The sequence below is a fragment of the Cicer arietinum genome, chromosome 2 (genome assembly GCF_000331145.2).
Source record: "Cicer arietinum cultivar CDC Frontier isolate Library 1 chromosome 2, Cicar.CDCFrontier_v2.0, whole genome shotgun sequence".
NCBI lineage: Eukaryota > Viridiplantae > Streptophyta > Magnoliopsida > Fabales > Fabaceae > Cicer > Cicer arietinum.
Window position 1 is genome coordinate 46,029,112 of NC_021161.2, and position 57,561 is coordinate 46,086,672.

The window sequence follows — 57,561 nt, forward strand, 5'->3', positions numbered from 1 at the left end:
AAAAAAATCAAATTATATAAAATATACTAAATAAATAATACTCAAATGTTATAAGAGATAAAATTTACTATCAATCCATATTTTTAACATACATAAATATCTTTTTCTCACATGCCATTCGTGAACTTTAAAAGTCACATTTAATATATGAAGAATAGATAGAAAGTTCTCATGATACATATTTAATGTAGTCTTACAAAAAGAAACTTTTTAATATATGTACAAAAAACTAGTCAAAAAATACTACATAGATTAAGAGTTGATAGAATTAAAAGTAATATAAAAAGATACACAATCGATTTATATAACATGTAAAATTGATTTTTTTAATTGATATTATATCCAACACCAAGTCGTCGTTGCAAATTTGAACTTTAAAAAAAAAAAAAAAATGACAAATAACGACTTTTAATTATGATAAAAAATAGAGTAATTTAATAAATAATTTTTAAAATGAAAATCTGGATAATTTTATTGAAATTTGGGTTATCTAAAAAAAACCTATATACAAAGTAATTTATGTTAATGACTTTCAAAAAAGACATGCAGTCTCCCTGTGAATTAGATACATTCGAGACTAATTACCTCATTGTGAACTAAGAACAATTACAAAGTATTTTATACCCATCACAGTGCAAACCAAGTACTTATTAGAAATATAGTGAAACACTAGACAGAGAGGATTACTAACAGTTTGAAAGTGACATTGATAATAATTAATGTCGGGTAATTTATGTAGGATTTGAGTCGACAAGACTAAATTACTAGATAAAATCATCATTATTAGAACCGAACAAACTTTACCTAGAAATTGAGAGCAGGTGAAATGTGTAGGAATTGTAGGAGGTTTTTCTTATTTATTTTGCTTTTTGCTTTATTGATTATGATGTCCCATTGGACATGTCCGTTACTGTTGTTTGACATCAACGCGTGGGAATTATAGTTTCACATGAAATTTTTTTATGGGCAAAGCAATTTAAGTGATATTGGATCACACACTTCTTGTGTTGCTCTCTTTACAACCTAGCAATAATAGTTGATGGTGTCCTATTAACAATAGTAATATAACAAGCATGAAAAGTGGTTCACCTTCACTAATAGTACTAATTAACCTAACATCCTATTTTTATTTATGTTGCCCATGGTCCATGTTACCTTAAAATATAAGCAAAAAAAGGTTTGAGGATTCTCCTCAGCACATTCATATTTAAATCTATCATTCCTTCAATAAATGTGAAAATATAATTATATCTTTTATAAAACTTTTAACTTTTTTAACTTCTTATTTTTTCACCCCTATTTTTAAAATATTCAAAGTTTCGAAATCATAATTTTTAGAATTTTCGAAACTTTTGAACAATTCAAAATTTTTCATATTTAGAGAATTTCGAAACTTTTTATAATTGGAAACTTTTGAAACTTTCCAAATTTTTAAAATATAATCTTTAACTTTCCAAATTTTCGAAATGTAATTCTTATTTTGAAAATTTATATTTTCATGTGTCTTGAAGGGTTGACATGTTTAGGTGTGGGGATACATGATATAATCTTCAAAAAAAAATTATATATTGAATGTAATTTTAGACTAAATAAATACATTACTTTTTTAATATTTTTTATTTTAAATTAGATATATAAAGTGAATGCACGATAATTGTCGGAACTAAGGTACCGTTATCAAGCTTTTTCTAATTATGTCATTAATATGAAATATAATTGATTTTATTGAAAATTAATTTTTATTGAAGAACTTGTTTAGTCACTTTTAATGAAATTTCCTTTATCAATCACATCTTTTTATTCACAATTTTGAAACTCGAAGACATAAAATTGAGAATGAATGATGTGAGCTTGTGATCAAACATCATGATTCGTGACAAAGATGTACAGCTAGTAATTTTAAATTATCACTATGATTATAAGCTATGATAGAGGAAACACTAAATATTGCTCACTATAGATAGAGCAAATCATCATTTTCATACATCAAACTTATATAGTTTGTCTTTCAAGAAAATAAAAATAAAAAGTAAATTATAACTTTTTTTATATCTGCATTCTTAGTCCTTCTTGACGTAGTTGTCAAATCTGTCTCTTTACTCTTTGGCCTTTTGTCAAAACAGATTATGAGGAACCAACAGGATGAGTGTGACAAAAATTTGAAGACTAACTATTTATATTTTTCATTTAATTAAAAGACAAGTGTAAGTTTAAGGATAAAATAAACTCAAAAATTCAGTAGTGGAACTTAACCTTGAGTAAAAAAACGTTATTTCCTTAAACCTCAGATTTTCTTCATCCATCAAAGATAAAATAATTTAAAGCTATTTTTTGTTTGAAATTATTTCTTATAAATCCACTTATCTTTCTTTTTACTAAATAAATAGATTCTATATATATTTAATTTTTTTTTTATATTTTCGTTGAGATTTGGTTATTTGAATATGACACTATTTTATTCATTATCTTAACACGATGTTGTTTGATTTTTCATCTTTAATATGATTTTTTATTTATTTGCAATCTTGTTTGAGCATCCTTTAAACAAAAGTGCTCAATCATCTTTTAAAATTTTTCCATTTGTTAGTTTCAAAACTCTAATAAAATTTGAGATTTGTTTAAAGCAATCTATAAATTGCCTTTTCCGTCTAGTAATACTTTCTCGGTTTAAATTGCCTTAATACACATGTATATATATAGGGACTCTTGTCTATTTTTTCTATTCATGATTATAGACATATTTTTACCATTGTTGATGATTGCATTAAACATGTTTGATGGCAGTTATTAGCATTATTCTATAAAAAATAAGTCTAAAACTAGAAAGTTCCACTACAAATTTTTTTTGACTTATAATGACTGGCAAAAAATCGTCAATAAGGATATAAAATTCATAGGTGTAAGAAGTAAAAAATATATCAACGAGATTTTTATTTATTGTCTATAATCAATATATATCTACAGTATTTTACCGTCACTATATTAACGTTTGTCTATCGGACAAAACTAAGAGTTTTACCTATGAGTTTTGTTTTGTGGACATAGAAATTAATTTGTGTAACTTTATAAATTATGCACCTACATTTTGTCCTCGTCACTATTCAGTTTAGCGACACTTCTATTCGGTAGGTATAGATTTTGACATCAATTTGATATTTAGTAAATACACAATAATATATATATATATATATATATATATGAATCAAAATAAAATAAAAATTCAATATCATATATTCAAAATTAACATAAAGTCTTATAAACATATATGGAATTGACAATAGCTAAACTATTTTTAAATGAAAGTACTTTAGAATATTTATAGAAAATATTATCTTACTAACATAACAAAATCTTATATAGCAATTTTAAAAAATTAAAAATCACGTCAAAGCAATAAAAACAACTTCATTTTCATCAACAAAATAACCTATATTGTCAAAACTTCATCTTCATCAATAAAATAGTTTTTAATCTTCAACAAAATAACCTAATTATCAAAACTTCATCTTCATCAACAAAATAACTTTTAATCTTCAACAAAATAATCTAATTGCCAAAACTTCATATTGATCAACAAAATAGCTTTTAATCTTCACCTACAAACAATAATAAAAAAAATATAGACTATTCAAACGTAAAAAATAAAGAAAATAATAAATTTAGTGATAATTAATTAAAAGCAAAACTAAATATCATTTTCATTATCTTCATTGTTGTCTGAACTAGAGGAGAAATTCAAATGATTAGGAGGTACTAGAATACAAATCAAATTGTATGTTACCTATGAAGATCAATAAAAAAAAATCATGTACACATCGCGCAGCTTTGATTATGTCATTCACATCTTCTCTAGAAAATCTATTTTGAATTAAGGTCATAACATTTACTAACATACAATCATTCATGTAGCCTTTTCATTGACATTTGATATATTTTATGAGTACGAGTTTCAACGTAAATCTCTTCATGTCAGGTACCACTCATTTGTCCTTTTTTTTCTAAACTCCAACAAATAAGTTAAATGTATTTTGTTTTTTAATACAATTCACCATGTGAAAAGTACAAATCAACAAAACTTTTTCATCCATAAATTTTAGGAAACTTTTTTATCCATACAACGGATATCTTGGAAGTTGAAGTTGCGTGCTTAACATGAGAAGAGAGGGAATCAATACCCATTCAAGTCTATGAGTGGTTATTTTCTTGTCTAAGAATTTTTCCAACCAACTACCAAACCAGAACATACATTAATTATATAATAATTGCAAGTTAGTTGCAAATTGGATTATAATGATGCATCTTACATTGCAAAAATATGTCAACATTTAGTATTTACAAGTCATAGCAAAAAAACATAAAATAGATTATTTGTATTTAGTACAAAATGAATCAAACCAGAGCAAACATCAAAACAAAATAATACAGTATTCTTCAGCAATATTTGTTCAGAAAGTTTGAGATAATAATGTATATTCAACAAAATAATAAACATCAAACTAAATAACAATCTAAAAGTTGAGTTAACAATAATCTAGAACTGTAAGCACATTCCATCTACTCCTCGTAGAACCCAACCAATACCTCATAGAACCCACACAATAATCAAAGTTTCAACCAGAACCACCTTCCAACAGCTTCACCAAACCATGGAGAGAGAGAAAATCAAACAAATAGTCAAATAAACAAAATGAAAATCTTCATAACTTTATTTCCCTTGGCCTACATCTCTCTCAAAAACTTTAAGAATGAACTACATTCACTTTTCATACAATTAGTAAAAATCACATAAACAAAACAAATAAATAGAAGGGAAAAGGGAACCCATCTGAGACCGCCGAAGGTGGATGAAGGTGATTGGAGTGATTGAGTGGGACTGATGATGAGACTTGTGGTGGGTGAGGCGAGACGAGGCTCGTTCATGGAAAATAGAGTTAAGTGGCAATAATTTTTTTACTAATCCAATTACCTATACTCATGGTCATTGCAAATCTAAATGTGTATGTTACTTATACCTACGGTCTTAATTGACCATCACTAAAAACATAAGTAGATATATGGTAATTTTCTTGCGGTGTTCATGCATGACTTTGTTGTTCTCGTTAAAATTAAAACTCCATTCAACAAAACTATTAATTTGATTAGGTCTAATAATGATAGTGAATTTATGTACCCTGAATTTTATGTCAAATATGAAACAATTCATCAAATCTTTTGTGTTGAAACTTCAAGTTTAACTCTTTGAACTTCTTCTTTATTTTTTCTTCTAAATGATGGATGTTATTTTTATATATTAAGTTTTAGACAGTTAATTCTAGAAAAATTATACTCCATCCTCTACGATTACACTCTTATCCCACAAATCATCTAAAAATTTACATTTATCCTTGATTTAAAATAAAATAAAAAATTATTCTACCCCACACAAAATTTCAAAAATATTTTGAAAAATTCAAGGAATTAAAATTAAATTATTTTGAATTGATCAATCTATTAGTATATTTGGTAATATAAGAGAAAATAAAAACTGCAAAAAAAAAATTTAAAACCTAAAACTTAGGGCTTGTTTGATTCACATCCCAAAAACTCTATTTTAATATTTTAAAATTTAAAAACTAAAAAAACTTATTTGGATTACTTGTTTTTAAAAGTTGTTTTGTAAAATTATTTTTAATATCATACTTTTTAAAACTAAAAAACAAACACTACAAGAAAAACATCATTTTGTGGCCAACTTTATAAATATTTTGTGGCCGAATAAAACTCTCACAAATTAGTGACCGAAAAAGCCCTCACAAATGTCAAAATTGAAATTGGTCTTTATTTGTGGCTGAAAAAGCCCTCACAAATTTTTAAATATTTAACTTGATTTTGTGGCTGCCTAAGCCCTCACAAAATCACAATGTTGTGATTTTGTGAGGGCTTAGGCAGCCACAAAATCCAGTTAAATATTTAAAAATTTGTGAGGGTTTTTTCAGCCACAAATAAAGACCAATTTCAATTTTGACATTTGAGAGGGCTTTTTCGGTCACTAATTTGTGAGGGTTTTATTCGGCCACAAAATATTTATAAAGTTGGCCACAAAATGGTGTTTTTCTTGTAGTGATCACACTATTCTGCCCAATCGAAATTATATATTGTTATGGATAAATTTTTTGTTCTGTCTCAATTTAATAATATATAAGTAAGATTTGATCAATAAGAATTTAAATTTAAATTATTAAAAATAATTTATTTTAGTTAAAATTTATTAATTACTCGAGACTAATCACTTGTTATATTATAGTGTTATTTTGTTATATTAATTTATAATTATATAAAAAAAATTACTTTATAAAAGTTCAATAATTATTTTGTTATATTACTTTAAAAAAATTCATTAACCACTCGATACTATTCACTTGATACATTTTTTGCATGTAAAAAAATAATTTTTTTAGCAATCCGATAAATATTTAAGTGATAAGATTTAATTGGTTGTATAATTTTTTTACTTGGCAATTGGATATATTCATTGAATTCAGTTAAATAAATTTTAAAATTATATTATTAGTGATAAATATTTATGATGTTAAATAAGTTATCTTAGAGTTGAACTCAGGATTTTATTTTATTTTACTAAAAAAAGATTTATCTTATATACAATAATAGTAAAAAATAGTATTGCACACGTGTCGAATCAAAATTTACATTTACATGTTTATGTAGGTATTTATTTTATGAAACAAAACAATGGTATGTGGCTGTAAAGTTGTAGATCGATTGGGTCAATTAGACCTAAAATGTTAAAATGGGTTAGTTTGAATAGGTCGGTTCGTCCAACTCACTAAAATACAGAATTTGAGTATAATAATTTTATAATTTTGTAGTCCATCTGAATAAATTGGTTACTCATTTGGGTTAGTGCATAAGCAATTTTAAAAAATAAAAATAGTAAAATTGATCCACATAAAAAATGTTTAAAAGATATATAATTCACCTAATTTGTTATATATATATATATATATATATATATATATATATATATATATTATCTTTTGTGATATAATATTATCTTTAGTTGATTATATATTTTTAACAATCAATTTCTTTACTTTCTTAAGTGGATAATCATCCAACACTTTGGAAAATGTGAACATTGTTCAAGGAATCTAAATACACTTATTTTAGAGTTATATTAGAACTATTTAGTACTCTATTTGAATTTGGTTTGAGTTTTGGTTATGTTAAATTTAAATGTCATGTTACATAATATCTCTAACTTTTGGACAATTTGAACTTATTTTAATTTGTGTGTTGTTTTAAAAAAATTGAATTGAATTTGTGTTCATTGAAAAATCCAAACTTAGTTTATGTATAAAGAGTAAATCATATTTTTTTTTAAATGGGCATGAAAGAAAATGGACATTCAAATTGAGTCATATTTAATGCATAAGTAGTTTACCATTTTCAAGTTAAATAGGCATCGAAGAAAATTCTCAAGTTAAAAGAGTCGCAAAGAAATAAAAAATATAATGAGTAAAAAAATATAATGAGTAAAAAAATATATTATTAAAAATATATGGGTTATCTGCCCAACTCGCAACCTGTCAAGGACCAAACTCAGGTAGTATTTATCGGCCCATATTAAAATAGAGTTTTTTTTGCCCGATCCGAAGAAACCCGCAACCCATTAGCGCTGACATTATATGGATCAGGTAGCCCGTTTTGACAGCTCTAAGTCTAGGACAATCCCAAAAAATAGTTTGATTCAGGTAAATGACCGATCTTAATTTCACAAAATAACAAACTGTTCAAAAAAATAGAATATTGGATAAAACTAAATCCAACAAATTTTACCTAGGCAACCCAATTTCTAAAAATTATTTGATTATTTTATAATGTTGCACTTTAGTTAGTTTGATGTTTGCAAACATTTTATGCAATTTTAAGAATTAACAACTTTTGTTATACTCATGCTTGCCGTGCAACTACTTTATGATAAATATTAGGTATTCTCATTAATTGTATGTTTATATATATTATATATTAAAAAATAGTGAATTATATTACACCATATTTTTTTAGAAAAATTAAGGTTGTATCATATTTTTAAAACGAATATGGTGACATATCATTGACAATTAAATTGAAAGAGAAAAATAAGAACGTGGGTAACCCAATAACTAACCTAATTCAACATAAAACCAACTGTTTCATCTAATCTAACTCAATGTTGTTATAGACTTTTTTTTTTATGAAACTCAACTCAATATTTTCTACATAGTTTGAATTTCACTTTTGGCCAAACTTGATTCAAACCAAGTCACGTATAGCCAATAGTATGAATTATGATTTTGATACGTTTTTCATTTTATTTTTTTTTACTTTTTTTTTCTTTCCTGAATAACAAAACATTATTCAATTGTGTGAATAGCTTTGGTGTAAGATAGTTTAAGTGTTAATTTTAAAAAATATTGTAAATTTTATTATGATTAACTAATACAATTGTGAGATCTCGATTTTGAATCTGATATAAGATGTCGAATTTAACACTATCAATATTTAAGACTTGATATTAAAAATATTTATTAAAGTAAAAATACATTAAAAATGTTATGATTAAATGAGTTAAAAATAATTAATTTTTGTTTATAATGATGATTAAATCGTTAATGTTTAATTTATAATAATGACAAGGAGAGAAGAGTGTATCCCAATGGTGGGTACAAATAACAGTAATTTATATGAAATAATAACATTTCACACGTTTAAATGATTGGTGAATAGAAAAATGAAGTAAAGAGTAATTTTTACAGGACCCACATCAACCTTTCATTCTCTGCAAGAGAGACTTTAGACTCCAAAGACCAAATTATAAAAAACTTTCTGATTCATCACTTCCTTCCAGCAACAACCACAACAATAACATTAATCTAACAACCAACACAAACACACATAATATATATCTACTTGTTAACAATCCACAAACACAACCAAATTCAAAGCCATCATGTCAAAACAAACATACAGTGTCTGCTTATGCTATCGTCGACGTTTCAAACTAGCTTTATCAGAAGCACCGCAAGAAATCAAGACCCTTTTTGATCAATACTCAGAAAATGAACTCATGACAGCTTCAAACCTCAAAAGATTCTTAATTGAAGTTCAGAGAGAAGAGAAAGCTACTGAAGAAGATGCACAAGCTATTATTGATAGTTTCAAGCATTTTCACAGAAGGGGTTTTGGTCTTAATCTTGAAACTTTTTTCAAGTTTCTCTTTGGTGATAGTAATTTTCCTCTTTTACCCTCTACTGGGGTGAGTACAAAAATCAGTTTTTAAATTTTTATTTATTATTTCTAATTTTAGTTTCTGAATTCTGACCCATGTTATTTTTTCAGTCAACTAAATCTTGATTTGGTCAATTTTCAATTGGGTTGTTCTTAGTGGATTTTGTTTTATTACTAGATTTAGTACCTTGTAATTATTGCCTTTCATTTTCTGGCAGTTTTTGTTATACACAAATATATCTTATTTTTTAAAATTTTATTTTTGAAGTTTTTGTCTTTTCCTCAGTTTTGGCAATCATCATAGCTCTAAATTGCGGTCTCCGTTCACAATTTTGATAGATATTCAAAGGTTTTAGAGATATCTGCAACGGTAGTATCGGTAATATTTGTCCATATATTTTGTTCCAGTATTAAGGAGGTTTGCGGTGTAACAGCAACCACAATTTAAAACCATGATTAGAACATTCTCTCGATAAACTCGTACCATATAGTAATTCAGGTCAATTGCATATGATTTGATAGTAATTCAGATGCATGTTGATGGTTTTTGCTAAGTCTATATATTGGACTCTTAAACCCTCATAAAAAACAGTATATGTACTTTTAGTCATTCATTGCATCCATATGTATCTATGTAACATGAACACTTTAGATTGAAGGTGTGTCTAGTGTCCGACACCAACACATATAAATACATTCAATTACTTCAACCTTTTCAAATTATTATCGTTGTTGATGTGTCAATGTTGTGTCTGGTACTTGTGTCGGTGTTTTATAGATATATTTGATAGTATATCTTGTATAATTGTACTTAATCTCTTGTTCTGATCTGTGTTTTTGTGTAATTATTTGTTCTATTTCAGGTACACCATGATATGACATTACCCTTGTCACATTATTTCATATATACCGGCCACAATTCCTATCTAACAGGGAATCAGCTGAGCAGTGTCTGCAGCGATATTCCAATCGTTAATGCATTGAAGAGAGGCGTAAGGGTAATTGAATTGGACATATGGCCTAATGCGTCAAAGGATGATGTTGATGTTCTTCATGGAAGGTAAGCATACATGTTGAACCGGATATATATAAAAGATGAGAAAATGGGAACTAGTTTTGCAATGACATTCAGATGAGAATTAAGTATTTTGCAGTTATTTTTAAATTGTGGTTTCTATATCAATATATCATAAATGATGCCATAACAATATATCATAAATGTTAATATCTCATTGTATCATATTTACATTGCCAATTGTATCCAAAAATTATATATTCTTGAATATTTGAAACATAATTGTTTTGATACAGGACATTGACTACTCCTGTAGAGCTCATTAGATGTTTGAGGTCTATTCGGGAACATGCCTTCGTCGCATCGGAATATCCAGTTATAATTACCTTAGAAGACCATCTTACTCCAGATCTTCAGGCTAAAGTTGCTGAGGTTAGTTAATTGAAGTCTGTTTCAGATTCAAAATACTTATTACTTTCATATAGTTGACAATTCTGTCAAATTTTTAGATGGTTACTCAAACATTCGGAGAAATACTATTTTCGCCTGACTCAGAAAGCATGAAGGAATTTCCTTCTCCTGAATCACTAAAAAAGAGGATTATTATATCAACCAAACCGCCTAAGGAGTACCTTGAGACAAAAGAAAAGGAAAAAGGAGATGATTCACACCAGGGAAAGTCTTCAGGCGACGATGAAGCTTGGGGGAAGGATATCCCGAGCTTCAAAAGTGGTTCAATATCTGATTACAAGGTCTGAGACTAAGTGCTTGTTTCGATTTGCAGTGAATTTGACAGAGTATCAGTGATTCATCATGATTTTAGCAAAAAAAATTCACGGTGTCACCATGATTTCCAAATTCATTGTCAATCGAAACACGCACATAACCAATCCAGTATATATATTGCACTAAATTTACTTTGTAAGGAAGTCTGTTAGTTAATTTTCTGGTTTTCCATATTTAGGGAAGCAATTTGGATAAAGAAGATCTTAATGACGAGGAAGATATTTACGAATCAGACAAGTCACATCATAATGAAGCTCCAGAATATAAACGTTTAATTACCATTCATGCTGGGAAGTCGAAAGGAGGAATAGACGCATGGCTCAAAGTAGATCCTGATAAAGCGAGGCGTATAAGTTTAAGTGAGCAACAGCTTGAAAAGGCCACTATAACTCATGGAAAAGAAATTGTCAGGTATTGTTAAAAAAATTCTAGTAAGTTCTTATGGTTGAAATGAATGAACTAACAATTAGGACAACAACCCTTTTCAAAAGAAAATAGATACAAAAACACAAAACAAAGAAGTTCAACCAATTCTGTCTATGTCTCCAACTTCAAATCGGCTGTAGTATTTTTCTATTACAATTCAAGCTTAGGATTTACATTGTACAACTTGCATTTAAATTCTGAGGTCCAAATGACAACACTAACTCATCTAATATGAAAAGGTTTTGGTTGTTGCTGTTGGATAAGTTTATGTTTGTGTATGCATGTGTGTGTCTGCAAATGAAAAGAGAAGATGCATTGAAGGGTTTGTCTGTGTGTTTGAATAAAAAATTTATTTCCTGATTGTTGGTATGTATTCTAAAGGTTTACTCAGAGGAATATTCTGAGGGTGTTTCCAAAAGGTACTCGCATTGACTCGTCAAATTATAATCCATTAATTGGATGGAGTCATGGAGCTCAAATGGTTGCATTCAACATGCAGGTTTCTATTTCTTCCTTTTCTTTCTATAATTCTTCTCTCTCCCGTTCATTAGAGGAGAGGAAGAAATATATTGTTGATTATGATATTTCATGATCTAAGTTAGTTTTCATTGTGGATGGTAACCATGGTAGGGGTATGGAAGATCACTATGGTTGATGCAAGGAATGTTTAGAGCCAATGGAGGGTGTGGTTATGTTAAAAAACCAGATTTTCTCTTAGAGACTGGTCCGGATAATGAGGTCTTTGATCCTAAATCTAAGTTACCTGTGAAGACTACTTTGAAGGTAAGGGTTTTACATCAATCAGTTGTCTTATCCAAGTGTCTCAAGTTTATTATTAGGTTTTTATATTGGCATAATTCATCCTTTATAATACCGACTTAAAAGGTGAAGAGTGTTACTCTTTATAAAAAAATTTCGGGCCGTAATTTTTTTTTTCCAATGCGGGACTTGAGATTTTGTCCATATTTATTATTAACAAAGATCATATTTGTTCTTAGGTGACTGTATATATGGGAGAAGGATGGTATTATGATTTCAAGCATACACACTTTGATCAATATTCACCTCCTGATTTCTATGCAAGAGTAAGTTCAAATTATCTACTAAAGCAATTTCCAATTCCACACTCTTGTGCTTTGTTTATTTCTATAGAAAAGGGAGAAAGAAAATGAGAAGAAAAGTATAAAATATCTTGTTTGGCGAGAAGAAAATGAGGAGGGGGATAAATGATACGGGCCTGTATGAAGGTTTTTTCTCATTTATTTAAGAGAAAACACATTGAAAAATTTGTTAATGTATCTAGTTCGTGTCGTATCTTGAATTTCAAAAATTTCTCATATCTATGTGATGTGTCCATACTATGTATTAGAGCTTCATAGATTGTCGGGGAATCCTTATTGTAGCAATAGATTATTAATAAGGGTAGTTTCTTTCTTTCAATCTACTTCATGTGACACCTTCCTTTCTTTCTTTCAATCTACTTCATCTATCCTTCTTTTTGTTTTCACCTAGTTCATGAATCATGGCTACATTGTTGTGTGACTTGTTCATATGAAATTGATTTGATAATTTATATACAGGTGGGGATTGCTGGAGTCCCTAATGACTCTATAATGAGAAAAACAAAAGCAATAGAAGATAATTGGCTACCTACATGGAACGAGGTATTCGAGTTCCCACTTACCGTTCCTGAACTCGCCTTGCTTCGTATCGAAGTTCACGAGTATGACATGTCTGAGAAAGATGACTTTGGTGGCCAAACATGCTTACCTGTTTCGGAGTTAAGAAGTGGCATTCGATCGGTTTCCTTGCATAGCCAGAAGGGAGAGAAATACAACTCTGTAAAGCTTCTTATGCGTTTCGAATTTCATTGATTATATTCATCTTTGTGCTCTACATTATGTATAGTTCAAGAAATAAATTGTGTTGTGCATTTTGTTTTCTTTGGGAAGTTGTTTGTGTTGTAAGGCTTGTCAATGTATATTTATATGAACAATGGAAATGTGTTGAGTGACAATATAAGTCACATAGGAAAATTTTGGATTTTAGTTTTAATGCTTTCTTGTAATTTATTTAAAAAGCATTGTGTTGTTGTGTTAGATTCATGATCTTTCTTTTTGTCAAGGATGGATTTGTATGTGTAAGATTTGTGTGGAATTGTATCCCAAAAGTTCAATGAAACTTGGAGTATCAATCCTTAATATATGAGTTTTATATTTTTGTTTGATGTTGATTCACTTTGGAATAGATAACTTATCTAAAATAAAATAATAAACTAACATGAGTTGTAATATAATATAATCTTATCTTATGTACATGTAAGATTTTTGCCATGGTCTTGGATTAATTGGATAGGCACATTTAAATTAATATAATAGAATTCTTAAGAGGCCTGTATGTTTTAGAGAAAGGTGAGATTGTGGTAGATAAGAACTTTAATTTACGTTTTAGTTAAAAAAAAACTTTTATTTGTACTTTTGATACCTCTGGATTAAATATGCAATTTTAGTTCCTCAACAATTTTAAATCATTAAGTCTTTCTGTTTTTCAAATTAAACAAAATCTATTATTTATCACATATCATCGGGTTTTTATAATTAAAACACTTAAAAAATAAGTTTGAATAAAAAAAAACTAGTAATTATGTACACTCCAAAAGTGTTTATAAATTAAAAGTTTAGTGATGAGATGCAAATCATAAAAGTAGCTTTGAAATTAAATGATTGTTCATTGGTTTCTATTTTTTCTTTGTAGAGTGTAAATTTTATACTATTAAAAGTTAACTTTTGAAAAAATAACACTATCAAAAAAATAATTTCCGATAAAATATCGTAAAAGTAGGTGGTGATTATACAACTTCCTTGAAACTATATGACAAAACCCTAAACAATTAGGATGGGTTGGCTTTTTTTTTTTTTATAAGAGGGTTGGCAATTTTCTTGACCTATAAGCTTCCAAATCCAAACATATATAGACAAAATAGGGATAGCTGACCGACCATTAATTACATACACTAATCATCATGATCAATATCATGAGGGCCCATTAGGTCTATGGCTCATGGACCATAGGTTCAGCTGCATGTGCACAATTTTCATGGGTCATTAATTTGAGCCAATTGAAGATGTTCCATATTTGGATTATGTAGTATAAAATTGGATTGAATTATTTCTTTCCCAAAAAAATATAATTTTTATTTACCTTTTAAGGTAAACTCTAAATTATTAAGTTTCATTTATCTAAATATTGAATGATTTAAAAAATATTAAAAGATTAAAAGTCAAAAATTTTAAATTAAGTATGACAACAAGTAAGTCGGTATAGTTTTGCCGTCACGGCCTCCTCTTTACATTCTTAAACTACATCAAATTTAAAAAATTTGTATCTTTTTACGTTTCAATTGGAATTAGGTTCTCCACATTCACCAATATATAAAATAATAAATTTTACAAATTCATATTTGTTATAATTAATACAATAAAATAATTATTATTAAACCATAATAAAATCATATCATAAGAAAAACAGATATATTGAAATTTTTATAACTTTTGAAAAATATTAAACAAAAATATATATATATATGTATACAAAAACCAAAAAATATAAAATAAAATAACTAATGGATTGGTATTATCACCTTCATTCTCCTCTCCAAATTTAAATTTTAAAAAAAATCTAAATTTACTCTTAGTTAAAATAGATTTTTCTCATCAAAGTTAGAGTCTTATCATGTGGCCGTACCTACTAAAAACATGAAGTCCTCAAGTTTTGTACTCAATGCCTATGTTGGTCTTTACTTATGACTCCATATCTAAAATGATGTGTGAATAATAAGTATAATTGGCATTAATTAATCCATTTCTTGTATTGGTTCCATCCCTCTTCTAGCTAAACTTGCACCAATCATAGAAGTCAGCACCGTCTTTCAAGTAACAATAGAGGAAAAATAAATAACTCGAGAGGTCTATTTTTTTAAGATGAGGGGTTTAGAAAGGTGACAAATAAGTAAAGGTGTTAATTATGGTGTTTGTGTGTGGGCTCAACTTCAACTACTCAATAACAAACCTAGAATGAGGTGTTTTCATGCTCTAAAAGCCAATCTTTGTTCACACTCTTCCCCACCTTTTCTTTCACACACACCATTCATATTTGCATTTGACTTGGTAATCTACATGTTGAGCTAAATGTAAACAAAAATTTGCAACTTCATAATTGAGCTTTTTGTTACACATAAAAGTAGCATTAAGAAATGTTAAAAAGTCTCACATTGAACAAGATAAAGTCTGAACATATGTTATAAGTAAGAATAATCTTTACTTTAAAAGTCAATTTTGTAAGGATAAATTAAACTCAACTCAAATTCTAAGATAGTATAAGATCCTCGAATCACATTCCAAATGTTCAGTCATAGGTGTGTTAAAGAATCCCACATCGAATGAGATAAGACATGAACATGTGTCTATAAATAGAGGGAGTCCTCACCTTAAAAGTCGGTGAAGACCAATAGGTCTTAGGAGAGTTAACATGATTCAATAGAACCCCGAGTTCAATTTTGCTGATGATTCAAAGATTAGTCTCATCACAAGAGGTAGGCCAACTCTATATGAAAAATGAGATGTTTCACGGATGATTCAAAGATTAAGTACAATGCTTTAGCGTGTAGTCCAAACCAAAGAACAAAAAAGAAAGGTTGGCAAATAAATTTTACAAATGAATTGAACACAATTGATATACTACTTTAACTGTAACAAACAATGATTACAAATGCAGTAACCCATTGCAAAAAAAAATTACAAATAAAGTAAAATTCTCGTGTGAAAAATGAAATTGCAAAAGAAAATTGTCACATAATCAACTTTACTGGCTGTTAGTGTCTCACAAAACTCTACACTAAAGCCTAATGCTATGTTAGATCAAATTCCTAATCTTTACACCTCAAAGAGTATGTATACCATATAATTTATCACAAAAAAAAAAAATCAATAAAAATCATGAAAAAATTCAACTATGTTACCCTTTAGAAAGATTTGAATATCATTCAGATCCAGTAGAGATTGTAGCACTTGAAATGCTTCCATGACTACTATCACAAAGAGAAAAAGCACGTTCCAAATTTGCAACAATATCAGCTATTGTTGGTCTATCTTTTCCTTCCAAATTCACACAATGCATTGCAGTATATGCCACTAATTCCACTGCTTCTGTTTCATTCAAATCTGGTTTTTCAACTCTTTGATCCAAAATCTTCACCAATTCTCCTGATATAATCATAGGCACTGCAAAATTTACTATACTCATTGGTGTGCCTCCATTTTCATCATTCTTGAATATAGCTCTTTTTCCTGTTAATAGTTCTAGTAATACTACGCCGAGACCGTAGACATCGCTTTTTGCTGTCAATACATTTAGACCGTAGTATTGGGGATCGATGTATCCGACTGTTCCTGCTGCTTTTGTTGGTTTGTAATCGTGTTCGGAATCCGGACTCATCATTGATAATCCGAAATCAGACACTCTTGCAGTCCAATTCGCGTCGATGAGGATGTTTGAAGACTTGATGTCTCGGTGAATTATAGATGGAACCGCGTAATTGTGGAGATACTCAATTCCACGCGAAGCATCCAACGCAATTTTGATCCTCATTTTCCATGAATTCAAGACACTGCTATTCTTTTCGACGTTGTTTTTGTCGTGTAAATGATCATACAATGCTCCATTCTTCATGAACTCATACACTAAAAGTTTTTCGTCTTTCTCTTCGCAGAAACCGACTAGCCTAACCAAGTGTTTGTGGTGTAAACGCGACAAAAAGGCTAATTCGGACTCGAATGCACTCTCTTTCTCTTGAAACACCTTCATCTTAGTACCGGTTTCGCCTCTTTTGACAGCTACCTCGCGGCCATCGGCGAGTTTACCTTTGTAAACAACACCATAGCTACCAGCACCAACCTTGTTCTCAAGTGAGAAATTGTTGGTGGCAGCAACTAGCTCAGCAAGAGTGAACTCATCTAACCTATCATGATGTTTCGTCGATGAAGTTCCGCTCCTCTGACGCCTCATTATCCTCGAACCTTGACGCCTAATGGTCGAAGATCTCGAAGGCGGACTATAATTCGAAACCCCCACACCATTGAAACTTCCACCTCTAGTGATTGTTGGTTGAACTGAATTGTGAACTTTCTTCTTACCTAAACACACACCATTCCACAAACAATAAACCAAAGTGCAAATACCAGCAAAAGCTCCTAATGATCCAACAATAGCAAATGCCAATAAACCCTTTGTCAAGGTCTTTGACCTTGAAACCGGAAGCCACCTTTGATTCTCCGGCGGCGGCACTTGAGGCCAACAAGGTTGTGGCTTGCAAATGTTACCAAAACCAGAACAAAGATACTGAGATTGAGGATATATACCACATTCACTACAAGAAGATTGAACACAAACCCCTGGTAGAATTGGAGGCAAAGGAAGCTCAAAAATTGAATCTTTATTATTAAACCAACCAGGACCCCAACAAATTACTGAAAAATTATTTGTTGTTAATCCACAAACAAAATTGGAACCAGAAACAATAACCTCGAAAGAAACACTTTTTGTAACATCAACATTAAACAATCCTTTACCACCCCAACAAACAACAGAACCATTGGATCTTCTAATAGCACAACTATGATCAGATCCTAATGCTAAATCAGAATACTCAAAAGCCTTTTCTTGATTAGGAACATCGATTTGACCAAAATTGTTACTTCCTTTGCAAACCAAAAACCCAATTGAATTCAATCCACAAACATGTGATTCACCAGCTACAAGACTCACCATAGAAATATTCAGAAACTCATTCTCTATATTTTTAGCAATAGACTCATTCAAATTCAAATTCACATTCCCAAAACAACGAACCAACCCAGATGGATTATTCTTAAGAATTCCACAAGAGAAGCCAAACCCAGAAGTTATTGAAGAAAATTGATCATACCCAGATGGAAAAACAAAACCTTTATTGATCCTCCAACACGACACCGTTCCAACTCCGACCACCGTGGCGCAAACGTGAGAATCACCGACGGCGAGATTCTCGTATAGAACAGTGTCATTATAGTAAAGTCTTCTTTTTTCAAAGGTGGTGTTTGATGAAACAGTGTTCCAACAGATGATACTGTAGTTACCGGACCTGATGCCGCAGAAGTAGTTTTTTCCGCCGGAGATCGAGGTGAATGAGACTTCCGGCACGGCGGAGATGATGTTGCCGTTGCGGTAACAAACAATGCGACGAGATGGTTGCGATGAGACTATGCCGCAGACGGTGGCGGTGGTGTCGACGACGGCGAGGGTGGTGCCGGAGCCGAGAGCATTGGAAAAGGGTATCGGAGAGAAGAGAAAGAGAAACGTGAAAGTGAAGAAGAGAACGGAAGAGAGTGATTTGTTATTCATCTGTTTGCTTCATTGGCAGAGAGAGTTTTGAAAGGTTTTTGTTTTGTTTCAGTTTGTGATGTAATGTGTTGGTACGTTAGATACAAGAATTTTGAGGTTTCAAGTTTGAAGCTTTTTTCAGTTTCGTTTTCCTTTTTCCTATTTTTAAGCCTGCCTTTTCTCCAATTCAATTTTTCCTATTTTTAAACACTCGTCAAAAAGTTATATTATATGAATATAATACTTAAATACTTCATCGTTGCTGGTTATAATATTAATCTCCACTTTCTTTTAATTATCAATATTTAATGATTGACTATGCATATAAAAATAATATTAATGTTTAATTTATTTATTAATGATTTATATTATTTAATTTATTATTTATTTTGAGGAGTCTAATCAGATAAAAAATGAATTAAAAAATAATTTAAATTTTATAAAATTAAATATTATTAATTTATATTATATAGAACATATATATATAATTTTGTACAAAAAATCATTTGATATATATTTCAGTAACATATATATTAAATAATTTTTAAATTTATATAAAAGTTTACGTAAATAAGCTATCTGATAAAAGTATATAAAACTCATTCAAAAAAGTTTATTTATGATCTCATTAGTTTTAAATATAATCAATGTTATTGTTTTGTAAGTATATTTTGGGTTATATTCTACATCAAATTTATTAATTTTTTGTGGTATTTATTTTATTGATGATAATTTATTGTGTAATTATAATATTAGTATTAATAGAATATTTTAGAATTGTAATTTGAATTAATGAAAAACCTATTTAATATAAATCTTATTTAATTGAATCAAATTGGATTGAAATTTAAATGAATTATTTAAACTGAATCAAATTTTAGTGATTTTAATATTTGGTTTAGATGATTTTATTTTATTTTTAAACTGAGTTAAACCGCACCCGAATACTTTTTTAAGAATATAAAAATAAAATTTAAGTAGAGTTTTGTCAAAAATATTAGCTGTGTCAAAATAAAAGTAGAAGAAAAATAATAAATAATTCAAGCTATATCACTATATAAAGTCAACTCTTTAATTTGATAGCATAAATTTAAATGACATAGATATTATAAAACTAAAACAAAAAATTTAAATAAAGTCAACTCTTTTTACATGATTGATATATATGTTTTGAATATATTTTTAAGACAAAATTTTAGTGAATAAAAATTAATTTAATAATAGTAAATAAGAAATATATCATATTATTTAAATTTAACAAAAACATATAGTTGGATTTCAAATGAGTAAAACCAAACAAATATTTGGAGGATAAAACGTGGAACTTTGACTGGCACGTGCTCTCAATATGAATTGGAAGCACACGTAACACAAATTATTCAGTGGAGTTTCAGGGTGTTGACCATAAAAATAAAACAAATACTACAAATGTTTTTTTTTAATAATTAATTCATTAAAGTTTAGGGGCTATAAATCTTAAAATCAGTTAGATTCGATTTCAATTTGTGTTGCAAGCTGTTACAGATTTTGAATTTACAACAGTTATACAATAATATCCCTTAAGTAGCGTATTTTTTATATAAAAAATTTCTTTAAAACACCGTTTTTTTGTTGTTATGGTATTTGAAATTCAAAATTGAGATGTACCCTACACGCAGAATCAGATATTCAAATTAAATAACACGATTCTTTGCAAAGAAAAAGCTAGAAAAGGACTGAAAAATAAAATGTGGTACTAGTACTTTGCAGCTTGGTGGTTTATGGAAACAAGTTTCATTGACACCTATACATGCAAGAGCAAAAATATAATTAATTCAATTAAGTAAATAAGTTTAGAGTGTCTTAAAAGTTATTTATGAAGTTGAATTAATTATCTAATTAATAAAATTATTTATATGTGATTAACTAAACACTACACACACATATAAAAAAAAATGGATGCTAATGTATTATTAATGTTATTGAAGCATCTCAACTAGGTTTAGGGATCTAAAGATTGTGAGAGGTAGGAGTGTTCAAATTCAAAAGTGATTCAAATAAAAACGGTAAGTTGCTTAAGAAAAATAGCTTCGATTGAATTTTAGATTATTTTTTAAAACTAAATCAAATTTTGATATTTATTTTTTATGTCTAATGACCTTGTATCATCTTCTAATAGAAACTCATCACATTGTTTTATATGTTTATTCAATAACCACCTTTTAAAAATAACTATTTCATATTTGATTTTTATTGAACGTTAGTGTGCATTTTTTATTTATTTATTTATTTATTTATTTATTTATTATTATTATTATTATTATTATTATTATAAAATGTTGTATTAATTTATTAGTTGTAAGTTTTTATTTTCTTAAACATATTTATTAGTTTAATTTAATCTTTTTATTATAACTTTATATATTTTTAGCATATTACACGTCAAATCTATCAATATTGTTACCTATTATAAAAAAACAAAAAATAAAAAACCTATTAATGTCATGAGATAAACTCAAGTAATTAGTGTTTTTTTTTTCTTTTTCAAATGCTATTTTTTTAATAAATAAAAAAATCTAATAGGAAAAGTCACAACACTAGTGTAAAGTAATAGAGAGATATTCTGAATTTAAACTTGTACACCATAATAATATATTATATTAAATGTTCTTGCAATATATATTAACTGCTTGCGAGACTACTTTTCCACATGCTCGTTGAACGAACTAATAGTTTTATAAAAAGTATATAATATTAAAGGTCTATACCTAAATACTTGAAATAGGATTCAAAAGTATTTTAAATCAGTATAGAAAAGAGATGTTTAGTTGACTCAAAAGAGTTCGCCAATGAAAATTAGGGCAGTTAGAATTGGTTAATCTTCTATAACACGTGAATTTACGGTTTTTTATTGAGATTATATTTATATTTATTATTTGATTGCAATTTACAAGGATTGGAAATTAATAAAAAAAAATAAATTTAAATTATAACATTAAAGAGAATCATAATTATTTTACAAAGGAATAATATTTTTTTGTCTAAACTCTAAATATCAAATATCAAAATGAAATCCAAATTTCAAACTCAAGACCTTCCATTTGAATGATTAAAGTGTTGTAAAATAAACAAATAGATAAACTTTAAAAAATAATTATATATATAAATTATTGAACTTCATTTTTTTTATCGTTTCAAACAATATAAAATATTCTCCAGTTTCAACTAAACTCGTCACGAAATAGTAATACTCAAATAAGATCTCAAATTTAGGGTAAGCGAAAAATGAATAGTTAGACTTGTTTTCTTTTATCAAGTATTTAGACTTGTTTACTTTCATTGTTTTAACTTTTAAAATAATTAGTACTTTATTTCAATATATTTTCTAATTAAAAAATCTATACAGAGTTGTACATTTAATGTAAAATACATTGAAGTGTAAAAATTTAAAAAATTTAAATAAGTTATTCATATATATCTCGTATTTATGATTATATTAACAAAAAGACTTATGTGTTTCGTCTGTTTTTTTTTTTTTTTACCAATACTAATATATGCACATATTTTAAAATTACATATTAACAATATATATATATATATATGATTATCATTTAATAGTTAATAAAAATAATTTTGTGAAATAGTTCTACTTTTTTATTTATGTACAATTTTTTTATAACGTGTGTGAAAGGATATAAAACAACACTCGATATAAATTAGAGAGTGTTTTTTACTAAAGGAGCAAACGAATCATTTTCTTAAGACAAATTAAAAAGTAGTTGTTGAAGTTGCAATCAATAATGTATGTGATTCATGAATTTGCTAATCAGATTGTCACTGGAATCCCATGCATTAAATAATTATAATTACATTGACAGTGCAAATATATATTAATGCAGTATTATTTAAAATTAAAATTACAAAAGGTATACCAACCCGAAGAGTATGATATTGATAATTAACTAACATGAAAAGCTGCTTTTGAAGTCAAAAGAAGACATTTTGATTCTCTTAACAAAAAAAAAAAAGACATTTCGAGTATTTTCGAGTATTGACAACGCAACCAATAACATTTGAACTAATAAAGGGCGTAAAAGTAGATATACAGACAAAACAAAAAAGAGAGAGAGAGAGAGATTGAGGAATTTTTTTTTTTTTATCACACCATGAGAATGAGAAAAGGGATTATTGTCCCAGCTTTTTTGTCAAGTTACTTTGAATACTCAATAGAGATTTTCTTTATATATAAAATTGTAGAAAAATTTATATATAATTGTAACGGCCTAAATCTGAATAAATTTATCACATAATATTTATATATCAATTTAATAAGGTAGTACAGATATATTGGATAGAAATTTAATGATAAGTCAAATGACAAAGAGTTTTAAAATTAATTTTAATTTCAATATTTCTCACAACCTTAAGTACGTAACAATCATGATGTCGGTCTTCTAACTAATAATTTATGTATGTTTATTTGTTTAATAGCGTAAGGCATATTTTCTGGTAACAATAGTATAAGGCATATGACCCCATGCTCTAAGTCACAAGGGTTTGCCTTGCCTTGCCAGTTGCCATCTATCTCGCTGGAGGTAGACTTTAAGACAAATAGGTATATCCTCTAGGTGTTGGAATTGGATATAAAACGGAAGTTTTCTAAGGTATCTCGAAATAATTGATGATTTTGTTATCCAATTCAAATTCATAATACTACATTTTTAAAGTATATTTTTGTACGTATGTTATAAAATTTTACGATTTTGTTTTTCTTTTTTTATATAAATATTTTGAAGTTTGAACAGTACAAGAATAATTTATAAATTATTATTAGTCTCGATTATCAAGCGATGTTAGATTTTTTGATGTAAGCGACATAATGGCTCTCCAGTCGAGGCGAAAGGTGTTGGAGGAATCTAGAGACACGGAAGCAACAACGGATTGTGAAATCACATCTCTATCCAAAATCTTCAGACAACGGGTATATGGGCCACCAATCTTACATATTCAACATTTAAATCATTATTAGTCAATGTAAAACTTAATTACTAACACTTGAACTCAATAAAGGGTACGTCAACCTTCATGCGTGACATAGCCCCTCGTGAGTTTGTCCTCACAAACGACGCCAATAATCTGAACTAGATCGATGATGATGACCAGACTTGAATTGCAAGCAGAACATTGTCCTTGAAAGGTGGGGTGATACATGCAAATACTTTTACACTCAAGTAAATATCTATTTGTGAAAAGTGTGAGATAAGTTGGATTAAAGAATATCTACATTTCATGGTATCAGAATCATTGTACTTATAGGATGAGTCACAAGTCCGTTGAGAATGAAAGCAATAAATTCAGCAAATCTATTATCGCGGTTTTCGATGTTGATCCTTCTCAACCATTGGAATTAAAGTTAACCGCTTTTTCTAAAATGTTCTAGAAACTATGGTGAGACCTTTGATGTATTTTGAAAATTGGTCAAGATGGAATGAACCTTGACAAGTTCGAAATAGTAGTATTATTTATTTTTAATAGATGAACGAACAATCTTTTCACAAAATTGTATCAAACGTTGTACTAAGAAAAATTAAAACTTATGAAATCACAAATTTTCTAGACACAAATTCAAATACACATAAATAAATAAATAATAGAAAATAAAAGTTAAATAATATTTATTTTTAAAATTATTAAAGAATTTATATTTTTTAGTGTATGATGTGTGTCCATGAATATTACTTGTACTAGAGCACTTACAAGAAACTATTACAAAGTGCTCGAACCTTATCTCTATCTATCATTTAAAGAAGTTGAATATAAATTCAAAAACGCCTCTTAAATAACTAATGAATAGATTAAAGCTAATTTGGAGTGTGTGTGAAACCTCCACACCAAAGTCATGGGTAACGCATACCACATTTTTCACATGGTTTTGCTCCTAAAAAGGATTTATGGGACAGTAAATTCTTGAATTCTTTTCTTTGTATAGAAAAGATGATAGTACTTCTAACTTTAACACTCTTCTCTTTCAGGGCTAGTGTTTAGTAGTTGGTATAAAATTAATCTCATTATTTAGTTTGATCGTTGTACATGGAACTAAAGATGTCAATTTGTATTCATAAGTGAAGATGTCTGCAAAAAATGTCTCATTTAAATTTCCAAAACTAAAATTTTATTTGCAGAAATAAGAATAGTTAAAGCCATTCAAATAATTCGATAATTAAAAATGTTTTGATATTATATTTCAAATACTTTTATACAATAATGTCACTACTCGCCAATAAATTTGTAATTTAATTAACAAAAACATTTGAATTATCAAAGTCACAATATTATATAACAATAACGTCAAAGTTTATTATTAAAAAAAATATTAGTTTTTTGAATTTAAATTTCCACATGTCATGTCAAATTAAAAAAGACACACAATGATTATTGTCACTAGTATTTGGATTATTTAACTATTTATTCACAAATTCAACTTTCTCCAATCCACATAACAAAATCTAGTAAATACTAATCATAACTACCTAAAGAGATTAGTCTTGCACGCTAGGATATCTTAATTTAAAGAGATTAGTCTTGCACGCTAGGATATCTTAATTTCCCAAAAATAAATCACATTCTAATGCCCTTTTTTTTACATATTCTAAGAAAGAGTTTTAACACCGTTTACTTTGATGAAACATTACTTGTTTTCATTTTTTTAAATATACATTTATTTTATTTTGATAATAGATTATTAAAATAAATTATTTTCATAAAAATAAGATAAAATATTAGTCAATAAATATATATTTTTAAAAATAATAAAAATAATTTTTTTGATAATTTCATTACTTCTAAAAATATAGAATTGTAGAAGTGGATAATTGTTCACTTGAGAAGTCTTTTACTTACTTATTAACAAGTAAAATTAACAAAAAATTTAAATATTAAAAATAAAAACTATTTTTACAAAATAAACAACCCTCTGTCTTTTCAATTTTTTTACATCTATATTTTTAAAATTTAACCTCTTTAAAGCGATTCTTGAATGGATGAAATGTAAACTTATAATCATCATACTAAGCTGTATATACATCTCTTTACCATTTGATTGGAAGTTCTCTAGTTAATGCTATAGAGAAGAGGAGTGTTAAGAATACTTTTTTCAATACGCAGTCTAATATTTACCCTTTTATTGAGTATATAAGTTGTGAGATATCAACATCTTAAATGCATATCAGCTGGTTGTGCAACCAATCATTTATAAAATAAAGGTCTACATATGTTTTGGTTCTTAAAAATATAATTTATTTTGATTTTAGTCTCTCTAATTTTTTGTGTTTGATTTATACTTTTGCGAATTCTAACAAGTTTTAAAAAAGATTTTATGAATTGTTTTAGTAAAAAAAATTGGTGACATGATTAATTTTAGAAGATGTGGCATGTGGTGATTGTTTAATTGTTGTTGACCAGACAATATTTAATATTTAAAATTAAAATCTATTTATTAACTCATTTAATTTAAAATTAATTAATAAACCAATTAAATAATAAAAATTCAATAATGTTCGTCTTCAACTCCAATTTTTTTAATAAAAACTCAACCATCTTCATCTTCAACCCAAATTTATTCGTGTTCAAATAAAAAATTCTCATATTTAGATCAAACCTTAAAAATTTAAATCTCTTATTTTTTCGCACTACACCCATGATTAAAATACATGAATTACTATAAGAGAGAAGAAGATGAAGGAAAGAAGAAACGCATAATAACAACTACTAAATCAAAACCCCAGACCTGTTGCAACAACTGGTCAATTCAACTCCAATCCTTTCTCCCTCGTACACATTAAACTCAATTCCAAAAACCCTAATTTTCTCTTCCAAATCCTTATTCTCTTTCCACCATTTCTCCAACTCAATTTTTTTCTCCAACAACACATTCCATAATTCCTCAATCTCCCTCCTTTTCTCATTAATTTTTTCCTTCATCTCATCCTCAACCCTAACCCTCTTACTATTCTCTTCAACTTCTCTCTTTTCAATTACTCCAATTTTCCTCTCCAAATCCCTAACCGTCATTTTCATATCCGCGTTTCCTTGTTTCAATTCTTTCCCTTCTCTTTTCTATCACTACTTACGCTTTCGCTTCCTCCACTTCTTTCTTAAGTCTTTATGTCTCTGCCTTCAACTAACTGTTGAATCCAATTCGCTTTACAATTTATCAATCTGCGTCTCACCTGGTTTTGGGAAAACAAAAATTGGGAAAAAATTTGGATTTTTGCAGTAGAAAACTTTGATCCTTTATTTGTTTTTTCAATATCTTCGAAAGAACAGAAACATGGATGCGCAAGCCAAGAAAAAAGCATTGTTTCGTGCCAAATTGAATGCTCAGAAGAAGGACAAACGCATAGAATCTCCCCTTGTTAGGTTGGTTCATACTTTAATTTGAAGCACTTCATTCCCTTATTTCTAATGGTTTCAATTTAATTTCGCTTTTTTATGTTTACAAACGTCGATTTATTTATTGAGTTGTTAGTTTTTTTACTCATTATATTACTTTAGTTAAAAATTCACACCCATATGGTTTTATTTGCTATTCTTTATTAAAAACTGGAACTTTAGTAACTTGTGCCCTTTTGTTGATTTAGTTGATTTTATGTTATGATTTGAGATGTGCCCTTAGCTACTCGTGTACGTTTGTGCTTGTTAATCTACGTAGCGCCAACACTTTAGATTGAAGGTGTTGGTGTCTTGTCGGGTGTCTGTGTTGGTGCTTCATGCCTGTTTCTTGGCTTGGCAAAAAGTTATACTTTCTCAAGATGATTTGTATGCATTTTTAGTCAGTGTTATTATTTTGATTGTTGCTGTTTTTCTGTGCATATGCATACAGGTATAATGAATTTGATCAGCCTGTTTGCCGGGTTTGTGAAGTTGTTTTGAAGTCTGAGTCCCTATGGGATGCACACCAAGTTTCTCGTAAGCATCGTGAGGTGATGATATTTACAATGTCGTTCGTGTTCTGTATTTGATTTTTGTTTCAAAACTCTTTTCTATTGTTTATATTGTTTTATGGACAGTCAAATATTATTTTGGTTTAGGCAATAAGTAACCTTAAAGCTAATGCGGCCGGTTTAACTAAGCATAACAATGCGAAGACTGATATTCCAAAGGCTAAACCTGAACAGCCTTCAGCCTCACAGTTCAAAGTTCCTCAAAGTTCACAGGAAGTGCCTAAACCTCAGTCATCATCAGTTCTTCCATCAGATTTTTTTGACAACAATGATGCAAAAAAAGACAAGATCTGGTAAGGATTTGGTTTAGAAAAACGAAGTTGTATGTGTTTACATTCGTGTACATTTTAAAAATATGGAGCTGCATTTGCACACTATAGACACATAATGTGTTCTTGCGCACATATTTTCTAACCTTCAGCTTGTTCATTTACACTACTTTCGAGAGAGTCAATTGGGCAAGAGATGAAAATATTTAGGTTAAAACTAGGAAACGGTCACAGGTTGCTTCTAGCTGGTTGTGTTCCATTGCAGGCTTACAATATGGTTATCCTACACCAATCATAATAGATTGCGATTCTAGGTGTGGATGGTGTTAGAATATATGAAAAAACTTTAGAGCAATTTCGAGCATATCAAATTATCTCTTTGGATTGATTTCATATTGATACTGGTAGTGATTGGTTATGATAATTGCACTAACTGCATTATGTTATAGCTTTATTTTCCTTGTACTGGGTTGTTTCTGTTAGCTTGCTTTGCAGTAGTTTGTGAGGCTGTTTCTGTTTCCTTGTATTGAGCATTCCTAGTCAGTTAGTAACTGTTAAAACTTGTTAGAAGCTTCATAGTCAAATACAATTGCTAACTGTCATTCCCTCTGGTCCTATTTATAAGAGACATTTTAGTTATTGTTTTGGTCCTAAATATAAGAGACATAGTACATGTCTCTAAGCCCTACATCTATTTGTCTCATTGTTGTTCCCTTACTGCAACCTTAGGTTATCTCATTTACAGTTTGACTCCATCTATCCAAATGCAGTTTGGTCTTGGCTATCCTAGATAAAGTTTGGTGGTGATATTGCAAATTATGTTTGACCCCATCTATCCAAATGCAGTTTGGCCTTGGCTAACCCCAGGTGCACTTTGGCCCCAACTATTTTGGATTAGTGATGGATTTACTATGATTAATACCAGCCTCCCATTATAAATTATACCAATGTTGATTTCTCCTACCTCACCAGTGAGTCATGCCGTGATGAACTTCTTCTTTCTCCTACCTCGCTGTGATGCAAACAAACCCCAGTTTCTATTTCTTCTTCTTTTCATTATCCTAAATTTGTTATGGTTCAAGGCTTTTCCAAACGTGCTTGTTGCATTTGGAGAAGTTTAAGTTCCTTTGCTTCTAGGAAATTTCCGCTAATGATCATTTTGAGTCTCATCTTTAGTTATGCAACATTCCAACTAGCTCTTTAGGTTGAATTCCAGGGGGAGGTATTGTTAAGACAAAAGAGGATGAGTGCGTTGGTTTGTTATAGGGGACAACTCAGAGATGTTGTAGCCATTGGAAAGATAAGCATTGGAGATAGACAAGGTTGTTTGGGTCTTGGAATTGATAACATTGCCCTCATGCAAACGAACTTGCATTTATATAATAGGGACATATCAAGTGAGCAATGAAATTGGTTAAAGTTGGCTGCACAACCATACATGTCTGGTCCAAATTAGTTATATTCCTCTGGTTTATCCTTACTATTTTCTGTAAATATGTGGACCTTATTGATTTAAGTCCCTGGAATAGGGACTATATAGGGACTAATTCCAACATGGGCCAATATTACGGTGATTAAAACCTAAACAATGAAGACTAAGCAACTTTTCCTACATTTCAAGTACAAAAAATAACAAGGATTTTTTAGGGACTAAAATCAAAGTAGTTATTACAGGATGAAAAAGTTAATTAAGCTAATTTAATCTTGACTAGTGTTATCAATAATACTGGGGTGGAGTAGAGTAGAGGTTGGCGGCTACAACACCCTTATTTTGTTTCAATGTAGCAAGTGTTGTGGCCACTTTTGCAGCAGAATAGCAGGAATCACGATGCTATCACTTCACTCACATGAGCACTTGCTGAAATGCCCATATAGGCCCTCAAATTAAATAATAGGGTCTTTGTGGGATTGTTTTTGGGATTTGGCCTTAATACACACCAGAACATCTTTCATTCCCTTTTTTCTCATCCTCATTGGTCAGGTAGATAGTCTCAGTCTTATTTAAGATACCTATGACCTTTTTATGTTAATTACGAATGTCAAGAAATTTTGAGTAATTTATATCGTTTTTTTTAAGAATTTATATGTATATAGATAGTATACATTATATAAACTGAATATAAAATTTAGAATAGCCGACATCTGCTATCCCACTATAGCATTTTTGGGGTCGGCTACTCCGTACCGCTATTTGCAATCGATAACACTGATCTTGTCCTTTTCCCTTTATAGTTGTATAGTCAGGATTAAATCCTTTTTCATTATCATCTGACATGCGTGCAATTTATTTATGTGTGTGTGATTATTGTTTCGTAGCTTTCGTGATAGGTGATTCGGTGTGGTGGGAGTATGCTTGTTGTAAATAATGAAATCACAAAAAAGGCTGTGTTATTTTTTATTATCTTTACTTGGTATATCACATGGTGTTTTATCATATCTTGCCCTTCATGTTGTTATATGTTTGATGATAACATTGGTTGCGTCACCATTAACTCCCCTTTTGTTCCATTGACATTTTTGCTTCCAGAAAAGGACTCAGATTTAGGTAGAAGCGTTGGGGCTTCTGCTCAAAGTCCGGTGTCAAACTCGGAGGAGAAAGATCACTTCCATGGCAATAATACTACTCAGTCAAAGGTTAGTCAAGCAACAATGGAGACTAGGCAGACATCAGTCAAGACTACAGATGCAGAGATCAAGCAAGGAAAAGGGGCTTTGCCTGAAGGCTTTTTTGATAATAAAGAAGCTGATTTGCGAGCACGTGGCATCAAGCTTGTTAAACCAGATGTCAAGTAGGTCCCTGATTTATGTCATTTGTGCATCATTACATTACTTCCACGTATTATAGTCAAGAATCTAGTTTGCATGGAATGGAAGTAAAGACAACTGAAATTTACAGACTGTTGTGGCAGAAAATATTTCCTATGAATAATGAAAAGGAGAATAGTGAAGTTCTCGATTATTTTTCTCAACAAGCAGAGTCGGAGTTTTTTGTATAGGCAAATGTTAGTGAGTTATAGTAGTTTCCAAGGTTTGAATCCTGGACCTCCTGGTTAGTACTTTTTCGGTGTCCCTCAACTCACCAACTGAGCTGTTTGCTTGGGACAACATTTTTGAAGTATGCCAAAGAGAACTAGAACAAGAATGATTAATATCATTAGTTGATTGTATATCAACCTTATTTGCTCCTTGCCCAATCACATTTAGGCCTGTTGTCATAACAACATCCTTTGGTAACCTTCCCCTTTCTTCGTCTTTTTAATCGAATAAAATAAATAAATGTATACTTGGTGTGTCCATGTTTTTGCATTGTATTTACATTTTTAGAGTAGTATGGAGAACTATCTTGTATATTTTTGATTATGTAGAAACTAGTTTAATTATTTGGAAGATTTCTATACAGTAGAAAGGATTGAAACATAGAATGATATTGATTGCTTTTGAATGCTATCTTAGAGACGAGTACAAGGAATTTGAGAAGTTGATTCAAGAGGATTTGCGGGAGGTGGATGATCGATTGGAAGAAGAAGAGGTAATGATCATTATTTTCCTTCCGCTACTTCTTTTCAATCATAAATTTTAACCCTTAAGATGTATATGCACTATAAACATGAAATTTGATCAAATGTTTGACACTATGAGCAGATCGATGCTGCAGAAATGATAGAAGAAGCTGAATCTGTTGAGCAAAGGTATGCTTATCTTTCGTATTTTTCATTCTTCTTCTTTTTCCAATTTAATTTGTTCTATTTTCGTACGCAACTTCAACCAATCTCGATATCTTTGTCTATCAACAGGAACTTAAAGGATAAAGTGGAAATGTTGAAGAGGAAGAGATTGGAGCTAAAGGCTTCTAAATCTGCAAAGCTTAGTAAATCTTCTGAGGTTGTAACCAAGGAGTCTAGACATGAAGAGTCATCCAGTGATGACGATGAAAGTGGTGAGAATTTTGCTGTTGACTGGAGAGCACAACACTTGTGAATGATTGCTAAACTAGGCTGTTTGTTGAATTCCCGACCTGGAATATAATTTGTACATTCATATCACATTATGTATGTACAATGATTTTGATTATCATGCTCTTGTCTAAAGTGCAGTTTTTATTTTAACTCTCCTTTTTCCGAATTTTCTTAGAGCTATTGGACACCCAAGGTTTTCCTTTTCATTCTTTGACTTGGTGATTTACAAGACATGAGATTTATTGTATGCTTAGCTTTAGATCTGGATTTTTGCCTACTCGTGAGATTTGAACTCATGACACGAGATTTGAGCAAACATATCAACCATTTACAAGGCATTTATGCAACATACTTGCAAATTTATTTTATACACTAAATTTGTAAATATCGTACAGAATTGACATGTACCTCATCAATTATTTTATACACCAAATTTATTAAAGTATAAAAGTAAAATAAGCTATTAATATATATAAAGTCGTGTTTTTCTTATATTTGGATCAAAGAAAACATCAAAAAATTCTGATATATGAGACCGGAAGGAGTATTATATTCTAGACATCGCCTTGAAATTATTATTTTCCATTTTTATTTACAATACCAATGATTGTTATAAATAATTGAGTAAAGTTAACATTTGTTTTTTATTTTAATCAAAATGCGATTATTGCTAGAAGGATGAAGTAATAATTTCACCTACAAAAAGAGAACAAGATTAACAGATTTATTAATCCACATACTTATATTATGAACCTCATGTTATCCTTCCCGCTGAGATACTCACTCAAATCTTTATTCGCATGATAATTCTTCCAACCTAATAAAATAAATCTTCATCGTGGGGTTCGTTTATTTTAGATTTAAAAAGACGATTTTGATATTTTATTTTTAAATATGATTTTTATAAAAATTTATTTAAAAATAACAAAAACTATTTCAGATTATTTTTGTCAATTGAAAAAATAATATTCAATAACTTACATATTCATTATTAAAGATTCTCTTACACAATAAAAATTATATTTTTTTTAAAAAGTATTTTTCAAAAATAATTTTTATAAATAATTTTTTAAAATAATTTTTTATTTAAATTATTTAAAAATATCATTAAAAAAAGTTAAAACAAATATATTAAAATACTAAAAATAATACTAGAAAATTATTTAAACTAATTTTTCATAAAGTTATATATAAAAATGATTTTTCATATTTTTCATCAATTGATAAAAGTGATATTGAGCTTTCTAAGGTACTATTTCCTTTCCTTTGTTAGGGTTTCGGTTACATTCTTCCAATCGGTACTGATTTTTGCTTCATACGCCAATGCGGTGAAACAGAACGAGAATCATCGCTTCTAGTATTACCGTGATTGTCTACGACTGAGGTACTTTCAGTTTTCTATGTACTCTCTCTTTTCCTGAAATTGAAGTTTGACATTAAGCTAAGGATCACTTATTTGGATGGATAAACAGCTTATTTAACTGCTTACAGCATTTAAATGCTTATGTGTTTTAATAGCACAAAAGTAAAGTCAAACTGTTTTTGTATAATCTTTTAAGCTTATGAAAATTAACCGAAAATAACTTATAGACATATCCTAAGCTGTTTTCATAAGTGTTTATGCCACTAGATAAAGTCAAATAAACTAATACAAACATGCCCTTAATGTATTGTATATCAAGAGCCTTGTTAGTGCTTTAATTTGTGGTTTTCACGAATCACATGTATAACTTTTTTTTTTTAATTAGGTATATATAAGACTTTCAATCATTCTTAGATGCCTCGTTGCAAAGACGAGTCCCCTGCAGTTCGTGTCTACACCGTTTGCGATGAATCCAGGTCTGTTTTCTTTGTCTTCTTATCCATTTAGCCAACAAAAACTGTTTTCTTTCATTACTTAACTTATGCCCTCATCATATATGGTTTGATTTTTCTATTTTTGGGAGTTTGCAGATATTTGATTGTGAGGAACGTTCCAGCATTAGGTTGCGGCGATGACTTGCTGCAACTCTTTTCATCATACGGAGAAGTAGAGGAGTAAGTCTCTTGGTGCATGTTTGTATTCGTTTTGGGAGAGCCAAAAGTAATTTTGAAGACTTAAAATCAATTTTTGTATGTTTGGGGATTCAAGACTACAATTGATTTTGCCTCTAGAATTGATTAGATGTGTAAGGGAAAGAATGAAATACCTATTGACAATAACCCTTCCCTTGGCCTTGGCTGCTATAGAGATAGAGGGACATGAAAAAGGGAAACAAGTGTATGGAAATAGAATAGAAGATTGAAGTACCCTCCAAATGTATTTAGGATCCTTATAACTTTAGGATCATTGACACGATTCAAAAGTAATTAACACAGATCACTATTTTTTTTGTCTAGGATTGGTTTCATTCATATACTTATATAGACCAATTATACTTCTATTCATATGTACATGCATACTTCAATTTTTACTTCTATTAAATTTTATTTGAAATGTCAATTATACTTCTATCGATTATTCATACATGCAGTTTTCTATGCGGATCATTTGTACATAGAAAGCGCAATATATATTAGTTTGTATTTCATTTGTACGAACCAACTAAGAAAATATTATAACAAGAGTTAGAAAGGTTAAGAAACTCATAAGAATTCCAACTTTTTTTTAACAAAAATGTTACTATTAATTAAGAAATAAGAATATTATATCATTGACCTTACTCATTGGTTCCAAAACATTCTACAGCAAGAACAAATTGCCTCTTGGACTGTACTTCCTTGTAAATGAAATATAAACAAAAAAATATTAGACAGATAGATCAACTTTTTAAATATTCTTTTTACTTATATTTTATTACAGAGGAGAAAGTGTATAACCAAAATAGAAAAGAAAAGCAGCCTATTAGAAATACAACACTAAACCAAGGGGAATAGTTATAGTCCTCTAATGTCATAATCCAAAATCATTTTCAGCTCTTTTTAATACAGTAGTCACTCTACTGTAAAACTCTGGTTCCTTTTCCTGTATATCATCCAATGTCCGTGACTCATGCTCATCCACCTGAATACAGTACACAAATAACTATGTATCATATAAAGTAAAGTTATTATCTATAAAAAGGATTAAAGATTTTAAAAAGTCAAAATATTGTCTATAAAAAGGATTAAATATATTTTTCATTCCTGTAAAATTAGCAAAATTTTATTTTGATCCCAATAAATTTTGTTTATTCTTTTTAGTCTCTGTATTTAACAAAAAATAGTGTTCGGTCACTCGCAAGTTTCTTATCAGGGACTAAAAGCACATAATTTTTGTATTTTTTTAGGAGGATAAAACAAATAAAACTTTTTTTAGAATAGAGGCCAAATCAAATTCTGCCAATTTTATAGTAACAGAGAAATATATTTAACCCTATAAAGATTATAATAATTCATTGTGATGCTAGTGAATTAGAGAGAGCATAATAGCCAAATAAACATATCTAATTCCAGCACGTTAAAATCTACTTTGATCATTTCTTTAAAAGATCTTCACACATGCTAGAATCACCCAAGTTAATACTCCATCTTTTTTTAACATCATACTCCATCTTCTTTTCTAGAATATGTGCTATCTCAATTAAATGTACTTATGCCATAATATACATGATTACGAGAAAACCTCTCCACCATTTTTTGTATAACAGCCTTTGTACTATTCACACCAAACCAATTGCAATTTTATAGCAATATTTTGCAACATATTGCTGAATCTTAGTTCTAAATAAAAGCTTAAGACAAATTGAGTTTTTCACCAATATGATGGAGTTACTGAGTTACCTCTTTGAATTTCAAAAGAATCAAATTTGAAATAGACGCCGGTTTTGTGCGGTCCCACCTTAACAACAAAAATAATGAATAGAATAATTAAGTTAGAGAAATTCCAATGAAAAGAGATTGAGAAAGAATGTTACTGACACATATACTAATGTAGGTAATATATCATTCGAGATAACATAGCATATGAAAGTATATATATAAATGAAAACTACATTACTCAAAGAATGGAAACATGAGAATGGAATCAAAAAAAGCCATCTCTTACCTCACAAGCATTAATTCATTAATTGATCGCCACATTCCTCGTCCAACGTCTTTCGCAATCTGCTCTCTAGCACTTCTTCCATGCCATAATTCTTTAGCAATATACATCACTTCTTCAACATCTACCTATAAAACCGAAACAAAAATGATAAACAAAAGAAATTTCAATTTCGTTAATTTTTATTCAAACCAGGACAATTTTATATATGCAGTTTAATTGATCCTAAATTTTTAAAAGAACCTCTTGAAAAGGTTAAGATATCACATTTAACAGCAAAGGAAGTTGTAATTGAACAAAAAGTTAACATGGTAGGCTTCATACCTGCACTTGCATGGCAGTTCCATACATCGATTCCTCGTGCTCAATAAGTCGTTGATGAAGAATATGGTAATGATCCATGTCAAAATTGACTACAGGTTCTGTTTGAACATGCAATCCTGCTAAATCCGTCAAAACATAGGAAGCCATAACTTGCCCGAATATTGCAGGGATGGTGCCTAGAACAGGTATGATACGGACCCTAAAACCCGGAACTATCTGGCAAAAGGACCTAGAAATCAGAATTCATAGCTAACATTTTAACAGTGGCTTGACAGGAAAGTAAAAAATTTACACTTCAGGCTTGTTTGACTGTATTTTGGTTTTTAAAAACTTTTTATACAGTAGTTTTGAAAAGCCGTTTTCCAAAACAAGTACTATCAATGGGAAGATGTTTATTAACAACATTATTGAAAGATCACAAATAGATAGTGATAGTGTATACTATCAATGGATGATAAAAACTGATGAAATCACCTGATAGTCGGAAGGGTTTTCTTCTTCTCCACTTGGAGCCTTAAATGGAAGCAGCTTAACTTTGGGTTTTTCTAAAGAAAACACAACAGGGATGCCACCTTCAATGCCATGATCTTTCCTCAAACGGTGTCTTACCTACGTAGGTATGATTGCAGTAAGAGTTACATGCATAATACTAATAATAGGAAATTAAGAACAAAGAAAAACATAGTTGACATATGAATTTAATCGGTTCTGAACTAATTGGCACCTAGCTGGAATTTGTGGACAATGGACACAAATGGAGTCCCTTTTTTAAATATTATTGTATATTGACAAGACATTTTATAAGATAAAACCGAAAAAATTATAACAATTTCCTCATAATTTAATATACTATTTGCATAAATAGCGTGTTGCTAGCACTCTCTTTTATAAATAGTAATTCGAACATGGTGTGGAAATGCAATACATATAGAAGGAATCGAGAGACGGGGTGTTAAACTGCCAACGCAATTAACATATCATTTAAGATCTATAAAATACATTACCGATCGAGATAATGGATCATTAGTAGACTCTCTTAGATCAGCAATGCGTATTCTCGTTGGATCAGCTCTAGCACCAGCCCCTGTTGCAGATAGAACCTTCAAGCCCCTACGTACACATGCAGCAAGAAGTGCCACCTATTACATATAACAAATCAAGCAATTGAAAATTCAAAACTTATAGTTATAACTTCCATACATTTGAGTAAGAATTATTTTTTACGATAACGAGCAAAAGAGAAAAACCTAGTGTCTGTTTAATACTTTAACTTCAAAACTTATAACAATAACAATATAGTCAAAATAAGGAGGAAAATTAAGAGGATACCTTGGTATCAATGTTATCAATACAGTCTAGAACAAAGTCAGGGTGACCTGAGAGAATTTCTTCTTCGGTAGATGAATCATATAACATCACTTTTGCATCTATTTGGCACTCCGGAAAGATAGATAAGAAATGCTCCTTAAGACACTGAGCTTTGGGGATGCCAACATCTGCTCTTGTCGCAACAGCGTGTCGATTTAGTGACGAAAGAGAAACCTTCTCATTTAATAAATAAATAAGTACTCACATTGTATCAAATTCCTATACAAATTCTTAGCTAGACTAGCAAAACACCAAGAAGGATAAGTTATTTCCAATCAAAACTCCAATTTGTTACTTTTCTTAAACTATAATAGTTATAAAATTTGCACAAGTTATATGTTCCTACACTTCAAGTATGTCATCGGATTTCCAGCCAAATTTACGAAAGCTCAAATTACATTAAGATACATGATATTGGGGATTCACAGCAATTAACATAATTTTCTCATAGTCAGTGGCATCAAAATCTTCAACCATGACAAATTTCGAGAACCATAACTTTTACTCCCTATATTCCTATATACATGTCTTTTAAGGTTGTTCTGCACAAACCAAGAAATAGCTTTGATTAATAAGCAAATTTCAAATATACCCTTACATTTCATCGGTCTACTCACGTTTATTTTCTCTCTAGTTATATAAGTGTAAAATAACTGATAAGGTTAGGATATAATTGACAAATAAGTAGTTTATGTAACATCGAAAACTGAAAATGACAGATAAATAGAACCAATTTTTTTCCAAAAATAACCGACAATTAAAAAGGAAAGGAAGGAGTATGTAATAGCCATTTGGAGAAATTTGGACATGAATGGATCGAGTACCAACCGAACCAGGCAGGAAAGACGCACAAACAAAACACATAAAAAGCCAGACAAGAATAAAGGAAAAAAAATAAACATTATCAAGGGGAGAATGAGTCAGCTTAAAAAACCTGGTCAAAGTCAACAAGAAGAAGTTTGCCAATCCCCGACCTCAAGAGCATAGAAGCAGCATGACTGCCAACCCCTCCAAGACCAATCACCACAACATATGACGCACTCACCTTCTGTTGTGATTCAAACCCAAAAAACTGAATGTTCCTAGTTACAGCAGAAACAATCCACCCAAAAAAAAAATGTTAAGTAGAAACCCAATAAAAGATAGATATAACATAACAAAATACAAAAGCCCTAAAGTACAAAACTTATGCATTAACTAAACAACAAGCTCCCACAGTAAGATTGAATCAACGTAGTAACATTTAATTAGATATCCAAGATGGCGGGTCAACATGTAAAGTGTAGACATCTATTGATATACAAGGCGGAAATATTTCATGCCATGTCCAAACTAAAACCAATGTTGTCAATCGTGGATCACGAGAAATAGAGAGTTGTTCAAATTCTGCTACGCTACAGTGCTTAATCGCCGCTATCTGACAACAGTTTGTACTTTACAGCATATTGTGAAACAATAGCGATTTGTTTAAAATCCGCTACACTATAGCCATTACTTGACAACGGTTCCTAAAACAAACACCAAGCCATAAAGACTACAATAATTAGCTCTAAGCATAAAGACTGTGTATATTATTTGATGTATGAGTGCCTAAAACAAACGCCAAGCCACATAGACTAAAATAGGAGCTTGTGAACAAATAGAAATTAGATTGCAGGTCCTTAGAGCAGGTATTACCAAATGATTCAATTCAACAGCACAAAAGCATTTACATTCAGAAATCATTTCAGCAGAGAAAATGTCAAAATAATTGGCAACAACATGCAATACCTAGTCAGGTGTTCAGAAACAATTTCATCTTTCAGACGATCGTCACTAACCACCTTATCACTCTTCTTTCCAGCAACCTTGCATCCCTCAAAACCTGGAGAAGACACAAAATTAAACAATTAAAAGGATACAGAAAACAACAATCTCATTAAGTTTATGATGGGAAAGTAGGACATAGGCAACAGAAGCATTCATTGGTCAGGTATAACAAGTTGCTTATAATTGACAGCACATTAACAGGCATCTTTACATGTGCACAATTCTAAATATAAAAAAGGGAATTGAGCTATTATAAGTTTATAACAAGTAGTAAACACACTGTGCCTTGAACCCTTAGAACACCTCACAAACTAACCATTAATAGGTATCTATGAAGCACTGACACAGACACAAGACATGACACTGACAAATAAACGCCGGTAATAATTTGAGAAAATAAAAATAATTGAATGTATGTGGAATTGTCGGACACCAGACACGCCTTCAATTTGACGTGTCGTTACTATATAGATAGGAATACCTGCACTAGAAACACTAAATTTTAGAAGCTATACTTTGCCCTCAGTTATTTAATTTGCTAACAATATCAGTGAGAGTGGAAATATCACATTAAACATGTCAAAAGGGTTCACTGCATCATCTATCTGGGTTCACTATACAATATTGCACCCATAGGAACCAAATATTAGGGCTTGTTTGATTTGAGAAAATATTTTCTGTTTTTATCTCATGGTTTCACATATTACTTATAACTACAAAGTAATCACCTTGTTTTTAATTTGTATTATGTTTTCAAATATTTGTAAAGAAAACAATGAATATAATTCTTCTGCAAACCTTTGAAAGAGTGAAAGCAATGTGACAATTATTAAAAGTAAAAAGCTGAAGACGAAAACATAAAATGTTTTCTAAAACCAAATACACCACACCCTTAACATTTAAATTTTATAAAATGTCTGCTTTAGGGTATGTTAGGCTTCAGAAAACATTTCTTATTTTCATTTATAACTCTAAAACTAACACCTTGTTTCTTATTTTAAATTTTTGTAGGTGAAAACAACACAGAAAACAAAAACAATTTATTTTCAAAATCCACATAATCCCTTTTAGCATTGACATATGGTATGGTTATTGGTTACAACTTGATACTTGTACAATTTTGATGATATACAAATATTTAAATTTAAGGCAAAGATAAAGGGTTCATTCAAAAACAGGGAAAACTTAGAATCAAGCAAAAGAAATTGACAAAGTAAACTCACCATTAATTTGAGCAGTACCATTTTGACTGCATTTCCTCCGAACACCTCTTCTGCAAAAACATAAAAAAGGAAGAAACAGTTAAGTTGCAGAAGGTGTTTGATCCAATAATAAAAGAAGAAAACACTGACTTTTGAGTTTGAAGAAGCTTGAGGAGAAAGATGGTGGAGATAGAGCCTAAAAGAGCACCACCTCCTACCAAAGCCAAACATTTGCATCTCTCCATGTTTTGAGGTTTTTGTTTCTCTCTTCACTTTCTGGTTTGTGTGTTTTGTATAACGGGTCCGGGTCAAGACTATGCTCCAACTCGATTCAACCAGGGTATATATATATTTTGTAACAAAAAATATAGAGACAGATACAAAAATTTGTGATTGTTAATTACATTAATCATCTCTTCAGGTTTTATTTCTGAGTTAATTTCATTATGTTCCTTTCAAAAAAAATTTAATTTTTTTAATTTATATAATATTAAAAATATTTAATTTTAATCATAATTAATTTAAAATATATATATATATATATATAAAAGTGTAAATAATAATTAATCTTGATTCTTTGTACAAAGTAAAAACTAATACATTTTATTTAATCAAAATCAATAAAACAATTTAATGTAGAATGTGATAGAAAATTTACACTTATAAAGATCTATATTCTCTTAATTTTTGTTTGATCTATAAGTTTTTAATTTTAAATTAAAAAAATTAATTTTAAAATAAAAATTTATTCATTATAAATAAAGTAAAAAAAGTGATTTTTTTTTTATTTTAAAAAAAACTGAAACTTAACGTAGAACCAAAACTAAAAATTAAAATTCAAAATTGAAATTTCATTTTAATTTTTAAAAAATTTAAAACACATAATCAAAAACCTGTCTAATGAGACCTTAGTCTCTTATAATGACTCTAAGACCATATGTTTCTTTCATGCCATCTTGTAGGGACATAAATGGTTTAATTGTATAATTTATTTAATTTTTTTAAAGTAGTGGAGTGAAAATGTATAACAATTTTAGATTGTTATCCCATCAAAACCATTCAATTTTCCATATATACAAATCAAAAGACAATTATATTAATATTTATAGATTTGAAGAAAGTAAACTTAAAAATAAAGAGTTAAAAAAACCCTAATTTATTTATTTAATTAAAAAATAACAAAATAAGAAAGGTAAAGCGGAATACTAAAAAAGAACCCTAATTGGAAAATTTTGTATTTTTCATATAAAAAAATTAATTAAAGTAGATTTTAATAATAATCCATGTGGACTTTCTACTAATGTTTTAAGGACACGTCATTATTTTTAAATAAAAAATAAAATAAAGGCAACTTTAATAACACGTCTTCATCTTCTTGATCTCCTCCTTTTTCGTATTCTCTACTGCTAGTTCGTCTCGTTCATGTTCCAAAGGTGTCACGATCTTTTTCAATGATCCTTTTTCCGTGGACTCCGACATTGTTGTGAGGATAATTGGAAATGGATAATGACATTGAAGAAATTTGGATCAAGGAAAATGAAATTATCATATTTGCTTTTCTTCAGCTTCTTTTCTCTTATAATAATCTATGTATTTCAAATATAAGTGTCGTGCGAGAAAAATGAGAGATTATAATTTTTAAGATTTAGATTCAAATATGAGAATTTTTTATTTGAAGATGAAGATTGTTGAATTTTTATTAAAAAGATTTGGAGTTGAAGTTGAAGATTATTGAATTTTTGTTATTTAATTGGTTTACTGATTAATTAATTAGTTTTAAGTTTTTAATTAAATGATTAAATAAGTTAAGAAAATAAATTTTAATTTTAAATTATCTGTTCAACAACAATTACACAGTCATTATTTGTCACTTCTAAAATTATCCATATTATAATTTATTTATTAAAAAATATTCATAAATAATTTTTTTAAAACTTATTAAAATTAGCAAGGGTTTAAATCAAACAAAAAAAATTACAAGAATTAAAATCAAAATAATCATATTTTTCAAGGACCAAAAACTTATTTAAACTTATAATAAAACAAAAATATTGTTAAAAGCATACATTCTGTAAGAAATAATTGGATTTTGAGCTAATTATAATTAGCACGTCTGCTTGTATGTAGAATGTGGGAGGTGGGTCTTCTCACATTAAAATTCACACCATTTTATCATGTGATGCATCCACAATAACTATTTCATACCAAAACAATTGATGTAATAGACAATGAATATGCTTATGAATCCCACAACAACTACCATTTAGTTTCTGCATTAAATTGACTTATTATGGCTTTTAAGTTCCTTGGTGGTATCGGTTGAAATAACGTCACTTTCACAATAAAGCACAAGTGAGCAAGCTATCCGAAAGCAACTTAGCAACATAACCTATTTATATTGAACACGAACTCTCAAGTTGAACATATTCAATGTTCTAGCTAGGAAATGTTCTCTTTTGGGGGTTAAGTCCATCAAAGTAGGTCCAAATATTGAATCTAAAAAAGTGGGTACAAATATTGAATTTAAAAAAGTAGGTCCAAGTACGTCATGCACAAACACAGTGGAAGACAACTTTATGCAAAACCAAGTTGCAAGGGATAATTTAATAGAGTGGTCAAGAAAGCACAAAATAAGAAAAAACAACTTACAGATTATTTCCTTTCTGGAGAAGCCTAAGTGCCTAGAACAAAAAGCAAAAAAAATTATAATTCAGCCAAGAGAAAAAACAACTCATTCTTGGAGTACTATCAGTTTTTTTTTTGTGATTTGTAGTACTATGACTTTAAGAACAGCCTAATATTTTCAAGGCTCAAGGATTCCAGATCCAGGTGTCATAATTCTTATCAATTTCATAAGGTTTAAATATGTAATTAGCCTTGCAAATATATTATTTTTTTACTTTTGATCCTAAAAAAAAAAATGTCTGTGCATCAGCATTACACCGCATTTTGGTTCTTGTTCTTTTGTTTAGTCCCTACAAAATTTATTCATACTGGATTTGGTCCTTGTAATGTGTATGAAATACTTATTTTAGTCCTTTATATCACTCATTCAAAAGGGACTAAAATCAAATATTCAACATTTTACATAGATCAATTCCAGTATAAACAAATTTTGTAGAGATTAAAACAAAACAACAAAACCAAAATGTGCCAAGGACAAAAAACACAAATTACAGAGACTACAAGCACAAAAAACAATACATTTGCAGAGACTAAATACATCTTTAAACAATTTCGTAATTATGCTAATAACTAAGACAGTACAGTACAAACAACCAAACATCAGTTTGATAACATACCTTTTCCATGAGTTGCCAAGGCTTGCTTTTAATTTGCTATCCATGCTTGTCTAACACTGGTTACAACAAACTTTGGAATGCAATGAATGTTTGAACAACTAATAATTATTGATAAATGATTTTACAATACAGTAACAACATACTTCCCAACAGATTGCAAGCCTATAAACAAAAATAAGAATTTTGGCACCCTACATACATAAGTGGTGAACTGATTTGACTTCAAGAAGCAGCATTCCAAACCTTCAGATGCTCAAGAAATAAATTGGTGCTATACAAAAAATCTATATTATCCCATCAGCAGCTGCACTTCCAGCAATAAAAACTAAGAATTTCACCCAAAAAAACAAAAGAGCCTAGTGGCAAACAATTTTAGTCCTACAAAGTCCAACTGGAAGCTGGAATCCCTTGCTTCTGGAACCAATCAGGCATGTGGAATTTTTCACAGAGCAAAGGTCTTACGTCACTCTGCTTAGAGAGTTGCTTGAGAAGTGGAAGAATGACATCGAGAAGCTGATAAACATGTAAATACAGGAGATGGTAAGTAAATCATAAGAAAACTAGATGGGTGATTTTATTTTATATGGGCCAAGGCGATTACAATTTTCAATTAAACACATCTGTTCACCTGGGTGTCATTTGGATGTCCAGCAGAAAAAGGAATACATGGAATTCCATTAACTGGTTGCAATACAAAGCTGAAGGGATTGTTGTCTACAATTACAATGCGGTCTAGATCCTTTGATATGCAGGTAAGATCCTTCACATGTTCCCTATATTCCCTGCAAACATACAGCACTTATAAGAATGCCTGTAATTTGTCCAACAGACTTCACTCTAAAAAACATAGACAATAAAATGGTTCTAAAACTCCAGAAAGATTTCATATTATTAATTACACAATGTCAAAAAAAAATTACTACAGAGAAACTATGGTTCCTGATAATAACATGAAAAGGGAAACCAAAATACAGGTTATTGATCTATAGCCCGTTCTAACTTGATAACGTGACCTCAGCAGTTGAATTTATACTAACCCCAATAGACAAGAGTGTGAAAGTATGCTCTACCAACAAGAATATAATAAGAGTACTTGAGGTGAACAACCGGAACGTAGTAAGAGAACTTGAAGTGGACGCAAGAGTGGAGGAATTTAATTTATTTCATCTAAGTTTAGAAATTGGATGAGGTTCTAGTTTCATGATACCTGACCATAATTAGGATGGGTTGGGTCGTGGGGATTTGGGAATAAGTTCAAATTTTGGTAACAAATCTACCAAAAATGAAAACTTAGACAAACCAGCTAGACAGTTTTGTTCATCTCATCCATATTCATCTCTAAGTGCTTCTGGTAATACCAACAAAAGGATCAAGACATTTATTTTGCCAGAAAATCAAAAGCACGTAAACCCTAAAGACTTTGAAGATATTACAGAAGCCTGCAAAACAGTTTTTTTTTTTAATAAAAAAAGTTGAGTAAACTGAATAAAGAATAAACAAAGAAAAAGCTTAAGGAGACCAAATTTTGAATGAACAAAATAAATTGCACCATTCTTTAAGAATTTTAAGCACTATATTTATATATATATATATATATCACAGCTATAAATGTCTAAAATGAGAAAAGAAGTTAAATAAGACATTATGAATAACTAAGGAGACTCATTGCAGCATAGTTCATCTATTGCAACACGAGATTTTCATCCATTTAACTATGCAAAACACAGCAGTTAAATTTAGTGAAGGTTCATTCTATCAGTCAAGTGATAGTATATGAATGCGCTGTATTTTAAACAAATATTAGCATCTGGGTATTTTATCTGAGCTGACAAGATTCAATGATCTTGACTCCAACGTATACAGAAGACAAGGATAGAACATGAAGAATATCCGAACAGCTATCAGCAAAACATAATTCAAATCTATTGCCCAACTATCAGCAACGAATGACAAGAAAGAGAGATTCATTGCACAAATACATAGTACTGGAGCAGAAGCACCTACGTGCTAATTGTTGAAGGCCGATAAAGTCGTAGACTGAACCGATTTTCCTTGTCAATTATGTCAACCAGGGGTCTAGCATAGCCTGTAAGAATATAATGCACATACCATTCACAAATATTAAAATAAAATTGCAAAAAACCAATATGCAACAGCAAAGCTTAGTATTGTGAAGAAACCTTCTAGACCAGCAGTAAACAGCACCAAGTCAGCAAATTCACTAAGTTGCTTCAAGAATTCCTTCAACCCAGGGCGTTCAAAGACTGTAACGTAATTGATTTTTGGTTTGCCTTCTCCTTCCTTGAAAATCCAACATGCTCAAATGAGGATATAAGATTCTAATTCTGGATAAGCAATCAGGCACAAGTAACATACCTTGTCAGAAGATACACATTCCAGCTCAAACCAATTCAAACCCGCCTCAATTGCTTGAGAACGTAGTGCAGCTGGCAAACTTGATGTCTCATATGCACATACCAATGTTTCATCTAAGTCGAGAACTACCTACAAGTACACACAAGAGATCAAAAACTACATTAGCAACAGGAAAACTATGATAAAATTGGAAGAGAAGATCAGAGGTCAGGAGGAATTGAAAAAATAAAATACTGTAACTATGACATCATTTGCAATCTTATAATAGATCAACATAACAATAATAATAATATTCCTTATAACAGTTTTTTCATTCTCAATTTCAGACAAACAAAAAGTATTTTCAGCCGGCATGTTATCCCTTCTATTCACAGATTCACTTCAAATATAATCATTCAATTATTCAAATACTAAATGTAAAAACCCTGTGCACTTGACAAGGCACGCTGACTATTTTCAACCCCAAAGTGAACACTAAAATACTAACTAGTAACATATGGTGTCAGCTAAATATGCAATTCTGCAAATTTGTGTCAAAGGTTAAAAATGGGGAGATACAAAAATTAAAACAACACTACAGCTCAACCGGGGAATATTACACGAACATGTAATCATTTGTTACTAACAAACCAAAGAATCAGTGCAGGACACAACAATGTAAAAACAAAATCAAATATCATAACTGTATCATCATATGAAGTAAAATCCAGAGGTAGGTAAGAACCATAAAAACAGTACGCAACACAGCCAAACCTAGATGACTAGCTTCTACAATCATGTTTTAAATGTCACTAAAGATTATAATCCATTTCCATCTCAGATGATTCCAAAACCCTTTAAAATGATAGAAGTCGTCCATTTTCCAAATTCCACCAGCCAACACCACCACACCTACTAACTTAACAGACACACATAAAAATTCACTGACTTGCAATTTAAACAAAAATCAAGATACACAACAAAACCAAGAACGAAAAGTCAAAAACAAGAAGCAAAATAAACCACAAGAAGCAAAGAATCTTTGCAGAACACAAAATTTGAAAAATATAATGTAAAAGCACACAACCTTTAAACTCAAACACAAAATTTCCATATTATATTACATAAACATACTCATTTTTATCCCAATCTACTACAAACAAGTTATTCCATTTTCCCTTTGATATATGCACGTTACAACATCCTTTCAAGCCAAAACAGTTCTCCTTAGAAATTTCAAACATCCAGTTTCCAAATACTTCACATGGCAAATGCTATGGTGGACCACCTTTGTGGACCAGTGTTAAAAATTCACTCGAACCACTAATGATGATGACAAGTATAATTTAAACCTCTTCCCAATATTTAAGTTGAGGCAATTACTAGATCAATACCAATTCGAAGGAAAAATAAATGTGTCCTCCGAAACTTAACTCGTCTTGAACCAACATCAACCAGGTGAGCAACTTATAAAGAGTGTAATTGATCTTCGTTAGACTGTGGTTCACGGTAGTAGAATTTCCCTACTTGGCATATATATCTAACAAACTTTACACAAAAATAATAACAAAAGAAAAATCTCAAATTATCGCAAGCATAAATAAACATAACTAAAAACAAGAAGCAATAGTTGATTATCATAATATTATAATATTATAATGATAATAATAATACCGTGAGTTTTTGGAAAGAGCGGTGATCGACGGCGGGGGAATAATCGGCGGTGATTTCAAGAGCCGAAGGCGGTGACAGCGACAAATCGTATTCCTGAAGTTCAACTGAGGGAAGAGGTTTGAAGGAAGAGGAAGTTGAAGAAGAAGAAGATGAAGATGATGAAGAAGAAGAAAGTAAACGATAGTGACCGAGGGTTCTTATAATCTGAGAGAAGATCTGAAAGAAGAAAGCTAACCAACTCAAAAACGATTTCCAGACTTGCTGAGTCCTCGGCGAGTACGCAACCTCCGTCTGAGTCAACTCGCCCATAACCATCAAATTCTTCTATTCTATATGTCGTTTAATCTTATAAATACGGAAACGACGATGACGATAGTGAAATGGTTGCGTTTAGGAAGTAGGGGTAAATTAATTTGTTATATTTATATTTATTTATATCATGTTTCCATGTTTTTGTGTGAATATGCGAAATTCAGAGAGATGTGGTCATGGTGGTTTACTTCGACGAGGCATGGAGAGATATGAAAATGAAAGAGGGAGAACGCGCTGCAGAATGTTGTCACACTCGCTTTGGTGGCGCGTGTTTCGGCTGTTGAAGTGAAAAATGGAGTTTGGATCTCTAGGAGCTATACACCGTGGGATCAATTTATGTAGAGCCGTGCGATCTGATTTTGAATAAATCATATTCCCAAAAACAAAAATTATTGTTTACCCGTCAAAATAATTAAAAATGAAAAAAATATATTAAATTTTAGTTATTTTAAAAATAATTATAAAATTCTAATAGTGTCAGTAATAGTAGTTGAAAGTGGTAGTTATAAAAGATAATTATCATAGTAATTGTTAATTATCGAATACAGTGATAGCGCTCAAAAGAGACGGTTGATAATTGGAGGTGGTGGTTGGAGTGTGATTATTGACGAATGTAGCGGTGGACAGTTGGTGGAGGTATATGATTGGTGGTGGTAGATGTCGATAATCAGAGGTGAGTAGTCGATGGAAGTGGTCAGAGATGGTGGTGACGATTGTTAGAGATGTGGTGTTGGTGGTGACGATTGTTAGAGATGTGGTGTTGGTGGTGATCGATAACGATGACAGTAGTCGGAGGTGGTAGTCGATAACAGTTGGAATATTGGTTAAGTTTATCGACCATTACATGTAAATTTTAAAATAAAAACAATAATTATAAAACTTATTTTTTATTTTTAATTTAAAGTAAAAATTTATTTTGAAATTAAATAAAAATCCAATTGAATTTTATTTTACTCAAATATATTTTGGTTTTAAAATCAAGTTGTAAAACGAGAAACTAGAAATTCACAACCACCTGGATCTAACCTAATCTCATAATAATTTTTTTTTTCTGAGTTTCTTATAAATAAAACTCATCAAATAGCTACAAAGAGGGTAATTGTGGAACTCATTTGAATTTAAAACTCTAACTTTTTAACATTTAAAATTTCTGGGTCTTGTCATCAGACTACTTAACTAAAAATATTAAATCAAAATACAAAATACAAAATCTGTCTCTGCAATGATTATAAACTATAATATATTTCATCAAAATATATATAACAATAAAAATTATATTTAAAAAATAAATGATGTGATATCGAAATATTCTTTTGTTTGTATTTTATTCCAAAAAAATATATTACAAAAACTTAATTATGTTTTTTTAAAGGTAAAAATTTTATTATGTTAATTTCAGTAGTCTGGTTAAGTGATATATATATGATAGATAAATTATGGATTTAATTTCCACTTATACTATTAGAAGAGAAGACATATATAACTTTTTTTTACTAAATACTAAAGTTTTCTCACTTTAGATTGTGACTCCATCCACTTATCCCAAAGTTTTGATAGAAAAAAAGAAAGAAAAAAAAACTAATTATATTAACAAATCGAAATAAGTTCAACCATTTCAGTGTCTATGTTTACTCAATATTCGATCTTAACGAGGTTGGGAAACCCCAACATAAACTCATGGGCTAATCTAAAATAAACAAAACCGAAGTACTTTGAAAATTTTATTTCTCGACATTGTATTATAATTACATTTCCTTTTTTTACTCAATTAACTATAATTCATAATTATATGTAAAACTTTGAACAACATACACAATGAAACAAATGGTTTGTCAGTCAAGAAACTGAATTAATATTTAATTTGGATATTTACAAAATATTTACTAAATATATATATTTTTTTAAATATAATAATTTGTACATCAAACAATTTTAAATGAATGTAAAATTTTGTAGGTATAATATTTTCTTTTAAAAAACTTGCGACAAATTAAAAATATACCATGTATAACTTTTCTTTTAATTTATCTATTGGTCTTTATAGGATAGCGAAAAGTTATCTTATTAATGAATGTTCATATATAAAAACCTTTATCATCGATCAATTGGCATAACCATATTTAATAATTTAAATATTGTGCACATGAAACAATTAATAAAACCTGTAGATTATGTTGCGCATGAAACAATTAATCAAACATGTAATTTTCTTTGAAAAATAACTATTTTTTTTGTCTTAAAAAATTCATTGATAAAACTCGTAAATACTATTGGTGCAAAAAAGTTAAATATTACGGATTTCAAAGTGTATATCGACATTCTAATCACAAATTTTTAATCTTGTGTAATGGAATTTAATATCAAAAAATATGTCTGTCAAGTATAACAGTCAGTTTTGCGTTGATGAGATATTTCTTGTGTTTTGTTAAATTATGAAGAATATCGTAAGGTTTAAATTAGAAGCTAGTCCATTTGAAAATAAAAAAACAAAATGTAGTTTTTGATAATCAATTAGAGAATGTCATATTTTTTACTTGCTAACATTAAATTATTATTTTGGGATGACTTAAACACATGTGATTTTATTTTAAATGTCAGAGTGTTGTACTTAATTAAATGTATTTTGATTCGATGAGTTCTTAATAGTGAATCGGTTGTTTTTCTACCATTTCAATTGTAGGCTTTTGTTGGATTAAACTATTTTGTAAATATTTTTTACCCTCTCTTCACACATTTTGTGTTTAATAGTCTATATTAAATTGAATGTACTTGACTTTTCAATAAATAAAAAAAAATCAAATATTTCTACAATTTTTTTATCATATGAATAGGACTTATGTTACATTAAAGAAAATTAAATAAATTTTAAATAGAAAAATAGTCGATTGCTTTGAGATTGGATTGATTTTAAGACTTTTACTTTTATAGCTACACATTTATGGACTTTTAGTAGGAAAAAAAGAAGAAGAAGCTAAACACTTATGGTATAAATACATTTTATACCAATATTATTAATGAAATTGAGTCTGACGGAAGATACTATACTTCCATAATATTATAACATTGTTTCTAGTGAAAAGAATTTGAAAAAAAAAATGTATTAAGTTATATTCTATTATCTTCCTATATTTAAAAATCATATGTAATAGTTTACGTAGAAAAAAAATTAAAGTCGCTTTTGAATCTATGATTCAAACAAGGGAACGGCGAGTCGTGATTGGGAGGAGCAGTGTCGGGAACGCGCTTTGGGAGAGCGTGAATATAGAAGGGGTTTATGATGATAATTATTGCGAATAATGAAGGATAGGAAGCTGCGGAGACGCAGAATAAGCCAATAACAAAAGACAATGTACGAGTCTTTATCATTTATCAAGGTTGTCCTCCATTTTACATTAAATATCATTTTAATAAAAAAAAAATAAATATATATATATATATATATATATATATATATATATATATATTTAAATACTACTAATTAATACAATTATAATTATAAGATTTTAGATTCGAAATAGAAACATTACTATAAATTAAAGATTGACATTTATCAATTAAACTAAAATTTAAAAATAATTTATTTTATTATTTATTATATTTAACAAAAATATTTTTTTATTAATTTTTTATATGTTTTTAAATAAATTTATCTGACTTACGTGAGTTTAGATCACATAAGTTATTTGATATAATTGAAACAAAAAAAGTGGAACTAGTAGAATTGAAAGGAAAAATATTGTTTAAAAAATACATGTTAATTTTTATTTTCAAATAATCTTAATTACAATATCTTTTATCTATTTTTTAAAATTATTATTGTGTATACTACTTTTAAAACAATATCATTTTACATTTATAATAGTGAAAGATCAATTAATAATGAATAAAAATAATTTAGTAATTTTTCTTTTTTTTAATAATTATATTTTTTATTATATACAAAAATCTTAAATGATATTTATTTTGAAATAAATAGAATATTATGAGATAATTTATTACATATTATAATTTTAGAGTAGAGAAAAAAAATGGATAGACTCAAAGCCACTAAGGCAAGTATTATGGTGAATGATTAGGGACATATTTTAATTGGTTTATTTTAATTTATTTATCGACATAAGTATAAGTATCTGTAAATCTATTTTAGAGTGTTTGTGCACCAAAAGTTTCAAGAGTGTCAAAATGTTTTGTTATAGTATACACAAATTATAAAGTAAAAAAAAATGTTTAAAAGTTCTAAGTAAAAAAATGTTAAAATTTAAATAATTTAATGGTCTTTCTTCTTAAACTTTAAATTCAACATTTTAAATTTATAATTGTTGGATTTTTTTAATTGAACATGCACAAAAATGACTAGTCTTTAACCATCCTTATACTAAAATTAGAATTTTAAAAAACAAAACAAAATATTTTTTCTCAAATTTTCTACTCTTATTACTTTTTGATACCTCAAATTTGTGAAAAGAATAAATATTATTGAATGTGATATTGTCATACAAAACATCTTGATCACATCAAATATAATGTGATATTGTGAAGACTTAAATATGAAAACAAGACAAAATAGAGGGACAAATATTATATTTAAACCTTATTTTTATAATAAAGAATAATTGAGTATTTATAAACAAGACTTAAATGAACTTCAAAGATAAACTTATAAAAATAAGAGTTAAATATACTTTTGGTCCATCTATTTTATTTAAAATGAACTTTTTTAATCTCTTATTTTCTAAAACTAATATTTTGGCCTCTACTATTTTTGATGATATGACGCTCTCGTTAATTAATTTATTTTATTATTTTATTTATATATATAAAAATCAATTTATTTTCTTAATTTATATTAAAATTTATAAAGTTAAATTAATGTTTTTTTAAATATATAAAATTTATTTACCTTACTTCACTTTTTTTAGTAACTTAAAATTTTAAAATATTTATATAAAATACATAAATTTTATTATTTTAATTTTAATTATTTTAATATTATATTTCATATTTAAATTTATGACATTTTTAATGTTATTTAATATTTTTGTATTTATATATTATAAATAAATAAATATAAAAAATTAAAATTAAAATATATATAATTTTATTTTATCCAACAATAATTTAAAACATTAAGATATTTAAATAAATTTTTAAAATTAATTTATTTTAATTAAATATTTTTAATATAATTATTTATTTTATTTTAATATACAAAATATTTTTGATATAAAATTAAAAATAAATAAATATTTATTTTTAAAAATGTAAATATGACAAAAATAAAAATGTAATAAATTTAAATAAGAAATATAATATTAAAAGAAAATTTAACGATGTTATATAAATATTTAAACATTTTAAATTATTAAAAAAATAAGATAAATAAATCTTAAAAAATAATTTGAAATTTAAATATTTTAATATATATAAAAATATGAAATGAATTTGAATTTTAATATATAAATAAACTTAATAACAAAAGTATGTTAATGAGAGTGATATACATTATCAAAAATAGTAGGGATAAAAAAAGTTCCAATATAAAGTTAATAGAGAGCAAAAAGTTGATTTTAAAAATCAAGAGACTAAAAGTTCATTAAATTATATGTAAAATAAGGGTATTAAAAATGTATTTAAACTTAAATACAATATACAATGTCAAATATTTTAGTACAATCAACAACTTTTTTAATTCTGTTGATTTTATCTAAAGAGTCTCATGTTTATTTTGCAAATGAAAATTATTTTTCAAAAAGCGTTTATCAAAAATATTTTTTTATGAAAAATACCAAAATAATTTCTCATTTTAACCAGTTTAAAATTATTTTAGATTCTTTTTTTTTTACTAACGAGCGTAGCGATAAAATTTACTGGCATTAAATATAAAAAAAATAAATTGAGTATTATAGGTTTAAAACCGCTTCATATGATATCAAATGTTCATACAATATTTTATTATTTGAGCTACACTTATTGAATATATTCTAATTTTCTTTAAACTATAATAAACAAATAATCAACTTTTAAATGTGATTCATTTTTTTCTTGTAAAGAAAATACAATTTTTTATTAAAAAACTGTAACAAAAAACCTTATAAAATATTGTATTAGTATCCCACTAGTGTTGATACTAGATACAACTACCCACTCATAAATAAATAAATAATCCTTCATAATAAAATACAAGTAAAAATATATTTAAAAAATTAATATATTTAACTTAAGACTAAATACATTCACATTTAAAAATAGTATTAAAATATTATTTTATTTATATATTATTACTCATATAAATTAAAAAATTGGTGCATGTGTGATTGTATGATATAATTTTATAAAGTTATTCTTATTAGTTTTAGGTATCAAGTATTATCATCAGGTAAATTTTAATTTCTTTTTGTTGACATAAAATAAATTTTAGGTTGTCTTTAAAAAAATTATAGATACACCGACAACCAATTAAAATTAATTAGTTGAGTGTATTTTACTATTTAAAAAAAAAATAGATTCGACATAATTTATGAAACATACATGATTAATTTTAGATCAAACATATCAACACATTTACTTATAAATAACAACAGATTAAGTAATATAAAATATAATGAAATAATCCAAATTATATTAAAAAGATAAAAACAATGCGCATTTTAGGATTTATTTTTTTGTCAATGAGAAATTTAATATGAACCAGTGTGACTATATAATCATAATATTTAGTGTGGAGATCTAGGTCTAGGAAAATATGATTATTTAAAACAAATATATAAGCATGTGTTTATTTTAATTGCAGCCAAATTGTGGTTGTGCATTTCTTATTGGAAGTTAAATATAATTAAAATGTTGTTTTGGGCCAAATTAATTTGGTTCTACGTTGTACCCATATAAATACTCTTGAGTGTATAGTTTTAAAAACTAATGCCATTTTGATATACTAATGAAAAATTAGAAAATAACTCTCTTCCATAATCTCTCTCTTTTTCTCTATCATTTTCTTGATATGATTACCGATAGCATTACTCCTCTTGGTAAAGAGGCTACAGCAGCCCAAGAAGCGAAATTCAAGGAAGATAAGAAGAAAGATTACAATGCCCTTTTCTTGATCCATTCTTGTGTCGATAGTGACAATTTCGAAAAAGTTGGCGATTATGACTCGGCGAAGACTGCTTGGGGTATTCTTGAGAAAGCTTATGCTAGTGCGGATAAGGCGAAGGTGGTGAGGTTACAAACTCATAAGCGGCAGTTTGAGTTACTTCAAATGGAAGACAAGGAAACGATTAACGATTATGTGACGCGTGTGACACGCTTGGGGAATCAGATGAAGTCGTGTGGTGAAGCCGTTTCCGAACAGAATTTTGTGTCGAAAGTATTGCGTTCTTTAACACCAAGATTCGATAATATTGTGGTGGCGATTGAGGAATCGAAGGATCTCAAGACGATGACGAAAGATGAACTTCAAAGTTCATTGGAAGCTCATGAACAAAAGATGGACGAAAGAGGAAAAGATAAAGCCAAAGCGGAAGTTGCTTTGCAAGCCCGTTTCAACGAGAAGAATAAGAAATCGAAACGGAAATGGCCTTCTAGAGGAAAGAAAAACTTCCAGAATTTTGATGGAAAAGAGTCACAAAATTCAAGGAAAGGTGAGGGCAGTTCCAAAGGTGGTGGTCAAGACAACTACAAGTCGTTCGACAAAAGCACCAAGAAGTGTTACAATTGTCAAAAGTTTGGGCATTTCGCAAGATAGTGTAGAGAAAAACCAAGAGAGAATTATGCGGATGAGTCTAAGGTTGCTAGGCAAGACGTGGATTATGATAACACGGTTCTTGTAATGATCACGGAAGAGAACTATGGCATCAAAGAGGTGCTGGACAACAACTATGACAAGAGGAAGTTGCTGGACAGCAACTATTGCAGTGCAGAAAAATCTGCAATAACGCATTCGGAGAAAAGCGCAATGGTAATAGTTCGAGATGGAGCCCAAGGGAGAAATGAGTGGTACTTGGACTCAGGTTGTTCGACACATATGAAGGGAAGAAAGGATTGGTTCGTGAAGATCAATCAAGCCACGCGAAGTAGAGTGAAATTCACGGATGACACGACATTAGCGGCCGACGGTATCGGGGATGTTTTGATCATGAGAAGGGATGGTGGTCATTCCTTGATCAAAGATGTGTTGTACATTCCAGGAATCGAGTGTAATCTCTTGAATATTGGCCAATTGCTTGAGAGGAATTACATGATTCGGATGGAAAACAAGGTTTTGCGCGTTTTGGACCAAAATGGTGTTTTGATCCTTAAGGCTCCTATGGATGCCAATAGGACTTTCAAGATTGAGTTGAAAATCATGGAGCATAGGTGCTTAGCTACAACGGCAAGTCGTGATGAATGGTTGTGGCACTACCGTCTTGGACATTTGAATTTTCGAGATCTCAACACGTTGCAAAAGTATGAGATGGTGACTGGACTGCCTAGTATCAATATTCCAGCTGAGATATGTGAAAAGTGTATACAAGGGAAGCAACACAAGAATAGTTTCAGCAAAGATGCAGGTCATAGGACTAAACATCAGCTTGAGGTGGTGTATTCCGATGTGTGCGGACCAATGCAAGTCAGTTCGTATGGAGGTAATAGATATTTTGTCACATTTATCGATGATTTTGGTAGAAAACTGTGAATTTATCTCATAAAGAGGAAGGATGAGGTGTTTGAGGTGTTCAAACGATTTAAATCCATGGTTGAGCGGCAAAGCGGTCACAAACTCAAAGTTCTCAAAATTGATGGCGGAGGCGAATTTACTTCGAGAGAATTTGGGAAGTATTGTGATGATGAAGGTATAGTGTGTGAGGTTGTACCACCCTATACGCCTCAGCAAAATGGTGTGGCCGAGAGGAAAAATCGGACAATTATGAACATAGTGCGTAACATGTTGAAATGGAAGAATTTGCCGAAAGAACTTTGGGGAGAAGCTGTTGCTACAGCCGCCTATGTGTTGAATAGGTGTCCTACAAAGAAGCTGGAAAAGGTGACTCCAGAAGAGGT

At 29.3% G+C, this 57,561-nt stretch overlaps 6 protein-coding genes, 1 long non-coding RNA gene and 1 pseudogene across 9 annotated transcripts in view; 5 read left to right on the top strand and 3 right to left on the bottom strand.

Moving 5' to 3' along the window:
* The first annotated feature begins 8,823 nt into the window (after window positions 1–8,823).
* Window positions 8,824–13,714, top strand: LOC101504660 (phosphoinositide phospholipase C 2-like). Its single transcript, XM_004490937.4, has 9 exons — window positions 8,824–9,295; window positions 10,131–10,327; window positions 10,579–10,714; window positions 10,792–11,034; window positions 11,247–11,479; window positions 11,876–11,993; window positions 12,125–12,277; window positions 12,493–12,579; window positions 13,075–13,714. The coding sequence occupies exons 1-9, from the start codon at window positions 8,990–8,992 to the stop codon at window positions 13,366–13,368; spliced, it is 1,767 nt and encodes a 588-aa protein (XP_004490994.1). The 5' UTR covers window positions 8,824–8,989; the 3' UTR covers window positions 13,369–13,714.
* Window positions 13,715–16,187: 2,473 nt separating this feature from the next.
* Window positions 16,188–19,064, bottom strand: LOC101504980 (putative serine/threonine-protein kinase-like protein CCR3). Its single transcript, XM_004490938.4, has one exon. It carries the CDS (start codon window positions 18,929–18,931, stop codon window positions 16,532–16,534), a length of 2,400 nt encoding a protein of 799 aa, XP_004490995.1. The 5' UTR covers window positions 18,932–19,064; the 3' UTR covers window positions 16,188–16,531.
* Window positions 19,065–26,604: 7,540 nt separating this feature from the next.
* Window positions 26,605–32,322, top strand: LOC101490767 (protein ABA AND ROS SENSITIVE 1-like; annotated as a pseudogene).
* Window positions 32,323–33,374: 1,052 nt separating this feature from the next.
* LOC105851662 (uncharacterized) lies at window positions 33,375–34,598 on the top strand. Its single transcript, XR_001143415.3, has 3 exons — window positions 33,375–33,500; window positions 33,865–33,955; window positions 34,070–34,598. It is a non-coding gene; the product is annotated as an uncharacterized lncRNA (long non-coding RNA).
* Window positions 34,599–34,913: 315 nt separating this feature from the next.
* On the bottom strand, window positions 34,914–44,325 carry LOC101490228 (tRNA threonylcarbamoyladenosine dehydratase-like). Of its 3 annotated transcripts, XM_004490978.4 has the most exons (12): window positions 44,185–44,325; window positions 43,532–43,563; window positions 40,904–40,953; window positions 39,642–39,735; window positions 38,806–38,953; window positions 37,833–38,045; window positions 37,508–37,642; window positions 36,978–37,112; window positions 36,504–36,719; window positions 36,183–36,307; window positions 35,918–35,975; window positions 34,914–35,159 (listed from the first exon to the last, which is right to left on the bottom strand). In XM_004490978.4, the coding sequence occupies exons 1-12, from the start codon at window positions 44,191–44,193 to the stop codon at window positions 35,049–35,051; spliced, it is 1,326 nt and encodes a 441-aa protein (XP_004491035.1). In that variant the 5' UTR covers window positions 44,194–44,325; the 3' UTR covers window positions 34,914–35,048. The 3 variants fall into 3 exon arrangements, with proteins under 3 accessions (XP_004491035.1, XP_004491034.1, XP_073221616.1); XM_004490977.4 differs by lacking the exons at window positions 43,532–43,563; window positions 44,185–44,325 and adding an exon at window positions 41,033–41,208; XM_073365515.1 differs by lacking the exons at window positions 40,904–40,953; window positions 43,532–43,563; window positions 44,185–44,325 and adding an exon at window positions 40,981–41,210 and having other exon boundaries at window positions 39,642–39,706.
* LOC101489891 (uncharacterized) lies at window positions 44,263–48,783 on the bottom strand. Its single transcript, XM_004490976.4, has 6 exons — window positions 48,214–48,783; window positions 46,561–46,689; window positions 46,365–46,485; window positions 46,189–46,270; window positions 44,813–44,966; window positions 44,263–44,697 (listed from the first exon to the last, which is right to left on the bottom strand). The coding sequence occupies exons 1-6, from the start codon at window positions 48,526–48,528 to the stop codon at window positions 44,563–44,565; spliced, it is 936 nt and encodes a 311-aa protein (XP_004491033.1). The 5' UTR covers window positions 48,529–48,783; the 3' UTR covers window positions 44,263–44,562.
* Window positions 48,784–55,522: 6,739 nt separating this feature from the next.
* LOC105851656 (uncharacterized) lies at window positions 55,523–56,266 on the top strand. The gene has a single exon (XM_012713089.1). The coding sequence runs from the start codon at window positions 55,523–55,525 to the stop codon at window positions 56,264–56,266; it is 744 nt and encodes a 247-aa protein (XP_012568543.1).
* Window positions 56,267–57,253: 987 nt separating this feature from the next.
* LOC140919462 (uncharacterized) overlaps window positions 57,254–57,561 on the top strand; it is a 1,783-nt gene continuing 1,475 nt past the window's right edge. The window contains exon 1 of the mRNA XM_073365482.1: window positions 57,254–57,559. Within this exon, the coding sequence (XP_073221583.1) occupies window positions 57,254–57,559 (306 nt within the window). The remainder of the gene's footprint in view (window positions 57,560–57,561) is intronic.

What these genes read in the sequence shown, in the direction of transcription:
- LOC101504980 (XM_004490938.4), bottom strand. Translation starts at nt 18,931, where the DNA reads ATGAATAACAAATCACTCTCTTCCGTTCTCTTCTTCACTTTCACGTTT.
- LOC105851656 (XM_012713089.1), top strand. Translation starts at nt 55,523, where the DNA reads ATGATTACCGATAGCATTACTCCTCTTGGTAAAGAGGCTACAGCAGCC.
- LOC101489891 (XM_004490976.4), bottom strand. Translation starts at nt 48,528, where the DNA reads ATGGTTATGGGCGAGTTGACTCAGACGGAGGTTGCGTACTCGCCGAGG. An exon ending in GCTCTTTCCAAAAACTCACG is followed by an intron (nt 46,690 to 48,213) that starts GTATTATTATTA and finishes GTGTACTTGTAG; the next exon opens with GTAGTTCTCGACTTAGATGA. An exon ending in CGGCCTTCAACAATTAGCAC is followed by an intron (nt 44,967 to 46,188) that starts GTAGGTGCTTCT and finishes GTATGTTTGCAG; the next exon opens with GGAATATAGGGAACATGTGA.
- LOC101490228 (XM_004490977.4), bottom strand. Translation starts at nt 41,127, where the DNA reads ATGGAGAGATGCAAATGTTTGGCTTTGGTAGGAGGTGGTGCTCTTTTA. An exon ending in TTCTTGTTGACTTTGACCAG is followed by an intron (nt 38,046 to 38,805) that starts GTTTTTTAAGCT and finishes TTAAATGAGAAG; the next exon opens with GTTTCTCTTTCGTCACTAAA. An exon ending in TTCTTTTGAAATTCAAAGAG is followed by an intron (nt 35,160 to 35,917) that starts GTAACTCAGTAA and finishes TACTGTATTCAG; the next exon opens with GTGGATGAGCATGAGTCACG.
- LOC101504660 (XM_004490937.4), top strand. Translation starts at nt 8,990, where the DNA reads ATGTCAAAACAAACATACAGTGTCTGCTTATGCTATCGTCGACGTTTC. An exon ending in CTCTTTTACCCTCTACTGGG is followed by an intron (nt 9,296 to 10,130) that starts GTGAGTACAAAA and finishes GTTCTATTTCAG; the next exon opens with GTACACCATGATATGACATT. An exon ending in TTCAGGCTAAAGTTGCTGAG is followed by an intron (nt 10,715 to 10,791) that starts GTTAGTTAATTG and finishes TCAAATTTTTAG; the next exon opens with ATGGTTACTCAAACATTCGG.